Source organism: Papaver somniferum, chromosome 8 (assembly GCF_003573695.1).
Source record: "Papaver somniferum cultivar HN1 chromosome 8, ASM357369v1, whole genome shotgun sequence".
In the NCBI taxonomy this organism is placed as follows: domain Eukaryota; kingdom Viridiplantae; phylum Streptophyta; class Magnoliopsida; order Ranunculales; family Papaveraceae; genus Papaver; species Papaver somniferum.
In genome coordinates, this window is record NC_039365.1 from 146,108,828 (window position 1) to 146,180,916 (window position 72,089).

The following is a 72,089-nucleotide window of genomic DNA, read 5'->3' on the forward strand; positions in this document are numbered from 1 at the left end:
AAATCATTAAAAAATGGTTTAAATGGAAGTTAAAGTGGCATGTTCGGTTAGAAATAGTTTTAAAAAAAAACTAGTTTTGTAACCGAACATTCTGAAACCAAGAACACGAAGAACACTTCGGTTATCACGAATTTATTTTTTCGTAACCGAACTCGCAAAAAATAGTTTTAACCGAACTCCTCATTGAAAACCAATATATTGTGTTCGGTTGGTTCGCAAAAAATAGTTTTAACCGATTCCTCATTTAAAACCAATATATTGTGTTCGGTTGGCTCGCAAAAAATTCTAAAACTAGTTAGTCACCGAACTCTACCCAAAATAAATAAATAAATAAATAAATGTAACCGAACTGTGTTATTTTTTCCACTATGTTGAGTCATGATTTAACCGAACTTTACCTACTCTGTTCGGTTTGTTCGCAAAAAATGTTGACAAACCGAACTCTTCACTAATTCCATACATGTGGAGTTCGGTTAGATATGTTGTTGGGTTAAAGTTTGCGAACCAACAGAACATTACTCTGTAAATCCTATAAACAAAGTTCGGTAACATGTTTGTTTACCGAACGACTAAAACCTCCATTAAAGAGCGAGTTCGGTAACCTGCGTGTTTGGAAGAAGTAACCGAACTGCACTTTCAGATGAGTTCGGTAACCTGTTCTTCACATAAGGTAACCGAACAAGCCCAAATCTACTCTAAAAATTTACAGTTTTTTGAAAATTTGGAGCAATTCAACCAACATTATCTAAGTTTGAAGCATACCTAGGTACCCAAATACCCTTCCTCCGGTTGTGGTTGGTAAAATCCATCGTTTTTCATGTTTTCCTTCTTCATCTTCTCTGACTTTACTCTCTCAATAATTCTACTTCTTTTTAAAAAAAAACCATCTGATTTTTTTATCTTACTAATTATCTTTAACTTAATCATCTCACTAATCATTAGACTAACTATTATTAACACTAACTAATCATTACCCAAAATTAATCAGGAGGGTAATTTAGGTATTAATATAATATCTAAATAAGGGGTGACCTAGATTTACTTCTAATGTTTTTACCCAAAATAAAACCATGATCCCAAAAAATCCATGGTGCCCAAAAAATCGTTCTTCCTTTTCTTCTAGTATGATTTGAGGCCCAGAAAACTTCCTGCTCTTCCTGGTTTAGCTTGAAACTGCAATCATTAGACGGGTCAGCCAATTTTATTGTGTTCTTAGGAATCTTATTGGATTTATTTGACAGATGTTGGTTTAAAGTATGTGTTTATTTTATTTTATTTGTCTTGTTTTTTTCTTTCTGTATGAACTACTATGTCTGGATCCTTAATGTCTCAATTACAAAAAGACGCATTTTGACTTCCTAGAACACTTGAAACTTGATACCATACCACAAAACCAAAATGACGTTTTATAGATGAAGTAAATTCTGATGCCAATATTAATCAGTGACTGATACTTGCTCTAACTGGTGGAAAAGAATCACGTGTAGTTACATGCCCAACTATGTTAGTGTAACAGCAACCAAACACAAGATGACAACACTGGCTCTGATGATATAACAAAAGAACAGATTTGTTCAAAATGACCTGGTAAATGGTCAAGTAATATTAGAGATATGTAAAGGAGCAATATGGCTGCAAGTCACATCTTTACCCTTAGATGAAAAACTTTGTATACTACATGGTCAGGTGCTAAATTCAGATAACTGTCTGAATGAAGAATTATATGGATTACCAGAAACTAATGAATGATACCCTGTACAGCATGCACACGATTTACCGTTGGTCAATTATATTGGATATTTGTCGGCTTCTGAACCGTGGTGATTTTAGGCTGGAGTTCGAACTCTTGGGCAGCCTTCCCCTGTAAGCAGCATTTCAAGGGAGACTTTAACCCCTGCGTTCATATCATTCTGTTCTTAGTTTATTCTGTTTTAAATATCTGCTACAAACTGAATGACCAATGCCCCCTATAACTCCATCCAACTATAGCCTCGTTTTTTGAGAATTTCACTTTCATTCATCGCCAGTCGCACTTTTGCAGCGTCTTCCCAACTACCTTCGTCTGAATAAATCTTCGACAACAGAGTGTAAGCTGCATCATTTTCAGGAACCAGCTCAAGCAACTGCTTGGATGCCCATTCTCCCAACTCTCTTTTCCCATGAGTCCTACATCCACTTAGGAAGGATCTCCAAACTGCAGGCCAAGGCGCAAAGGGCATAGTTTCGAGCACGCATTTTGCTTTCTCAAGGTACCCATTTCGTGAAAACAAATCAACTAAGCAACCGTAAATCCCTGCAGATGGAACCATCCCATAGACTGAGCTTATCGTGTCAAAGAAGTTTTGACCTTGCTCAACAAGACCTAGATGACTGCGCATTGAAATAACTGAAACAAAAGTGGAGTGACTTGGCTGTAAATTAGACCGTTTCATTTCCTCCAAAACCGCAATAGCTTCTGTGACTAAACCATGACGTGCATAAGCCATGATCATGGTATTAAAAAGTACACAATCAGCATATCTCACTGACTGATTAAAAACTATCCTTGAACTTGCAATGTCCCCACACTTAGCATAGGCATCTATAACTGCACTGGCAACACACAGATCCACTCCAAATCCAGTTTTGATTACAATTGAATGAACAGATTTAGTTTGTGTATGTGCTGCAACATCTGCACACCCATTTAGAATACTGCCCAAAATAAACTCATCTGGTTTCTGGCCATCTTTTATCAGGCTTTTCAGAAGATCTAGGGATTGATTAATGCAACCCCCACGAACTAATGAGGAAATCATAGCCTCCCACAATGCCAAGTCTAATCTCTCGATTCCTCTGAAAATTATAAAGCAATCCTCCACCAATCCAAATCTCCCATAAGCGTTGATCAACGAAGAACAAACAAAATTCTGAGAACAAAAACCAGATTTTATTATAACTCCATGAATTTGCCTACCAACTGCTATGTGTTCAACTCCTGTACAGGTACCTAGAATACTGCGTATGGTACACTCATCCACTTTCATTCCTGACTTCCATAAATTAGCGAAAAGCTCTAAAGCTTCCATGGTACAACCATTCAAGTTAAAACCCATGATCATCTCGTTCCATGAAGTTACACTTTGACGGGGGATACCAGTAAATATTGAATTTGCAATATCAGGTTTCCCACATTTAGAGAACAAATTGAAGAGAGAATTTGCTACGATTGGTTCATCAGTGAATCCGAGGTGATAAGCAAGACAATAAAACTGAAACCCCAGAGACAGATCAACTAATGATCCACAGAACCTAAATAGAATTGAAAATGTAATACGATTTGGGTATAATCCTGCTCTTAGCATTCTAGTGAACAAGTCTACTACCATGGCATCTTCATTGTGCGCAAACTCAGAAAGCATGGTATTCCATGATGCAACATCTTTCTCATGCATCTGACTGAAAACTTTCAAAGCAGAAACCTTTTCACCAACTTTAAAATACATATCAACTAGAGAATTCATAACTGAAGAACTCAATTTTACTTCACTCTGGATGATCATGGCATGAATCTGTCTCCCAAAATTTAAATCACCCAAACTTGAGCAACCCTTTATAGCACTGATGAACGTAAGATGATCCATAACCATTCCTTTCTTATTCATTGAAGATACTAGTCGCAGAGCTTCATAGCTATAACCATTTAAAGCATACCCTTCAATCATAGTATTCCAGCAACCAACATCACAGTCTTTTATACACTCAAACACCCGCTCAGCTGTTTCGACATATCCACATTTCGCATACATATACAGAAGTGAACTAATTACAAAATGATTATCCAAACTACCATTTTTCAAAGCCAAACAATGAGCAGATGAACCAAATTTTATATCCTCTAAGCTAGTACACCCTCTCAATACACTTCCAAAAGCAAACTCATTTGGACGAAACCCATTTTCAATCATCTGAGTAAAAATCTCTAACCCCAGTGCACTTTCTCCATTTTGAATACAACCCGAGGTGATCGAAGTCCATGAAACAAGATTTCTATCAGTCATTTCATCAAACACTTGTAATCCATTATCCAAAAACCCACACTTTGTGTACATAATAATTAAATTATTTTGAGAAAATATGTTTTCTGAAAACCCCAGTTTAATAACTTGGGAATGAATTTGATTCCCAAGAATAACTGATTTTGAACTTGAAGAGATTCTGAGAGCATTTGCAATGGCAATTGGGTCTTGAAGATTGTGACTAGAGAGGGTGTGTAAATGACTCTTGATTTGAGGCCAAAGAAAAGACTCTGCAGGATAAGATGTGAAAATTTTTAGGTTTTTAAGAACAAGCTGTGATCTTTTCATGGCAATAGAAAAGTGGTTGCATACTTGCATTTGGTTTATCTTTTGAACCCTATATTTCGCGCGTAAAAAAGAAGAATCATTTTTTTCTTTTTGACGGGCCAGCAGTGTATCCAGGCCTCTTATAGCACCTGCTGCAGCTGCCCCCAGGAAAAATCAAAACCCTCGACCTCCCGTGCCAAACCATATCGCCATCTTCCAGATATAAATTGGTAAACCGGGTGTCGCATGTTTGTTAGGACAGCAAAACCCCAGAACTCCTCAATCGCTTCTCCGTTTTCTCGATAACGCGAGCTACAAAAGAGACAGTGTCGAAGGCGAAAGTTGCACCTGATTTCGAGGTACTGGATAGAGGGCGAAAGATAGCTGTATGGATTAATAGGACTAGATCACCAGGTTATGAATCAGGCGAGGAGAAGGAACAAGAGGATGCTCGTCCTCCAAGGTTATGCTTAGGGGCAAAAATTACACCCCAAGCTAGACTTGCACCTTCCACTGATCTTGCGGAGAAAAGTTTGCACGACAGGTTGGAAGCTGGTGGGAAAAAGCGAGCTGCTGCTAGGAAATTGGAAGAAGAATTCAAGGCTACAAATGGACAAGCCAGTGATGATGAAGATGGCGAAGAGACAGAGAGCAGAACCAATGCTTTTACCAAATGGAATGTGGCGCCTGTTTTTCCGGGTTCGCATGGCAAGAAGAAACCAAAGAGATGAGGTCTAAAATTTTGCAGGTGAAGATGTTTAGCATTTACATGGGTTGCCCGGAGAAGAAAACTGGTTAAGCCAGAGTTATTTAATATTTTTGATGATTTCTATATAGAACAATTTTTGAATTATGTATGAAACTGACGATCTTTCTGAAAATGTGAAAATGCGAGTAATTCTTGGAGAAAGGTAAACTATTCAATAGTTAAAAACATCACAGAGGAGTTCTCTAGTTCACTGTAAAGCTCAAAAAAACTGGTTTCAACTCCAAATTGATTGAATCTCACAAATGTGTTCCTTTTACACGACTTTAGGTATCTGATACTCCCTCCGTTCTTTTTTAATAGGCCAGTTTCTATAAATAAAAGTTTCAAAAAAATAGTTCAGTTTCCTAATTGGGAAAGTCAAATGTTATTTTAATTTTTTGGGACTACTTTTCTCTTAACTTCTTTTGATGACAAGTGTCATGTGGACCACTTCACTTTATTTATTTTTTACTAACAAGTGTCATGGGGACCATTTCATTTCACTTCTTTTATTGACAAGTGTCATGAGGACCACTTTCAATGATTAGTTCTCTTAATTTCCTTAAATTTCGCTAAAATCAAAACTGGCCTATTAAAAAAGAACTGAGGGAGTAATTTTTTTGTCCAGTTTATGCACAGGCTATAACCTATAGAAAAGATAGCCTTGCGAGCTGCCAACCGTTCTGCATCTTTCTTGTTGCTGGCAGGAGGACCAGTGTAAGTTTTACCGTGAAATACTAATGAAGATGTGAAGATGGGAAGGCGCTCGCGCTCTTGTTGGATCGTTGTATAAGAGCAAGTCTTATGGTAGAATCCAACCTATTCCAAGTGTGGAAAAAACCATGGAATGTCAAATCTAGTGGCTTCCAAGTTGGGATTTTCCACAGAAAATCCAAGCAAGGTTTCATGATTCGGTGGAAGGGTCCGTGGAATCCATCTAAACGCCAATAAGAATAGCGTTAAACGCCAATAAGATTGGCGCAGTAGAGGACAAGAAACGCCAATATGAATGGCGTTGAACGCTAATCAAAATAGCGCAAGTCAAGCACCAAAAAGAATGGCGTTTAGCGCTATTAACAACAACGTTTTCTTAGCGCCATTAACAATAGCGTTTCATGTTATTTATTTTTCTTACACTCTTCTCACGTCACTCCTGTTTCCTTACCTATAAATTGAAAATAAAAAATCTTTAAAAATACAAAACAAAATTTATAAATTTGAAATTGAAACAAGATTTAAATTAGCTAATTTTCATTTCATAGATTAAGTTACATGGATTAAAAAAACTAAAAGCGACATTACATGGATTCAAATAACTAATGTTTAGAATTTAACATGATCCGATTTTCATTGTCAAGCTTCATCATTTCCGAAAGCGGGATGGTTCTTAAGAATTTGGTACACATGATCATATGCAAAATCTTTGTTGTTTTGTTGAGAATATAGAGTTTTAGCATGTGCTTCCTACAAAATAAATAAACATAATCTCTCATTTAGAAAATTAATGACTTAAAATATGTAGATAATTGAAAATAAGAGGTTTCATTGAATAATACTCACAACTTCTTCTAACGTCCATCCTCCTCCGATATTTGCATAAATTGAATGTATGATACCCATGTAAACTTTGTTTTGCTTTTTTATCACCGACCACCTATTTTGAATACTTTGTCTTGTTCTTCCGTTTTCATTACCACCCGCTTCTTCTACAAAGGCTTGAAGCACCCTTTCCCAATAGTTGTTGACTCCTTGATTTTGTCCAACAATCGGTTGGAGACTAATTCTCATCCAAGCTTTGGTGATTGCAACATCTTCATTTGTAGTGTATGCCATACTTGCACTTGATTGAAAGAAGGTTTGGAATTAAAAATATAAAATCAGGAGAGACAGGAAGCAAAGAAAATCTTGAGATTTTGGGATGGTTTGATTTGTGTTGAAGAAGCCAATTTTTATAGATAAATTTTAATTTTGAAAATCTGATCGTTGAAACGCTATTGAGAATAGTGTTAAGCGCCATTCTTAATGGCGTTTATTTTGAGTCGTTGATTAGAAGGAGCCGTTGAGAATCCAATGGTGTAGAATAAAACGCAATTGAGAATAACGTTAAGCGCCATTCTTATTTGCGCCAAACGCCAATCTTAATTGCGCTAATCACAAAAAACATCCAGGCACCACTCGACTTCTCCAATCCTATACTTAGTTTTTGTCCTAGTCTCTCATTTTTTTTTCCTCTTGAACAAGCTAGTATTTTGGTTTCATATATTGAATCAAATCAAATCAAATCAAAAAGAAGATAAAATTGAATGAAATTGAAACTTGATTGATACTAAAAATACTACATTGATTCCACTACATCAAATTGAAAAAAAAAAGATAAAAACATAATTGAAGCTACATAGTTCCATAAGCTACATGGTTTCATATACTGAAAGGACGAACATTGCTAGTGCTAGGATAACCATAGTTTGCACCAAGTGTTCTAGGAGGATAACCATGTTTTTCCAAAATCTTATTTTGTTTATCCAACATAAATTGCTGCTTCCATTCTGGCAAGGTCTCAACCTCCACATCCAACACTTCGAGTTCATGTTTCTCCAAAGCTAAATCCAAGGATTTCTTGTTTGTATCTGCAATGGTTAATAAATATTCTTCTTGTCCATCCAATCTTGCCATCTTCTTTGCATTCTCTTCACTAAAATGTTTCAAAATACGGTCGGTTCCGTCATTGATGGCCGATAGCTCCGAAGCTTCCCTTTGTTGAGCCCTTTTTCCCGTTGGTCGACGAGGGCCATCCTCTTCAAGCCATCTTGGGTCGCTTCTTGCTGGAGCACTACTTGTTGAAGCATTAACACTAGGAGCCTCTGATTCATCTTCCTCATTTTGGGTAGGATCAAATTCTTCGGGATTGAATCTGGGAACATGGGCTTTGAAAAGTCGGTACACCTCTTCATTTCCAAAAGGTTTTCCCTTGGTAACCTTACTATATTCCAATCTAGATTTTCTCTCCTACAAAAAACAAACAAAAATCCAAGTTAGAAATTCTTCAATAAAATAAAATGATATACATTAAGAAATCTTAATAAAACTTACAAGATCATCAATTCCGCATCCGCTTGCATTGTTTCTGTGCAAATTTCTCAAGATACCAACCCACTTTTTGACATCTTTTTTCAAGGTACCAAATCTATTTTGCAACTTATGAACACTCCTATCATACTTATTCCCAAAGCTTCTTACATAGGTATCGAATACCTGCTCCCAAAACTGGTTTGATTTTTGATCAACTCCGGCAACACCATCAAGTGTAATGCTCATACAAGCTTTGGTGATTGCAACATCTTCAGGTGTAGCATATTTTTCCATGGTTAAAAAAAAGTCTGAATTGCAATGAATTTTAAGAAGATGGAGAAAAAAATCTAGAGATTGAAAGGTTTTGGTATGAGCTGAAGTGATCAATTTATAGGGAAAATTTCGAATTCAAAAAAATAGCCATTGAAACGCCATTTTTATTAGCATTTTTTTCTGAGTCGCTGATTAGAAGGAGTCGTTAAAGATCTAATGGTTAGAAATGAAGCGAAAATCTTAATATCGTTTGGCGCTATTCTTATTAGCGCCAAACGCAATTCTTGTTAGCGCTTTTATTGAAAAACATCCAGAACCTAAGCCAATTCCTCAAGTTCCATACTTAGTTTTTTTTTCATCTCTTTTGAAAATCCATACTTAGTTTTTTTTCTTCTCTTTTGAAAACAATGAAAACCATAAATGATACAATGAAAATCTTAATATTTCTTAATTTTAAAATCTAGAAATCATAGGATTGCAACCAAGTGCAGCAACTAAAGCTGTTCTGCTGGGTAAACATCGGTAGGATCGAATTCGCCATCCGAACCATCAAGATCATCTGGTGGTGGAGGGGGAGATTCTGGTGGCAGTTCACCGTCTCTGAGACCTAGTCCATGTCGTATCCAAATGTGTTGAACAAGATTATTGCGGAGTTGGAGATATGCCTCATCATTCCTTAACTCGTGGTATGACCTTGGTATTCCAGTAACCTGTCGTATTGGTTCGTTCACGACTCGGCCCCAATCTAAGTTACGTCTTTTATTCTCAATGACCATGTTATGCAAATTCAAACAAGCCTTGATAATAAAGTTTATATCCTTCTTATCCCAGTAAAATGCTGGCTTTTTAGTTATTTGGAACTTGTTTTGGAGAGTTCCAAAAGCCCTTTCAACATCCTTTCTCTTCGCTTGTTGGTATTTATTGAACAACGTATTAGCTGGCTGATTTGGAAGAAGAATTTTGAATGACTGCATAATATAAGACAATCGTGGATATATATTATCCGCCAAGTAGTAACCCTTGTCGTAGCTGTGGTCATTGATGCGGTAATTACAAGGAGTTGTTAAACCATTAACCATCTTATCAAAAAGTGAAGATTGAGCCAAGACGTTCAAGTCGTTGTTCGACCCTGGAGTTCCAAAGAAACCATGCCAAAACCACCAATCATATAATGCCACGACTTCTAAGATCATGGTAGGTTTTTTCTCATTCCCACGGAACGTACCTGCCCATGCTGTTGGAAAATTCTTCCACCGAAAATGCACACAATCAACACTTCCAAGCATTCCAGAAAACCTTCTAACCGCATTTTCTGTCAATAATCTTTCCGTGTCTTCTCTTGTAGGAAGTCGCATGTACCTTGGACCAAAGCGGCAAACAATTACCCTGGTAAACCTCTTCACATACATATAGACGGTTGGCGCTCGCATACAGACATAATCATCTGTGCTATCAGCGGCTATACCTTTACACAAACATTTCATTATGGCATACATCTTCATATGGGGAGAGTGACCAAGTTTTCCGGTGCAATCAACTTGGAAATCAAAAGCAGGATCCGCAACAACAACTCACTTAGAATACGTAAGAAAAGAGGTCGACACATACCCAAACGTTGGTGGAACTTCTTAGGGACCCAAGTACAGTTAGGTCCAAACTAGTCATGCATCATTCTTACATCTTCATTCTCTCGGTGTCTTTCCACCATTTGTCGCGTCAATACTTCTTGAGGCACCGGTTGGAAGAGCCTATGCATTCTTTGAGTCATATACTGGTGCACCACAATTGCTCTCTCCTCGCTATCATCACCAATGCTAAGATCGATACCATACGTCATTAGTACATACCTCCTTAGCGGATTTTCATCGTCCATATTGCACTTGTAAACAAAACTCAAATATTGTAAGCATTCCAAGATTTTTGAATTCATACAAAAGAAAAAACATTCATGCAAAAGAGAAGACATTCATGCACACATTCATTAAATAAAAGACATTCATACAAGTTCATTCCAAGTTCATTAAAGACAAGCTCATTAAAGAAAACACATCCAAATTTCATACAAAAGAAAAGACAAGTTCCCTCATCCTAATCCTAACATCCTTTCCATTTCATCTTCACTTAGACCAATCCCACCACTATTCATCAATTGAGTTAATTGTGACTCTGGAATTACTTCTGGAACTACTTCTCGAACTACTTCCTCTTGTGGAACATAATGACCATGTGCATCATTTGATTGACTTGTGGCTGGTCTTTTACGGCTAGACCATTGAGAGTTGTCTCCAAGATCATAACATGATTGGGTTGACGTCGATCCTTCCCCAAGAGCACGTGCCCGATCTATTTCAAACCAATACTGGTCTTTTGTTAGATTTAACATAGCCAACCTATGCGCAAAATCTTTCCATTGCTCCTGAAAAGAAACATCAAGATAGCAAATATATTAAGGAACTTCTAATGTGTAAAGAAAATCATAATAGTATGGAAAACAAAATAATTTAAGGAGTTAAAACCAAAAATTACTAAACCTTGTTCCCCAATTAACATCATACGTAAATGGAGGAGGATCGGGTGCTTGCAAAGGCATTTGAACACGGTTGCGTTCATTGTCTGAACGTACGGTACAGAAAGAAACTCTTGGAAATTCAGGTGAAGCTTGTGAGACGTTGTCATACTTATACCGTGATGGATGTATTGGGGGGACCTGATTCACCACAAATGTCGGATCTTGAGTACTTGCAGCTCCAACTTCATCTCCGTTTTCTTGACGATATATTTCTGGGAGCAAAAATCCAATAGATTGTTGCTTCCACCACCACACATAAATGCTCTCATCAACATGCTTATAGTCTCGTCCTTCAACCACATCAATAGGATCATGGGAGGTAGTAAGGTCTCCCAAACGTTCACGTGGATTTCATGGAATTGTTATAAATCCCCTTGTTTGTCTTAAAAACCGTTCACCAAGATACATGATACTAGTTTCGCTTTCAGGATTATAGAAAGCCACTCTTTGATTGGAGATTTCACGAGCATGCACTATATCAGGATGATCTCTATACATAGTAGTAGACCATGGTTGCCATTCCGTTCCAAAAATTGTCCTCAACTCAATTTGTTGGCGAGCTGTATTAAGAGAGTGTTTGGAAGTACCCCTTTGCAACTTCACTAGACTATCTTTCTTAAATATCATAACTGCAGGCCATACATCAGGCCATACATCAGTCGGTACACCTTGTTGGAGAAAAGGCGTCAAAGTACGAAAATATATGTAAAACCAATATTCTAAAACCATCGTCATTCCACACATGTTTTTCCCACCTCTAGCAACCGCACTCATGCTACTATACAAGTGACTAAAACAAGCCGAACCCCAATCATAATTACCAATCGCATTCAAATCACGCAAGGAAGCGATCCAACCTTTGCTTGCTCTTGTAGTGGTACGTGCCATTAAAACTTTTGAAATCACCCATAATAAGAAGTATCGAGTCACAATCTCCCAATTTTCATCATTAATTGGATTGTCCTAGATAGAGTTTGCGAGGCACCTAATAGGAAATTCAGGTGAGTGCTTGATGTAGTGTGCATACCCATGCATAGGTCTAAAGTAGGTATTCTCTAGTTTTTGATTTTCTATACTTTTCCATTTACTTGTAGCGGCGTGTTCCAATCTTCTACGACCATTTCCAATAGGAATTCCGGTTAAGTGAACAAAATCTAAAGGGGTGAAACCAATTTCAAAGTTTGGGAAATGAAATGAATTGGTGCTATACCACCACCTCTATATGATTGCATAAGCTAGTTGTTGATCATCTCTCTTAATTCTAATTTCAAAAAATCTAGCAAGGCCGGAATTTTGAAGAACTTGACTAGCACTTTCATGAACCACCACACGATTATATAAATCCTCAAGGTCTTCTAGATTACTTCTAAACGTGATATCATGTTGTGTATCAAGTGGGTCTATACTTGTAGAAATATGTTTCTCATCCGATTCTTTTGAACTCAAGATCATATACACATCCATATCCATAATATATACAAAATCATCAAATAAAAACAATATAGTCACACAATGCACTTAAATTGGTTAATTAATTCATTATCTTATGGCAATTTCACAATGTTCATCATCTAAAACCCTAAATTACACAATGTTCATCATCTAAAACCCTAAATTACATGTCAAATTCGTCATTGTTAGAATCAAAATTGTTATCATTCATCATACAATCGAGTATCATGCATACAATCAACAAACCAAATTATAATTCAATCGAGTATCATGCATACAATCAACAAACCAAATTATAATATCATCTAAAGCCCTAACATTTCATCAAACCATAAAATAAACTCAAATTATAATTCAACTAACCTCTCTTTGGATTCTCAATTAAATTGAGAAATTTAAGTATGCTTCGATTCCTTATGAAGCAGAGAACAAACCCTTTGAAGCAATTTTATTGATTTGAACCATCATGCCAGAAATCAACAAGGGGGTTTTTTAGATTTGGTTTTTCCTTTTTTTTTTGGATGAGTTGAAGATGAACTGAGGAAGAAGAAGAAGGGGTCGATGGTGTTACTGGATATAAGAATCAAAAAGCGCTATTAACAATAGCGTTAAGCGCTATTAACAACAACGTTTTTTTAGCGTCATTAACAATTGCGTTTGGCGCTATTAAGAATAGCGTTTTAACCGTTGACTTGAGTCCAGCGCTATTCTTAATAGCGTTTTCCTTGCGCTATTATTATTCGCGTTTTACGCTATTCTTATTAGCGTTTTCTGTGTTCCACCATTACACTTGCACTTCCTTCCACAATTTCAAGTGCTGAGGTGGCGTGGAAGATGGAAGATGGATGGATTCCACCATAAGACTTGCTCTAAATAGGTTTTGAAAGATTCATCTTGACCTCGTACTCATTGAGAATGGACTTGCAACGTACTGTGTCCTGAGAAGAAAAACAAAAGAAATCAGAGACAATTCGAGAAATGACTTGCAATATACACATCTTATGCGACACTTTTGTTGACACGCACACCATCCCCACTTGTCGTGCATCTGCAAGATTCGGCAGCTTGGCTTATATATCTCCCAATGAGGTGAGCTAAATGTAACGCACAGTGACCAACTGACCCTAAAAAATTCAGATGTCTTTTGAAGCAATTTTTTTTTGTTTTTTTTATGTTGAATCTCATCCTGGCCAATTACTGTAAGAGAAGGAAAACTTAAATAACACATGGAAAAGAAACATTTTAAAGTTGTTTACTTGGGATGAAATATGTGCAGAAAAAAAGAAGAAAATTTTAGGCATCAAGATTTTGTTGACACAAGCAATTGAATAAACGAGAACCATAAAAGATAAATGGATTTGGGACTCAGGGTTTTATAATTTTTACTCACCGAAAGTGCCGGTGGAGAAGGGTTCAGAATTTGTTTCCTTTTCCTCGTGGATCCCCCACCATTACTCCTTGGGCTTCCTACCATTGTCATGTAAGTATCTTGGACAGTCGGAGGCACCTCAACCTCATGGGATGCGTTAGACAGCCAGCTTTTGGATCTGATAATTTCTGAAAGATACCCTGGATCAGAAGTACCTGTTAAGATATTTCAAGCATTATATTAGATCTTCAAAATTATGTGTTCATGTAGACAGGCAAACCAGTCCATACTGTATGTAAGGCTGAGGCGCTGAGGTCATCACAAAGCTCATAAAGACCTAAGTTTACAAACTTGTCCAAGGAACCTTGTAAGATTATTTAAAATAAATTAGTAGTTTACGATTCTTCATCGGGAAAAATAAGGAACACTACTAAGAAAATTCCCTCAATTTGATCATAAGAATGAGGTAGTAGATTGATAAGTTCAGGGTACAGAACCACAAACTCAAGCAACAGAACCAAAGAACCACACAAGTTAATAGATTTCATATAAGACACATATATACCCAGTATAGAAATGATAACCTCGCGATCTGCCAACTTTTCAGCGTCTTTCTTGTTTCTGGCACGATGACCTATGTAAGTTTTGCCATCAAATACTAAAGAAGAGAGGAAGTCAAGAAGCTCCACTCGGGTGGTTGTATATGTAGGAAATGGCAGTTTCATCTTAGCTGCATACTCACTGAGAATGGATTTGCAACACAGCGAGTCCTGCATACTTATAAATCTTATGCAGAACACAACTCGAACGAGATCAAACACCATTTTTGACATGCATACATGCTAAACTCCACTAGAGGTGCATGTGCAAGGTAAAGCAAATAAGCAACCCCCCTCATTCCTAATGAGTTAAGCTAGACTTTATCACGAGATGTCAAACTGAGCTGCATACGTCGACTTAAGAAATCTTTATAAAACAAAATCTTCTCTAGTTGTAGACAAGAAAACTCCTCCAGTTACAAGAAATGGTAACTTATGATCCCCATAATAAACTACTTACCTGGGACGCATGTGCTGAAAAAGAAACATGTTCGGCAATTAGAGTACACAGTGGACATGCTAAAGAGTGAACTCAGTGCCATGAGAATCAGCATAAATTGGCTTTAATCTACTTAAATTGTTGGTTCCCACAACTTGGATAAGCCTTGATACTCCTAACCTTGTCAAACTTACCCTAATTAAACCCAGCTCATGCAGGCATGTGTAGCTTTTCTCCCAACTAAACCTCGTAACATACCTTATTATTTTGTATTGGACATAAACTCGATTGAGCCTAACATTTAAAACTTAAGGCATCACCTAACATTTAAAACTACGCAGCAAAAAAAAATAAAAATAAAAATAAAAATAAAAGACAACTGCTCTTCGAGTGTATAATGAGCATGAATTTAGTGCCAAAATTGCCTTTTGACTGCTCATATGTTTGCAACTGATCAACCGAACTTGTGTATGGAATAATACTAAACAAGAATGCAAAACCAATGTAACAAAAGAGAGAAATATAGCACACCTTGTTGATTATGGTGATATTTATTTTCTTCTTTTATCTTCTTTGCAGCTTCTGGATTCCCAAATGTGTTAACTGACCTATAAGCTTCTCCGTTCAAATAGACAGTACATCTAAACCCTTCGTGAATAGTCTCATAAACGGGTAGCCCTACAGATGATTGCTGTGCATATGTAAATCAAACAATTCTTATAATCTGGATGCCCTGAACCAGCATATATAATTTTAAGAAATGAAAAATATCAAAATGAACCAATATCTATAAAAAAAAATTCTACATATCTGTAATCTTGGCAGAATCAGTGCAAAATAACTTCTCTCGTGATTCACAATTTCAGATGCAAACAAAGATTTTAACACCTAAAAATTCATTGAAACCTTGTAAAGTTTACATGAAATTCTTACCGCTAGAGCTGGACTGATTTTGTTCCATTGCATAAGATCTGGCTTGCATGCACAGCTTTACTTCACTTGACTGATCACTAACAAATGAAAAGCAAGAAACTTAAGTCATGGTAAAAAAAAAAAGAAAAAAAGGAATATACATCTCTCTCTCTCTCTGCTTCCACATTTATTTACTTTACCGGGAAATGGATTTATTTTTGGAGCATTTATTTAAAGGCTGAAATGAAGAGTCAAAGAATGAACCGTCAATTCTGAGATGGCACTTGGCAGCTATTCGTTACATTGAGCATGCGACATCAGCTGTTGCTAATTTTAACAAGCAACCGTCCATTCTGGTGTTGGTGGTTTTTCCTTGGCTACATTGACCGTCGTTCGTCCGTAGTTAATTATATGGTCCATTTAATGTTTCATCTCCGTTTTACCTTTGTCTGTCTCGCGCATGTAACCTATCATGTCTTCTAGTCTATCGTCGTAGGTTTAGTTGAACGACAGTGATCTTCAGAGCATTGTCGGGAAGATATAAAAGTTTGTTGCCAGGGCACAAGTTCATCAGAGTTTGATCGAGGATTAGAAAATTTGTTATTCGGTGTCTGTCAGTTTAGTGCACCAAACTGACAAACAATTGGTGTTGGTGTGTTTGAATCGTTTCATGTAAGATAATAAGGCATCTTGCTGGCAAAATCTTGGAAATAAATGGACCACCAAGCTTAGAAGATCTAAAGTTTAACTAAGCTGTAATCATCACTGAAGAAAATACTCAGGCATTAACTCTGAATTATTAAAAATAAAACCACATCCAGCCTTTACAAGGCAAGCTAAACTGTCCAGCCCAGAAAAATTGCTTTCTTAGCAACTCTAGACTAATACATTTGTCCTTGATTATAAGTTTAGAAAGGAAACTTCCAGGCGATTGCACAACAGAACGGACCAAGGGGTAAATGTAATAATTTACAAGAGAAAAATCATTTTGAAGCCACTCAGGTTTGAGTCATTTGACAAAGCCTGCATAGGCTGACATATGACATTACTCAATAATAGTACATCTCAGAATACCAGAACTTTGTCACTACATTAGGAAGGATATATTCGAAGGTGAAGGATGATTTAACAAAAAAACCTAAATTTCAAAAGACTACCAAAAGATTTTGAAATCCAATTGACGTACATTTATGGTGGTGTTGGCCCTTGAATTGTTCAAAAAGGGACAAGCACTTCTGTCTAGTCCTCCTAAGATACAGAACTACCTGTAATCTGCACCAATAGCTTCTGCGATTGACTTGAATCCATCCCTTTCTAAGCACTCTGCCAATTCAACCTGGATATAAAAAAAACAACAGTTTACATACCAAAAAGCTAATTAATCACAAAAATACAACAGTTTTACAAACAAAAATGTTAACTAATCAAAGGAATGGGGGATGGGGTAATGCGAATCTTGTTTGGGTGGTGACTCAGTGCCATGCCGATGCAAGCAATGTGGATATCATTACTACAAACAACAGCTTTTAACGACCACTAATATAAATATACAAAAAGATGCAAGAGAAATCTTATGGATCTCGTCAAAACTCTATGGGCCATATCCAAATCATCCTAGAGAATTTTACACAATGACTGATCATCCTCGCAGGTCATAAAGATCAGCCCTTTTGATCATCATGTTCGAACCTACAATGCGGAGCAGTTCCAGAAAAGGTGGTGCGTAGTATATTCATATATAGCAAATTCTGAGAAGGAAATTACTAGTTTTTTTATTTAAAGAAGCACCTTCATTTGGGGAATGAGAGCAGGTCCCTCATAGGCAAAAGCTGTGTAAAGCTGAACTAGAGATGCTCCAGCACGTATCTTCTTATATGCGTCCTCGCCACTGGATTAAGATAATATTTACAACATGTTCAGCTACTTACTAACGAATTGAAGGCATAAGAATAAAATTACCAGACACGTGATGCGGTAAATTTTATACACTTACTTGCTAATCCCCCCACAACCAATAAGAGGAATCTTTCCCTGGAATAGGAAAATAACAGACCATAAGTTCCAAGAGAAAAGGAAGTAAAAACGTGGTCAGATGATAAATAGGTGACAAGATTAACATCGCGATTTAAAATCTGTGACTAACTTTTACAACCAACTGCATGATTTTGGTTTGTCTTAGTTTCACAATTGAAATTACAATTCGACATCAGCATTCTATAGTTTTCAGAGACACTGCACCAAACTGATCAAATTATCTTTTGTATATATCACCACCAATAATATCAGCATGCCCATGAGGTATCATAATCGTGAATATCAGAAAAGTGCTGACTGTAGATATAGTTCATAAACTTACCCTTGTCAAAAGATACATGTCCTTGAGCACGTTGGTTGACAGGTTAAATAGAGGTTTCCCGCTTAAACCACCAGTTTCTTCAGAAACTGGGTTCTTACTAGCCGGATCTGGTCTTGCAATGGTTGTATTAGTTATGATCTGAGAGGGGAAAATGAAGAATTGACCATTAAATTCTACTGATATGATAAGCCCCATATTTCTCCACATTGAAGCATCGAGAGGAGAACGCCAAGTGAAGCTTTGGAAGGATAAACATGGTCAAAAGTAACTTACCAATCCATCCAAGCGGAGTGTCAAAGCAACCTGAAATAAAATGATTAAATCATAAAAGAGATATTATTGGTGATATATACAAAAAAAATAAAATAAAAATACATGTGATCTGAGGTCATAGTAGGCTGCACACCGCTGCAATATCTTCGAGATCTAGCTTGGACAAGTCCGGAGCAATTTTCACAAGCAGTGGAGGAGGGCCTTCCTCTCCCCATTGCATTTCGTCCCGAGCAGCTTGTACCTAGGAAAATAATTCAGTTATGACTAATTAGGAGCAGCAATTGCAGGATAGATACTATAACCAATGCTAAATCGGAGAGAATAAACGGTAAATTCGTAGTTGGAGAACCAACCTTCTTAACAAGATCTTTGAGTTGTTTTCGTCCTTGAAGCTTACGCAATCCTGGAGTATTTGGTGATGAAATGTTGATAACCTGTATATAAATTTAATATCAAACAAGCAATCTAATGTTTTCTGTATGCTCACAATCGAAAATCCATGCAGACCGGTGACTAATTGCTGATCAAGTCAGCAAATATCCATGTTGTCATGGAGACCTCAGAACGTACTTAAAAAATGAAACAACATCGAAGGTAGGAGTGACCCTCAGACACATGTCAACAGTTCACCCCAAGCGTGGTAGATGCAAGTTTAGCATCTTATTTTAGAGTAGAACGGAGAGTACTTCCCAGCTAAACCGCCTCGTCCTCACTCTTTAAGCAAATAGTGTATATTATATATTACGTCTCTCTTTAAGGAGTTCAACTTGGTTAACTAGTGCTTATAAAAAAAATAATAAAAAAAAATTTAACTAGGTATTAGCTAATAAAGAATAAAATGCAAAAATCTTATATGATGCATATGTCTGTGGCAGTGGGTGATGGAGATGATGTAGTAACAACGCTCTCCTCACCATGAAGATGATCACCACTGTAATTCATGTTTATCAATTTATAACCTATGTATTTCTGATGAAAAGTAACTGTGAAATGCTGCAATCTCCTTTCAATTTCAACCAAAACTTGAAATGCCTGGAGTAAACTGAGTCACTAATACTGGGGTTCAAATCCCAGAATATTCAGTGTACATTATATTTGTATTTATGAGATCTCGAGGAAGAAACCCCAGCAAGCTAAAGGATAATGTGAGTTCAGAATAGAGGAGTTAATAGTTACCAAGTAATCTGCATACTGAGACAAAGTGTGAACTCCTTGAACATAGTCAGCTGCAGCATCTTCACTAGTCTTATTCTTGCCAAGATTGACACCCAGAATGCCAGGACCTGCTTTTCCTCCATGCGGGACTTCGTCACTGGACACAGGTGCAGTGCTTGAAGTTTCAGCCAGCTTCCTTTTACCATGCTGAGCACCCAATCTCTTTGCAACAGCAACAATGCCTTCACTATTAAACCCGCACCTATTTATAATAGCTCTGCCAACACCAATCATTTTGACATATCAAGGAATAGAACAAGAAGAAACCAGCAGGACTCTCAATGAGCATAAACAATATTGGAAACAAACTATTTTGCAGACAAAGAGTTCGGCAAGTCTTTTTGACGAATTCCTAGTAGTAAATTATACTAAATCTGTTCTTATATCAGCTTTTTCTATAGTAACCGTCGAGCTTATTAACAATAGAAAATACAATTACCATTTATGCTTACCCTTCCTCTCGCAGTCTGAAAATTCGAGGCTTTGGATTACCATCCTGTGGAGCAGGGGTTACAGAGCCAATCTCTACGAATCCAAAACCCATGCCTAATAAACCTTCAACTGCCTCCGCATTTTTATCAAAACCAGCAGAAAGACCTATAGGGTTTGAAAACCTCCGACCCCACACATCCATACCTAATATGGGTGGGTCCGGCCTTTTCTCTCTTGGGACCCAACCACGAGCTGCTGCTGCAACAGCTAAACGATGAGCAGTCTCAGCATCAAGGTAGGCAAAGAATGGATTCACAAGCTTTGTTGCTGAAAATAGCCACCCACTGCACCAAATATAAAACACTTCTATAAATACTTTAACAGAACAGTCAAAAGAAACCATTAAGACATGCATTAAGATGTCTGTTTACGATATAAGTTATCAGCAAAAGCTGATTACAATGCGTGGAACTGAAGGAAAAGCAGCGGCCCTCTTTGAGTAAAACAGTTTATGTTCAAGCACATCCATAGAAGGTATAGTGACACAGAACCAAAAATACACAAATCACTGAATCAGACAGTGGAATTGCCTAGCAACGGAAACACTGTTCGGTAAACTTATAAAAGTCCTACAATATATATCACAACGTTTAATTGAGGAATAAGTGTTTGGATTAAGCGAGGAAACAAAAAAAATACCAGAAAGTAGCCTCATCCACAGTACTCGCATAAGCTCCTCCAGAAATAACTATGCCTAAAAAGGCTGCTGTAAAGATTCTTCCCTATGGTACAAACACATATGGAAAAATTAGAAGTAAAACAAGCATGTCTTTCAGGAAAAACAAGTACCTGACATCTACAGAATGATATGAAGTCAATGATAGCTACAGTGAAGTAACTTGATAAACCCCCACAAACAAAGACGAAAATCATCGTGTGAGAAAGAATCGAACTATACACAAGATAAGACGGGTATGTACTTCATCAAACATAATTGATTGTTTCAATATATGCCAACAACAATAAAACCTTAACATTGAGATCCCACATAAATGAATGTAAGGAAACCATAAGCTCTTGCAAGAACAAAGTTTTAAGGTGTCTCAACAGTCATAATAAACATTCAAAATATCAACATCCTACTATTTCTTAGTAGACTGATTGTTTCATCCACTTACAACCTCAAACAACTAAATATGGATATCTTGGACATGTTTCCTATAACGACTCGACTATAAATGCCTTAAACAGAAGCCTTGGAACATAAAAAACAAGAAACCTACTTTTTAGTTGGACAATATTTAGTAAACAGTACAAAGAACCTGTCTAGTAATAACCCCTATGTTGGATTTCAGAGCATAAGGAAGTGATCTTGCATTCTTGTGACTCAGATGTAACTACAACTTAAGGATATTCCTTTACCCAGTCATGTTATTTAGTGATGACAAGTGCAGGACTACAGGGCGTGGTTGATGCAGTGGTGAGCCTGAGCCAGGTTCATCAAACTGTAAATGAAATAACTCCCAATCTGCTATTGAACAAAGAGGAAATGAATGTGCACAAACGGAACCTTCTATGGCCCCAAAAGTGTCTTCCAAGCGAGAGAGAGCACCTAATAGAGCTTAGAGAAGCTAATTCAGTAAAATGCCGACACACATAGACTTTAACAACTCCATATTAAGACCAGAACTGTTCAAAATTAAACATCAGACTGCCACATGAGTATCAAATAGCATAGGTGTAAATGCCACATACTATTTCTCAACCTAAATACTACACTGCGAAATCAAATAAAACCCTTGAACCAAAAATTGAAGTTACTAATAGTACCAAAACGCAAACCCACAATTCAAAATTAAGCACAAGTTTCCAAAACCCAACGTATTGCACTAAAAATAAAGGATTGACCTTTTTGCAACAAATAAATTTAATCCACTAAAAAGTAATACAGAATCATCAAACCCCATGACCTCAAAACAATAAGAAAACAAAACCCAGAATCGAATAAATCAAAAGAAGCTCATACTTTTTTTGATAACTGAGGAATTTTGGGACGAATTTTAGGAACAGAACTTGAATGTCTAACAGCTCCTAATCCTCCTCCTCCACCACCACCAAAAGCTCCAATCTTTGCATTTTGATATAATAAATCTTTAATAAAATTCCTAGAAGCCCTTGCCGCCATGAAAGCTAACAGTTTTCTGTCTCCAACTCAAAACCCTAATAAATAAAAATTCAATCTTTTCACACAAATAAAAGAAACTTTTTTTTTAATTTTTTTCTTTTTGCCCAAGCAAATGTGAATCGTATATATAAAAGAGAGGCAATAATGGAGAAAATTTAGTTTTTTTTCTTTTTGTTTTCTGAATATATTGGAAGTTTAGATGAATCTATTAACCGAAAATGGGATTTGGGAGTAATGTTTGGAGAATATGTGTGGGTAGAAAAATAGATGAATCCATCAAACGAAAAGGATTCAAATGAGTATTGAGAAATTAGCCAAAAGAGGGTAGGAAACAAAACAATCAGATTCAACTTCTACTTCTGTCGCATATGTTTTCTCCTCTGGAGAGATTTCGAAAGATAGGAAGACTACTCAACAAGAACTATGAAGGAAAAAAAACCGGTAATGAAACCCTAGAAATCAAAATTAAACGGTTAAATTAACAAATATGAAAATCAAACAAAACACATTCATAATACCACTTCCATTATCCCAATTTAACTGAATTTATCGGGAATCCCAAATTAACTTTAAGTTCCTATAGAAATTAAATACTTAAACTGTAGGTGTAGGAAAAATAGAATACAACACAAAGCCGCTGCTCAGTACAATAATAAGATGAAGATACGGATGTTGGTGGTGGTGTGCGACCAAAATATGAAGAAGAAAGGAGGAATGGTGTTGCTCGGGAAAAGAAGATGGAGAAGAAAAGAGGAATGATGTTGCTCGGGTGAAGTGAAGGGAAGAAAAAGAAAATTGGGCCAGAATTCACAAGTAAAAGGGAAGAGAATCATGACCAAAGATCAACAGTTAGTATCAACCCTAGGACACAAATCAACGGTAAGCATTAATATTAACATATGTTCGGGTTAGAGACCTTGTCGGTCGGTAAGATGTTGAAACCGAATATACAAGAAGTTAGATCGGGTTTGTGATAATCGTACCGTTCAGAACTGCTGGGTGTGTCGGGTTTGTAACGGTTCGGGTTTTTCTATGTCGGTTCGGGCGGGTTGGTCGGCCGGATCGGATTGATGTGCAGCCCTAGTTTTGTTGGATTTGGGAAGAAAGAGGTAATGAGAGATTTTAGGTTCTGTGCCTCAATGTAATGGTGAGCGCCAAAAGAAAAAGAGAGATGCTAATAGTATTCTATCGCGTGCTTCTCGGCCGTAAATATTCATTATTGATGCTGTCATGATGGTGATGCCTAAAGTGGCTAAAGTCCACTGGGTGTTCACCTTTTTCCCTTTTTACTGTAAGTTTTGGGATACTACGGGGGTTAGTCCACGAGTGAGTTGGATGGAGTTTAATGTATTTTGAGTCTTGGGGATTTTGAAGGAGTGTAAGAGAGTATAGGGAGTTTGAGAGAGTTTGGTGTGTTGAGTGTAGGGAGTTTGAGAGACTCTCCTAAAATCTCTACTTTTTTGAGAGATTTGGAGTGAGGCAAAAATACACTATAAACTCCCTAGAACTCCCCCAAAAAAACAAACTCTCTATCATTCTAATTTTTACCACTAACAGGGAGTTTAAGAGTTTCTTTCAAACTCCCCCACGACTAACGGGGTTTTTTTAGGGAGTTTGGGAGACTCTTCTAAACTCTCCCACGACTAACGGAGATTTTGAGAGACTCCCTCGAACTCCCTCACGACTAACGGGAAAAAACACAACTACACCCAACTCCCCCAACTTCCTTGAGGACTAACACCCTTGTACATTAAAACTTCGTGAAATTAATCCGTAATAAATAAATAATTTCATTAAAATAATATTTTTTATCAATCCCGATTTGAGTCAGTGTACTAAATTAATAACCTCGCTAAATTTATAAGATAATAAAAAATTTAAGCTTCCAATAGGGCCCAACTAATATATAAATTAATAATCAGTATAGTATCACTACATATAGTGCTTTATTAAAACATGAATCCAAAATTATTTGTTTCTTGTTCACATTTGTATAATATTGGACTTCATTTCTAATTTTTGTAATATGTTGAGAAGTTCCGCAATGATATTCTTAATTCTTGTGTTGTTTTTCTTATTGTTTTAGTTTTAACATCAAAGTTTTTATATTTACACACATAATATGCAATATATGATCTAATATTATGTCATAAAATAATTAGTAAATAATTTGATTTGGAAATAAAATCTTTAAATACTTGCTATTATATGAAAATTGTTCTAACACTTATTTTCGAAATCTTATTATGGAAATTTTTTTAAAAACTTATTTTTGAAATTTAAATTTGGTATGCTTCGATATATTAATAACTTATTAATTTATCGATATATTAATACTTCGCTAAATTTTTTATATAAAAACAGAGTTTTTTCGAGCGACGTGGTTAATCGGAGCTTCTGGTTGATTCTGGCCCCACCGAATTTTTAAAAAGGAAGTTTATTTGACGTGTACCATAAGGAAATGTGCAAAAAGATTCCACGTATTTTTTTTGGAAACAAATATTTTGTTGCCAATAAAAATTTATCTCAAATAATAAAATATTAACAAAAATAATTAAGTCATGCATTCACGGTTTCACCCAAAAACTAAATTAATCATGCATCAATCACGAAAATAATCACGCAATCAATCGCATCATCGATTATAACATTAATAAATTTCTAAAAAAAATTATGAAAAATATATCCAATGTCCAATATCCTGTTATAATTCTTCGAATTTCTCTTTTCCTAATTACAATTTCGTTCTATCAATTAAAATCAATTATTCCCGATGACACTTGCGATAATGAGAAACTTAAAAAAAATGATTAAATTGATTGTGGATACTAACCTTTCGATCAGAGAATGTGTCTCTCTTGCAAATAACTTTATTGTTAATCTTGTTTGACAACAAAAAAATTGCGCAATCATTAGAATTTGAAACAAAATAATAGGAACAAATATTGATTAGCATATAAATAATCGAGCAAACAAACAAAAAAAATAACGGGCTAAGCTCATACAAAAAATTCATAAAAAAACGAGCAATATTGTTGAATTAGTTAACGTCATTTACACGTTACTTTTTTTTAATTTTGTTTATACCATAATTAAAACAAAATAGATGTAAATTAAATTAAAAAAAGAAAGATTAAATAAGGTGAATTGTTAATTTTGTTATGTCTTGATATGCCCCGGATTTTGTATACTAATATGTTTCCAACCACTGATTATGATGATATGGATATAATATATATGTCCAAAATTTAAAGAGATTTTTATACCTATCACGATTTTATTCCTTAAATTAAATATTGTTTTACCTATTTTGAGGTTTTGTTTTCCTGAAAATTTCATGCTCATGTTATCTATATAAAGTGCTCTGCAAGGTTGGGATCACGTGGTGAGTTTTTTTCCGCTAAGGTTTTTTGTTCTTGCTTTTTTATTATTCGTTTTTTTTATTATTGTTAATAATGAATATCAGATCTTTTGATGATGTTTGGTTTTTGATTTGCAGATGTTGGTTGTGAGTCTCTTTGCTTTAGTGGCGATAAATCAGCGTTCAATGATGTCTTGTAAAGATGAGGTGATGAGTTTGATATTTTGTTTCTTAGAATCTGTGTTTTGAGCATTTTTAGTTTTCCATGGGAAAAAAGAATTTGGGGCGAATAATATGTGTACCTGAAACCAGATCAACTTTCTGTTTATTCTTACACTGTCAATCAAAATTCTTGTTTTTTCTAATTCTTGGGTTCATCATTTACTGCCTTCAGCAGTAGCATGACTTACTTTATTTTTCTTTTCCCAATTCTTAATTTTTTTTGTTTGTTTCCTGCATTTGCTGCCTCCAACAGTAGCATGACTTATTCTATTTTTCTTTTCCCAATTCATAAAAAAATTTGTTTCCTCATTAATGCATGATGCAGTTTCTTTTCAACCAGATTATGGTAAGAAATTTACGAATATCAATCGATATTATTTCCAAGATTTAGTTTTTGCCTTCTTCAGAAGATAATATATGGCTACCATAAATTGATATTATTTCCCATAAATCGTCTTCTATTTATGGAATTTTTGGGCTTGGTCGAATTCTATATAAAGCACTCGCACAAAGGTAAACTCTTATCATTTATCCTATTGTTTTTTTATTCTCCTATGATTTTATTGTTTTTTGGTTTTTTGGTTTGGAAATTGATTTTTTTTTGCAGATGATGGTGATATATCCTCGCAGCGAAGGATGAAGCGATGAACTTTTATCTTTCATAGTTCACAGTTTTTCCTTAAACATCTTCTATTACGCAACCGTAGTTTTTTTTATTCCTTTATTCCTTTTATTGTTTAGTATTTTTGTTCCTTTTAATTTATATTTGGTTTTGTTTTGCAGTTGATCGTAATCGTTTCTCATAGTCAATATTGAAACAATAAAATTAAATCTGGACGTTTACTTTCGTACGAGTGTATAGGTGAGGTAATGAGCATCTTTTTCTATGGTTATTTTTGTTTCATATCTTTATTACTACCGTTCCTATGATTTTTTTCCCTTTTATGATTTTGCGCCTATGATTTTGTCCCTGCTGCTTCACTTTTGTGATATGTGATCGAAGCAATTCAAGGATGAATGAGATACAAAATGATGAATGAGTTTTAATATTATTTTTCATTCCATAAAAAAAAGATCCTCATTCTTAAATGTGTAGAAAATGCTCAATATATCTCAATTGTGTACAAAAGCAAACACAAAAAATAAAATAAAAAATATTAATTATATTCCTGGACGTGAAAATAGATATTTAACATTTTTTGTACAAAATATATTTTTTGGATCGTTAAATAAGGGATTAATTAGACAAAATATTGCAACAAATAACATAGTTATTGGAAAATATTTTGCTATCCAAAAATATACTAAAAACTATAAGAAATTTATTATATTATTTCCAAAACTAAGTTAATGAATTTTGCAGGCTTTGCTCTATATAAAGCACTCAAGAATAGGACAAGACATTATTTGCACGTCGCTTTTTCTTCTACGGTATTGTTCGAGTTTTTTTTATTATTATTTGTTGATCTTTTCCAGGTACGTTCGAAAGTGTTTCATGGGAAACTCGAAAGTGTTTATGGGAATCCTGATCAATTTCCGCAAGAGGTAAAGGATTTGGTATATCTCTTTGGAATTTTTGAATCTTCTTATATGCAAGTTGATTAAATATTGTGACATCCAATATAAGTTGATTCTGAAATTTGGCATCGTGGGTGATAACGCGAGATATTTTCTGTTTGCAAGTTTGACGTTGCACCTTAAAATTGTACAAAATATTGCACATTGCTTTTTTGTTCTTCGGTATTGATCGTAGTTTTTGTTTTTGTTTTGCAAGTACGCTCAAAAGCTTTTCATCTACAGTATTGGTCGTGTTTTTTATTTTTCTTATTGTTGGTTGATTACTAATATGCATTTGTTTTGCAGGTATGCTCAAGCTTTTCATGGGAAGCTCGAAAGTACTTATGGGAATCCTGATAAATTTCCGCAAGGATTTGGTATATCTCTTTTGAATCTTTGAATCTACTTAATTATATGCAATCGATGTTGCACCTTAAAATCGCAAATACATTCTTGCAATAAATGCTAACTGTACTTCATAAACGGAATAATCGCTTAGGCTAGCTTAGATTAAGCTGTCACATATACTATCACACTATTTTTTTTAGGTTTTATGATCATATGAGAAACGTAATAAATTTGAATATTTTTAAATCAACAATATATGTCAAGAAGATTTTAATATATGAGACCATTGCAGATTTGCGGTAACTTGAATGAATGTTGTTAACTAAAAATTTCTTTGTTATTTGTAGGAATATCTGTGATTTCTTGGTTTAGGAGCAGGAGATTGTCAAGAAGGTTTTTAAGATCAAGAAACAGAAGGAGAATGTTGGAAATAGATAGATTTGTGAAAAAAAATTGGGTTATCTTAGATGAAGGAAATTTTGACTTTCGAGTAGATAACAAATGCGTGGATAATGTTGTGTTTCTATGGTGTATATAACTTGGGTGACTAAGATACTCGGATAATGTTGTTTTTAAAAGAAATGTGAGCACCCAACTTTATGATGGAACCTGAACCAAAATTCCAAACTAAAAATTGAAAAAGATTAGATATTGTTTTATAAATTGCATGTATAAGTTTCAACCTATGAGACCGTTGTACGGAAGACATGAACTAGATACAGTCATAAAACAAGCTTATCAAAACACTGGCCTTGGTTTGGTTAATCAACTCCCTCTCTCCCACTAAGGAACAATAATTCCTCTCTCCACTATTGCTTGGCGTATACTATATGCCTGAGATTTGTGTACGCAGATACATTTTTATTCGAAAAGACGGTGATAATTTGGAGAGACTCTGTAATCCGTTTCAGTGGAAATCGCCAGGGCATGGATGTCTTAGGGGCAAGGCGGTCACATATGGCCTCAAATTTCAAGGGGTCAAAATAAAAAAAGATTCTTCTAATAGTAGTTAATGTGTAACATATAATGAGTAAAGTGTTCTGTCTCACTTATTTGCATTACAGATAATTTGTAACACTTATAATTGTTAGCAAATGGTTTGTAACATCTATAAAAGTTATTTAAAATCTTAGCAACCAGTTTGGGCGGTAGTTTATGCCAAAATTTCGGCTTAGAACCCAAAATCTAACCAAAAGAGCTGAAATATTTGTTACGGTCATAGCCTAATTCAAGTTATCGCGTTAAACATACAAAATCTATTTTCCTATAATCTAAAATTTTAAATCTTATACAATGATTTGGTAACCCATAAAAAACCCCAAATTTCAAGTTCGCATAGGACACCCTAGACGAGTAAGACGACCTTGCGCCAGGGAAGTAATTATAGTTTCTACATAAGTCAAAGTACATGAACAAATGAAAGTGTTTCCGGTTCAACATGATTTGCTCCATCAAAAATACAAGTGGGTTACAACATTGTGTAAGTATGTTTTCTGTATTAATTAATAACTTATGTGGATCCTTGAATGTTTGTAATTTCTATTTTGTATTTCTTATGTATTTTATTAACTGGCTTATTTGACTAAGTCAAGTTATTAAAGAGACCGGTGAGAATCTCGTGACCAACCATATTAAATTTTATATTATTACTGATAAAAAGAAATGTATCAGGTAATTTTATTATTCTGAGGAATGTTTAAAAGAGTCTTATAGCCATAAATATTTTTATTTAGAAAATATAGCCGCAAATGTTTTTATCTAGAAAGGGAATGGAGATAGATAAAAAGCTTTATAAAGAATTTGATAGTTAATATTTTTATTTATTTAAAAAGGAATGAAAGTTGATAAGAAACATCTTAAATAGATTTGTTTATTTATATATTGAGATACAATTTAAAATTTAGGATTAAGTTTATATTAAAAATGATTAGTTTAATGAGAAAATATGTCTATAAAAAGAGCGGATAGATAAAAAGGACAGACCAAAACAAAATAGAAGACAGATAAATTAAAAAAGACACAGAGAGTATTTGATTATGATTTTTCTATGTTATTTTAGTTGTAATTATTCTTTATTTAGTGATTAATTTTCATTTAAAGTATTTTTAGTTTTATGCAAAGAAAGAAAACCAGAAAAAGTTATTAAGTTATCAAAAAAATTACCACATCTATTTAACCTCAATGATATACCAAAAATATCGAAGGACATCATCGAAACTGGGGAGCTTATAAAAAATCAAATGGCCAAACGAGAATCTTTTGAGCAGATTATCATGTACCGCGATCTCTATGACGCTTTTGCTGATGAAGTACATGCACATAATAATTGAATGGACCAGAAAATGCAAAAATAAAATCCAAATAAAAAGCCAAAAAAGGAAAGCATAAACTCCATAAATTTTAAAAATATCAAAACTAGAAAAAGTCTGAAAGGCATAACTTTTTAATTTGTTTTATTTTATTACATTGCGTTTTTATTAGTTTATTGGATGTTTTATTAATTTTCAGGTCATAAGCTTATTGAATTTAAAAACATCATAAGTCAGATACTGCCCGTGCATAGCACAGGTGACCAACTAGTTGATAGAATTTGGCAGTCCCAAGTATATTAATTTATCGAAGTTTTACTGTATAAGCACCCCTTCTCTGAAAGTAGAAACCGGAAGTAGAACTATTAAAAAATTAACTTTTCAATTTTTAGAGGTCGTTTTGAATTTCGATATCTGAATTGATTTCTGATTTTTCGACTTCTAAGAGTCAAAAAATAAGTTTTCATGTATTATGCAAACAGGCTATTAATTTTCCTTTGCATAATATAGGGATCAGTGACTATAGTTTACCATATTGGTCAGTAAGACACAATTTGAGAATAAGCACCGTGGTGCTCTATTTCTTTCTTGGCTTCATATATGCTAATAATGTGGCTTGTGGGTTATAGAGATGTGTAGCTTCAGTAAGTGATCGTTGGTTTCCTTTATTTTACTTTTATATGAAAATAAATTTAGGGTTCTAGTTAGTCAGGAGTTGAATTTCGACTCCTGCACTCATCATAGCAACAAAAAAAAAGTCTTACGATGATGTAATTTTGGTTTCTCTCGTCACTGATTTAGTGTTTTTACAGTACTCCTCTCATTCATGAGAAGGAGCAACCTGAGCCAGTTGGGCTACAGATCCCCGTTACATAGGACATACTCATCCCTACTTGCGACGAGTTGATTACAAAATCCCTCACCTCTACAATCGCAACGCCTTCTATCCTGGGGACATCACTTCTCTTCAACTTTCCCTCCGCCACCATCCTCCTATCTTCCAATCCTTTGACAAACACAACAAAAGGCACAATCTTTACTTCGCTCAAAGATATCATAAATTGAGTTTGCTAGGTCTTTTCCTACCCCACAAAGGAAGGGTCAGCTAAAGAGTATTATGATACGATAACCTCGAATGATATTCCTAGTTCAACTAATGAAGCTTTTGTAAGTCTCTAATACTCATTAACTCACTTATTATGCTTAACATAAACAAATCGAAAATGATTTGTGGCTCCCAATTTCTTTACTCCCAATGCTCCCAACATTAGGTGGCATCAACGTGGGATTGCTTTTTACTTTGAATAAAAACTCTAGAGCCACGTCGTCTCACAAAACTTAAAATAAATTGTTTGATTTTTGTCTAACCCTTTGTTTTTAATATTTCCGATCTCATTCAGGACATATGAAGTCCTTCAAATAATCAAATTACCCAATTACTTCGTACTACCAACTTCACACCGCTATTCACAGCAACGGAATGAAAATGTCAAAACAATAAGAAATCGTTTAACTAAAGAAGCGTTGTTCCAGTGTTTGTTGCTTATAGTGAAAACTTGACAAAAGCTTTGATATAAAGAAGATGATTAAATTTTGGCTCTTGTTGGGCTGGGTCTTTTCCACTGTTTTTTAGGATTTTTAAGGGTTTTCTTTGTATGCGGGCTCTCACAAATATTCGTGAGTTGCATTCTCAGGGGTTTGTACTTTGTACTTACTATCCATTAATACAATGTATTTACCGAGCAAAAAAAAAAGAAAAAAAGATGATTAATATTTAGGATACAAAATTTGATCAAATTGGGATGTTAAAATAGAAGGTAGGCAAGTAGTGAAACAAAGATGATTGAGATAAACATCTCATCACTAAGTGTTTAGAAAACTGATTAAAAAGATCAATGTAGAGTATAACAAGCTATGATTGATTTTCTTCTTCTCCTTCATTTTTTTTCTTCTTATACTTAAATCAAAACCTAAATTTTATTTTGGTCGCATGATTTTTGTAGTTTTTCTAATATATACCTAGATTTTGAAAGATATACTGAATTAGATTCAAAGGACGAACAAGAGTTGAACAATTTTTAGGTTTTGGTATTAGACAGAGGTGAGATAAATATAAAAAGTAAACCATTTTTTTTTGTCAGGTAATCTGGAGTTAGGTTTTTAAATGATTTTTATGTAAGGAGAATCCCACATGGACGCCACCTAGTGTTGGGAGCAGCGGGAGTAGGAAATGTGGGAATCACAAATCATTTTCGTAAATAATATCATATAATATAACAAGCAGTAAAACACCAAAGTAAACAAAGCTCCAGTCATATTATTTTCTATGAATAAAAAACATTTATATTAAATAGTTTGACTAGAAGAAAAAGTAAAGATTTCAGGAATGTTCATCAAATTATGATAATTAATAGTTTGACCATAAGAAAAAGTAAAGATATCACGAATGTTAATTTATTTGGAATACATTCTCAAACCTATGAACTTTAGCAGGTGGACCGGCCTTATAAACTCTTCGACTTGATGCATATTGGGAAAAATAAAAAAAAATAATTAATATTTGATCTTGTAATTGTAATTGTAATTATAAAAGATAGAAATATGATAATCTAGCTAGTGTTTTCCAAAACCATTTACATTATCTTCATCGTTGTATCCTCTCACACCATTTCTTAAATAAGAAGCTACACATAAAGCATAAGATTAACCTTTTTTTTAGGGTGGTGACTATGTGCTGGAGAGAATTGATGTTTCTTTTGTAGTATTTGGAAGTTGTTTGTTGTATTCATCTAAGACCCGATGCTAAAATCTCTTACCCAAATGTGCAGTTCCAAGAACCCCATATAATCTTGTGATAACAACTACAACTCTTGCTACGACAATGTTTTTTCTATTTGAAAAATTAACAATTTTTTGGTGAAAAACACAGTTAAATTATTAACAGTGGAAGATAGATGATTTGGTGTGAGTTCTCTGATAAACAACTAGGGATACCCGTGATGAGAGGGTCTTTCGTGAGTGAGGTGAAGAACCATATGATATTTATATCTGTTCCAACGACCGTAAAAAAATAACGGGGATCAGAGTTTCTCCTAAGCGAGGATAAAAAACTCGCTGAAGTTCTACCATTATGTTGGGGTTCTGTTCCGTATACAAAACTATATGGCTGAAATTGGACTTTATGTGACAGTTTTTGAAGTAGAAACAGTGATCTAATAATGTCAAAACCGTGGCTAAAGGGAAATTTCGGGTTTGGAATGTCTACAAGATTTACTTGGATTAGAAAAATTGTATGACGGTTTGGAGGAGTGTTTTCCAAGTTTGGGGTTTCCTGATTAAGATGTACGACTATTCTTAGAAGTTCTCTAAGACTTGGGAAGTAAGGATGTAACCACTATATAAGAGGGATTATACGGTGCGGAGAAATCATTCTCTTGGTTAATTATCTTGTAGAATCCTCTTGATAAGAGTGATTGAGGGTCACAACCGTTGTGTCCTATGATGGTTTGTGATGGAGCAAAATCAATGTGAGAAGAGAGACTTGTATTGAGAATGGGTATGGGAGAAATCTAGGGTTTATAGGGTTCATATGGGGGAAGCTAGAATTCATGATGTTCTTTATGTTCTTGTCTAAAGTCGAAGCAACCATGGCGATGGAGGTTTATGGAGGAAGAAGAACAAAGGAAAAGGTAAATTCTTCGTAATATGTCTTGTTCTTTCGAACGTTTAGCGCTAGTGGGTTACATAACTAGTTGATTATATGATGTGTGTCGATATAATAACTTGTTATGATAATGAAAATTCTCGGGGTGGTTTTGGGCGTGGATGTAGCCTACAAACGGTAGGTGAACCACATAATCTTTGTGTCGTGTGTGATTGTCTATTATCGTATTGACTATATATTCGTGCTAGTTTTATACGATCATGTTAATCTAAAGATATAAGTGGAGGATTCGAGCTAGTTATCTAAAGTAGGATATTTCATGAAATTGACTTCTATGGAAATACGCCGGTTCGAGATGAATGTAACCTTGGTTTTCCGACAAGTGGTGCGGTGAGCGTGGATAAAGATGGCAGTGATTTGGTAATTTAAACAAGAGGTTTCCAAGAAGAGAAAATCTTGGTTCGTAGCAGAGTGATATAGATCATGAAGATGATGAGGAAATCAAGACCGAAAAAAGAATAGGACGACATCAAAAAACATTCGAGAATTTTGCTTGATGTGACTATCATTCATGTTGAAGTTATTTTCTTTATAAGAGAATATCGTTCGTGGGTTCGATTGGCGTCTGCAAAAATTGTCAGGAGAATGTTTTGAATCATGGTGGTGCTACGTGACAGTCGTTCATACACAACATATGTAGTTTGTAGCATGTTTTGTATACATGGAGGATGACTCAAGATTGTTGGTTCTTGGAGTTGGTGAAGTCCGTCTGAAATTGTTTGAATAGATCTGTTTAAATAATGTCAAGTGTTAGATATGTGTCGAAGAAGAAGTATTCTATAAAGGTGGGATAATGAGTGGTCATGGCGACGAAATAGTTTGACACAAGTCATGCAAGAACTTGTATAAATTATATGAATAAATTGTTTGTAGTGATGCTAGAAGATCGACAAATGGAGATTCCGATGGTGCAAGTGTAAAGAAGGAATTTGGCATAGGTGGTGGTTCAAGCTCAAAGTACAATACAATTTTAATTTGTGCTAATGATGATTTCCACGAGGATGGCCTTGTATAAGGTGGTAAACATTCATGCTTTTTAAAGTGAAGACGAAGGTTTTGTTCGTGTCACAAAAGGTGGTGCTTGTTAGGGTTTTGTTCCGTATACAAAACTATACGGCTGAAATTGGACTTTAGGTGACAGTTTTTGAAGCAGAAACAAGGATCTAATGATGTCAAAGCCGTGGCTAAAGGGAAACTTCGGGTTTGGAATGTCTAGAAGGTTTACGTGGATTAGGAAACTTGTATGACGGTTTGGAGGAGTGTCTTCCAAGTTTTGGGTTTCCCAATTAAGGTGTAAGGCTATTCTTAGAAGTTATCTAAGAATTGGGGAGCAAGGTTGTAACCACTAGGGCTTATATAGTGAGGAAAAATCATTCTCTTGTAGAATCCTCTTGACAAGAGTGATCGAGGGTCACAACCGTTGTGTCCTACAATGGTTTGTGATGGGGCAAAATCAATGTGTGAAGAGAAACTTGTAGTGAGAAAGGGTATGAGAGAAATCTAGGGTTTTTAGGTGTTGATGGTAGATTTTGGTTCGGGGTTAAAATTGTAAGCCAAATTTAATACACTGACATCCTGCAAAGGATACAGCCGTTTGATAAGTGATGAGTACCTCTTCGCTTTATTTATTCACCTAGAATGGAGCATGTAGCAACAATCCCAAATATTCTGTGAATTAAATACAGAAAATTCGCCTAGAATGGAGCATGTAGCAACAATCCCAAATATTCTGTGAATTTTAGCATTATTAATTAATGCATGATTTGCCTAGTATTTCCTGTGTTGTTCCCAGCAGAACTCTCATTATTGGTGCGGCATGATGACTGAGTGTTACTCTTAGCAGAGTAACACGAATCTCCAGTTGACAATAGTGAGGTATGCACGAAATACCCGTACATGCTACATCTCTCGGTGTGCTTATATTAGCCCGATTGAGCATATTTAATTTCCTAAGGAAATCTGGATTGTCCGTATAAGTCTCAGAAACGATCACGGCCACGCAGGTTGACCGCATGATTTAACCATCCTAGAAGAACCCTAGCAGGAGCAGGCAATCACTGTGATGAGCACCAACGGGCCTATTTATGACCCAACTAGTCGAGCATCACACCTTGCTTCCTAGCGTGCCAAAACGCCAGCCTTAAATAAGGTGGTCGCGCTGCTTTGGAAGAAGCTCGAACGAACAAGACTGTCTAAGACAGTCTTAAAACGATCGCGACCGTCCAACTTCGCCAGCCTGGTTGGACGGCTTAGATCATCCCGCGAATGATCAGGGAAGCGCCAACACGCACATTGCGGGCCCATTTTATCCCTACCTGATCGGTTTGCTCACGGCGTGGTCATGGAGCCACGATCGTTTGCCTGAAACATGATAGGTGTGATGCTTTCCAAGGGTCACGAAAATTCCACTAATGTCTTAAATTGATCACAACCATCCAACTTAACCAGCATATTTGGATGGCTTAGATCGTACATAGGACCGTTAGGGAGGTGCATAGATGTTCACCGTCAGCCCAACGTGGGCCCCACACGATCGGTCTCTCCAAAGGAGAAGCATAACTTTCCAAACCGTTTGGCCAAAGTCATGTATACGTGACTGTTTCAAACCCTAATTAGGGTTTGCAGCATTGCATATATGTCGTAGTTCGATCACGACCATCCATCTTCGCAAGCCTAGATGGAGGGTGTATATATAGACTTAAGAGGTCCCAAGAGTGTCAATGTGATCACTGTGGGCCCACCTTTGTATGTAACCGGTCGGCCTAGGAAGACTAGGATTCGGCACCTCGAAACGCGTCCCCCAAAGTGGCATCCACGTAGCCTTTAAATCCTTTGTAGCAATGGATTTCTGTCGCAAATTGATCATGACCACTCATCTTTGCCAGTCAAATTGAGTGGCCTAGATCAAGCCTTCATAGGACGGAGAGGTATAGGCGTGTACAACAACGAGTCGTCTCCAAGCATGAGCAGTTGCTCCCACCAAAATCGACGCCCATGCGTGGATTCACTCAAGCCAAAGAGGGATACTTGCGCACCTCCGAAAAACCCTAAAATTCCATCAACGGTGGCAAGTAAGTGCCGTAAACCATCTCGTCCGTCCAACTTTGCTAGCTTGGTCGGACAGCATAGGTTAAAATCTAGGCGACCAATGAAGTGCCTCGATGATCACCGTCTACCACTCTTCCACAGGGAGTGATCGACCAGGGGATGGATCGCCCATGCGGCCTCCAAACGATCACTTGAAGATGGTTGGACGTGATGCTATTTTAAGACGCTTAATCCGCGACTTATTCGGTTAAGCTTTAAAACAGTGATGCTTCACACATATTGATTGTTTGCAATGCATTACATACATCGAGCATACACGATATGTCAAGAATATTAATTTCTTAGTTATTTAACTTAGCACCGTATGCTATTTCCTGCAGTGGGTCCCACGATCCACTCATTCGAAACATCAATCAAGCATGTCACAAACTGGGGGATACTTATTGGGGTATTGGTATAGAGGTTTATAGCGTGCAGCGAGCAACGTGCCATTACAAGAACATGTCAGGAAAAGGTGGACGGTTAACAGTGACGAGGGAAGTGGGAAGTGGGCAAACGTGTGATCGTGTAACAATCACCACTCCTACACGACCCCACTACTCCATCACTTCACATTCTCCACTTCCTACGAGATGAGGGTTGCGCTCAATGACTTGTATAAATAGGTTCTGCAACCTATTTCCAACACACGGAGAAACCAAGTGTTGACACAGTATCCAGAAAATACCCAGAACTGATAGCTTTCATTGTGCAAGCCAGTTCGTCATTCTGATACAAGTCATAAAACAACCAATACCTTCAAAATCTCAACACCTTCTTCGCTTCCCTCCCTAAGATCAACCCCATCTCCTTCACTTTGTGACCGAAGCAAGTCTGGAACGGCCATTTCTTGGTATAGGACATAATTTTATAGATTGATCTCTCGAATCAAAAGCACTCCCGTGCAGTGCATTTGTTTAGGGTTTAGATTCATTTCTCATCCACACACATCCAAAATTACCAAAACTGATAGAAGTAGTTTTCACCCATAAACAACTGGCGACCACAGTGGGAGATTAATCTCTCGGTTGCAAAATTGGATTCTCAATTTTAATTCCAACCTTCTCAATTTTAAAGGGATAAATCTTAGGTCCAATTCAATCATTAACCTATTCATTTTTCAACAGCTTTCATCTCATGATGTATCCTCCGCTAGATTCTTCGGAAGCCATAGATAATTCAGATATCATGGAAAATGTGGATAGGATGTGGAGGATGTCCTTGCAAATCAAGCCGGTATTGCTAGAAGGCAGAGCGAGACATTTTCATATCTTAAACAATATAGCAGTTCAATTACAAGAAGGATCGGCGAGCGTCTACCCAGGAAGTATCGCAAATGCCGATGTAAAAAATGTTGGATCCTTATCGGAAAGCCATGGCTTTACCAGCAGAGATGTGGAAAGAACGCATAGCCGCAGGGGACTAAGGAGAGACGAACAGCATGATCCAGCTGGCAACGGAGACTCAAGACAATTCCATAGAGGAATAGACTTAATCAGAGATGCCACAACATTTACCGGATAAAGAAAAAGAGCCCTCGGCTTATGAAGCTTTGCTGGAAGATTTATATCTCAAAACCCTTGCTGAAGTTAAGAAGGCTGCCCAATCTGCAGCGACTTTTCAGCCAGTGAAGAACTGCTTGAGGAAGGATAAATCAGTCAAGAGACACTAGAATACAAAGGGTGGGAGTGTTCAACTCATTCGCCCAGAAGTGATACTATCATCAATACGATGCCTTCGATGATGACTTCATTTCGGCAAAGCTGACCAACTAAGCGGACCGCGGGTATGCTGGTCTTCCAACTCCGTCTCCGAAACGTGCTTCATACAAAAGTCTACAGGAGATATCACGATGCCGGACAACGCAAGAAGGGCCAGATACCCGCATTTACCATTCTCGATGAAAAAGGTCTTGGAGTTGTTGGAGACATGGGTATGAGACGGAGAAGTACAACTGCCTTATGTGTGGCGTCAACCGACTGATCAAGAAATGACAGATCTGAGATACCGGTTCCTTCATCACCCTACCAGTGAATGCAACGCATTGAAGCGTCTTGTTCAGGAGAAACTTAATTCAGAAGAGTTGATTTCTCTCTCCGAAGATTAGTGCATACGGTTTCCTTGAAGAGGGTACTCGGGAAGATCCAGTTTCATGCAAACGAAGTTTCGAATAGCAAGTAAGTTCTATCAAACAATTTTTACGAGAAAGATAGTTTTGGAATCTACTGGGGACTTGGCATCCCACACTGAGAAAGAGATTCAGTGATGCAAATCAAACGCCATGTTTGTTTCCCTTTCATGTTTTCCTTTTCACACGATATTTGCAACATGTACAATATCGATATAATAGCCACATTATTCATAACCAAAATGCAAGTTCCATTTAGAGTAATCTCTTTCAGAAAACTATTCGCAAAACTATCACAAAATAAACCAATTTAAAACCCAACCACCTATTAGTTCAAAACATAAAATCAAACTGTGAAAAGAAATCCTCACATCACTCAACAACACCTAAAAGAAGAAAAGCATAAGTAGGTGGCGTAAATCATTCAAGGAAAGTCTTTCAGCAGCAACTCGTCCTTCTGCGAGAGAGAAGCTTTCATTTTCTGGAGAGCGGCCTGCTTCACTTTCAACTCTTTAGAAAACTTTTCAATCTCTTCTTCCTGGCGAGCAATGCAGCCTACGGAGGGAACTTCACCTTGCAGCTTCTGAAGCTCCTGGATTTCAGAGAACCCTTTGAAGAACCAAGAAACATTGAACCCATATTGCATGAACACGTCTCGATGGAAACCCCAGTTTGAAATCATCTCTTCAGAAGTCATGCCGCCAGTTGCGACACTCATAGCATGGATAGTGGATAAAGATTCCTCAACACGTTTGGCCAATGGGAAGCGATATTTAAGTTTCATGGTAGTAGGAATATGACCGTGCTTCTTCCATATTTTGGTGTATAACTTCTCATACTTAGCCGGCACGCAGAATCCTCCAACCAGCACATGATCTGTATGAGGAGTATCGAAAGGAAGATCGAAGACATCTCCAGGAACAATGGGTTGCATCACCAACACTTCGTCAGTCACAGAAGCCTTGTCAGCTGCAGGAGATTCTTTAGAGGGAGTCATCGTGATTTTTTATCATTTGCAGGAGCTTGTTCAATTGTAGAAGGTTCTTTAGAGGGAGCCATCTCAATAATCGCGGGTGTTGTCTCTCCTGCGTTCCTCATGATGTTCGTTTCACCCTGAAGGTTGATTTCTGCCACGACCTCATCTACAAGCTCACTGAAGTTACCTCTCTGGGAGACACTTCCTTAAGCCGAGATTGCATAATCTTTGTCATTGTCTTGAAGAGGATCAGTATCGCCAAACTTCTTGTTATGACTACGTGCGAATCTTGTGAAAACGTTTTCTTTCGGGATTCTCTGATCTCGAACAAGAATTATCTTTAGTAAAGATTACTCAAGAGTAATGAAATTAAAGGATCAACATAAAGGGATTTAAAATACCTTCATATTAGAGTAATTGAAAGCCACGGGACCGCATGCTTGCTTCTTGGCCTGGGGACTGCAGTCAGTAGTATCAGCCCTGGTTCGTTTACCTGGAAGTGGCTTCAATCATTTGAATTGCCTCAAAGTATCAAGAGACGGTTCACCGCGGGAAACTATCGCAACTTCTCCAGAAAACGTTTGAAAAACTAACAGCTGCTCCCTCCAAAATTCCTTGTACTTGGGAGTTACTGCTGGCCTTCTTTCGATAGATAAGAAGGGAAGACTTTGCTCTAGTGTAAAAATGTCAGCATTGAGAATAGACGGGACGAGATTCTTTGGAGGCGCTGGTGGACGACAGAATGGAACACCCTGGTCAAATCCCATTTGGCGTGCAACCCTGTCGATATTATAGGGAACGACAGTAAAAACTCCATCAAAGAGAGAGGGGATGTATCCTGATGTACAACTTCGCAGGAAGATGACTTCTCCATGACTCATAGCTTTCCCCTCAAGCGGTAACACAACGCCAGAGACGGTAATAGAAGTTTCCGCTTGAACCACGAAAGGATGGACCGGTCTCCATGGGCGGAAATTTATGGCGTACACATTATCAAGAAAATCAACAAGCCTCGACCCGAGTTTTGGACGTCTATTCTGCCAACGGAGTATTCTCGAACCACCATACAAACTAGGAAGCGAAGTTGCAGGGACATGGGAATAACCCTTGAAATGTTCCCATAAGCACGCCTGAAGAAAAAATACATGGATATGCGATTCCACTTTCCTATATCCGTTGGAAGCATACATTTCTACCGCCAAAGCATCCATATGGCAATACAACGATCTGTGGAATAAGGATCCCAAAGGGAGAACCACACCTTTCGCCAACTTTATAGCAAATATGATGAGATCGCTTCTTATGGTCTTCTTTCCAGATTCGTCACCGAAGATGTCCCTGGACAACCATAAAGACAGGAATGCAACTACACTGAGTTCGTCATCCAATACTTGGCCCGTCCTTGGTTTTGCGGGGGACCACTCTGATACCCACCAAGTGTAAAAGCATTTCGCGTTCTTTTTATGTTGCTCGTATTCACTCACCTTCTGAAGTATGGCATTGTAGAGGGCGTCTTCTTTGACAGATAACTCGTAGTGAAGACTTCCAGCAATGGGGAGATTCATCAACACGGCCACGCTCTCCAGGGTGATAGTCATTTCTCCCCGCCTACATATAATTGTGTGCGTAGAGGGACGCCATCGAGAAATGAAAGTGATTAATCCTGGGGCGTCTTTCTTAATGTGAAGAGTTGCAGATGCCATAACGGCATCAATGATCTACGCTCTGGTCAAGTTATATTTAATATGCTCGTTGCGCAACATGCGCCTCATCCATCCTTCATAAGAGCTCAGTGGAGTTTGACAAACCTTAAAGTCAATAGGAGAAGGCGGATACTCTTTCCTATGAAGATAGAATCTCATTACATACGCTAGAGAAGATGATGGAGCAGCCTCTTCATTTTCCGAGCCTGTAAGCAGGATTATTTTATGGCCAGGATGTTTTCTAATATTTGGAAAAGACACGGTTAACAACTCATCATCTATATTTTTCATGTCTTTGGAGTTGTCAACACCTCCCGATTTGGCAATAACATTATATTCAGGTGACATCTTAGCAAGATCCTCTTTGTTCATTTTTAAACAACTACAATGGAGTGAAATGGAAAAAGAGTCACTACTTTGTAGGGAGAAATCACGTAATATGGGTTTTAATGGTTAGAGCCGATACAAAAAAAAAATCTCTTTTCGTAGAGTATGTTCCCACGGCCAGTGAAGCATACCCTCTTGGTCGGAAGAGCATGAGCACTACGGGGACCACATTGGCGTTCGAATGAGGCAGGCACACGGCGGGCCCACATTCGAGCGAAGCAGGCATAACAAGGTCTACATTTGATCGAAGCAGACACAACAGGGCCGACGTCGAAGCATATTCAGTGGGGACCACTTTCATTCAGGTTTGCACGCGTTGTGGCACGGTTTTCTATGGGCAAAGGAGCAGACGAGTTTTATCCATGGGATCATGTATACGAAGTCTAAGCCAGGGTTTCATGAGATTCCAACCTAAGGTTAAGTTTTTGCATGCGACAATGAAAAATGAGCAAAAGAGCAGTATATTCATGTAGGATTCATGGCTTTTTACTAAGCAATCCTAGCAATATTCACGGCTTTGTTATTAATTTCGTTAGTGGAATTAATCATGATGTGTCTCGCAAAGAAGTTTCATCTACAACGGGATGATTTTCTCAAGAGCGAAAGAGGTTTACCTAAGAATTAGGGTTTGTACCGGAAAAAAACAAAAAAAAACGACGAAACAATGAGAAAACGATGAAGCGCTAACCTTGTTGGCATATGAACGACGGCAACGGCAGCAAGTTCCGGCGGCGTAAGCAATGATCGGCAACGGCGGAAAAAGCTGCGGACAGGAGAAGCTGGTCGAACAAAAAAAATAAGAAGGGGTCGGTCCCTTTTTATACACGAATAATTGAAGAATCCTGGTAGAAGAAGGATTCCTTTCTTAGTTCGAATGCCCAAGGGAGGAAATCGGTCCCAACAAAGTTCCATGCTCACGCCGGCACGTCCATATGGACAATTATTAGCGGTCGGTCAAAGATCTTCCGGGTAAGCTTCCTTTATCTTGTCTTCTTACGTGTGTACGTCACCATCTAATGCCTACCCCACAATAGTGCAACCATTATGTGCTAGGCATGGGACTTAATGTTGATGGTGTATTTTAGTTCGGGGCTAAAATTGTAAAGTAAAATTTAATATGCTGACATCCTGCAAAGGATAAAGCCGTTTGATAAGTGATGAGTACCTCTTCGCTTTATTTATTCACCTAGAATGGAGCATGTAGCAACAATCCCAAATATTCCGTAAATTAAATACACAAAATTCGCCTAGAATGGAGCATGTAGCAACAATCCCAAATATTCTGTGAATTTTAGATTTATTAATTAATGCATGATTTGCCTAGTATTTCATGTCTTGTTCCCAGCAGCACTCTCATTATCTGTGCGACATGATGACTGAGTGTTACTCTTAGCAAAGCAACACGAATCTCCACGTGTCAATAGTGAGGTATGCACGAAATAACCGTATATGCTACATCTCTCGGTGTGCTTATATTAGCCTGATTGAGCATATTTAATTTCCTAAGAGCAATCTGGATTGTCCGTATAAGTCTCAAAAACGATCACGGCCACGCAGGTTGACCGCATGATTTAACCAGCCTAGACGAACCCTAGCAGGAGCAGGCAATCACTATGATGACCACCGGAGGGCCCACTTATGACCCAAACAGTCGAGCATCACACCTTGCTTCCCAGCGTGCCAAAACGCCAGCCTTAAATAAGGTGGTCGCGCTGCTTTGGAAGAAGCTCGAACGAGCAAGACTGTTTAAGACAGTCTTAAAACGATCGTGACCGTCCAACTTCGCCAACCTGGTTGGACGGCTTAGATCATCCCGCGAATGATCATGGAAACGCCAACACGCACATTACGGGCCCATTCTATCCCTACCTGGTCGGTTTGCTCACGGCGTGGTCATGGATCCACGATTGTTTGCCTGAAACATGATAGGCGTGATGCTTTCCAAGGGTCACGAAAATTCCACTAATGTCTTAAATTGATCACAACCATCCAACTTAACCAGCATATTTGGACGGCTTAGATCGTACCTAGGACCATTAGGGAGGTGCACACATGTTCACCGTCAGCCCAACATGGGCCCCACACGATCGGTCTCTCCAAAGGAGAAGCATAACTTGCAAAACCGTTTGGCCAAAGTCATGTATACGTGACTGTTTCAAAACCCTAATTAGGGTTTGCAGCGTTGTATATCTGTCGTAGTTCGATCACGACCATCCATCTTCGCAAGCCTATATGGAGGGTGTAGATATAGACTTAAGAGGTCCCAAGATTGTCAACGTGATCACTGTGGGCCCACCTTTTCATGTAGCCGGGCGTCCTAAGCAGACTAGGATTCGACACCTCGAAACGCGTGCCCTAAAGTGGCATGTCACGCAGCCTTTAAATCCTTTGTAGCAATGAATTTCTGTCGCAAATTGATCATGACCACTCATCTTTTCCAGTCAAATTGAGTGGCCTAGATCAAGCCTTCATATGACGGACAGGTATAGGCGTGTACAACAACGAGCCGCCTCCATGCATGACCAGTCGGTCCCACCAAAATCGAGCCCATGCGTGGATTCGGTCAATCCAAAGAGGGATGCTTGCACACCTCCTAAAAAACGTAGAATTCCATCACCGGTCACAAGTAAGTGTCGTAAACCATCTCTTCCGTCCAACTTTTCTAGCTTGGTCGAACAACATAGGTTAAAAGCTAGGCGGCCAATGAAGCGCCTCGATGATCACCGTCCGCCACTCTTCCACAGGGAGTGATCGAACAGGGGATGGCTCGCCCATGCGGCCTCCAAACGATCACTCTAAGATGGTTGGACGTGATGCTATTTTAAGACGCTTAATCCGCGACTTATTCGGTTAAGCTTTAAAACAACGATGCTTCATACATGTTGATTGTTTGCAATGCATTACATGCATCGAGCATACACGATATGTAATGAATATTAATTTCTTAGTTATTTAACTTAGAACCGTATGCTATTTCCTGCAGTGGGTCCCACGATCCACTCATTCGAGACATCAAGCAAGCATGTCACAAACTGGGGGATACTTACTGGGGTATTGGTATAGAGTTTTATAGCGTGCAGCGTGCAACGCGCCATTACAAGAACGTGTCAGGAAAAGGTGGACGGTTAACAGTGATGAGGGAAGGGGGCAAAGGTGTGATCGTGTAACAATCACCACTCCTACACGACCCCACTACTCCATCACTTCACCTCCTCCACTTCCTACGAGATGAGGGTTGCTCTCAATGACTTGTATAAATATGTTCTCCAATCTATTTCCAACAGACGGAGAAACCAAGTGTTGACAAAGTATCCAAAAAATACCCAGAACTGATAGCTTTCATTGTGCAAGCCAGTTCGTCATTCTGATACAAGTCATAAAACAGCCAATACCTTCACAATCTCAACACCTTCTTCGCTTCCCTCCCTTAGATCAACCCCATATCCTTCACTTTGTGACCGAAACAAGTTTGGAACGACCATTTCTTGGTTCAGAACAGAATTGTATAGATTTATCTCTCGAACCAAAAGCACTCCCGTGAAGTGCATTTGTTTAGGGTTTAGATTCATTTCCCATCCACACACATCCAAATTACCAAAACTATTAGAAGTAGTTTTCACCTATAAACACTAGGGTTCATATGGGGGAAGCTACAATTCATGATATTCTTTGTTAGAGCACTGCTCGGTCGAACTCGTAAGCGTTGCTACATCAAGCTTCTTTGTCAAGTTTAGTTGTCAAAACTACAAGTCTTTATTTCTAGTCTACTTATAGCTAAGTCTCAGATTAGGATAGAAAATGTAGTTGAGCTTTAGATTTCACGACGTTCATCGATTGAAGACGAAGAACTACTAAGGGGAGCTTGTGGAACTTCATCAACAAAAGGTATATGAAGACTTGAACTAATCTATCACTCAAAAGTTTATTTCTATTGTATCTCCTATTTGAGACAAAAGTCGCATAACTATATAGACTTCGATTATACACATTTGATATTTCGAGCTGAGTTTAACTCGCTTACATATTTTTCGAAATATGTGTTGGTAAGCTTTCTTTTTGACCAAGTTCATCTTATATTCTTGACGAAAGTCAAAAGATGATCATGTGAAAATTGTCTGGTAACATCTTACATGATTTATGTAAGACAGTCATTTGATGTAGACTCGGAATGTTAGTATTAATCACTTGAAAATTGCTTTGAAGCTAATAGTTTGTGTGAGACAGCTATTGCCGTCTTTGAAGAATGTTTTAATGATTGAAATGAGATTTTAGAACAATTAACCATGATTGGATATAACACAATAGGCGTACTTGTATGGAAACTGTTGCAAGTTATTCCAAGTCCGGGAACCATAGTATGCATTCCCGTACGCGTACTGGTTAGTTAGTTGAAAGTCCGAGAACTTAGTATGCATATCCGTATGCGTACCGACGTAATTTCAAGTCCGGGAATTCAACTGAGTTTGATGGTGTACATCAGTATGCATGCCCGTTCGCATACTGGCGAACCCATACCAAGTCCGGCTACTTGTACCCGTTTGCATACTTGAGCAGGTTATGTTCTAAAATCAATTTGTCCATAAACTAATACATTTATAAATTAAAGAATGCAATCTTTTGAAAACCGGGGCTATAATGTTCATGAATTGATTTAAGCGAATCAAAATTGATTTTTCTTCAATTATGCCTTGTATACTTCTATGAGAAAATAAACATTGAACAACTCTATAACTAGTTTCATTTGAGTCATTTGAACTAGTTGTGGTTAACATAAACAAGGTTGATACGAAAGTGTTCATATGGCTAACTTCGGCTAACTATTGTTGAGCCAACATGGTGTACACGTTTAGGTACGGTTATCCATATCTAAATGAAATCACTTTTCAGTTGTGTGTAACAAGCTAAGTTCGATCTAACGGTTGAAAGATATTAGCTTGAGTCTAATCAGAGTTTCATCTAACGGTGAATATTGAGTGCTTTGTTACCAAGGTAACATTGATTGCAAACCCTGATTTGAATACTATATAAGGGAGAACTCTAACAACTGGGAAACCTAATCCCCACACCTCTTATGTGATACTAGTTGCGTCTAGAGTCGATTCTCCTTTAACTTAGGTTTTTCCTAAAACTATTATAGGTTAACGACTTAAAGACTTCATTTGGATTGTGAAGCCAGACCCAACTATTTTCTCTGTAGTTGCGTGTTCTGATCTTGCTTTATTCTGTCGTATTGAGTACAATCTTCTCTGAGATTTGCTTGAGATTTAATCTCCGAATAGGAAAGATAAGAAGTAGTCACAAACATCTTCGTCTCATCATTTGTGATTTCACAATGTCTTGTTTCGTTACCATACCGTTAAGATTATTGTGAGGTGATTGATATTACTAGACTGTTCTTTAGGAATATAAGTCCGGTGTATCAATTGGTTCTTGTTCACCTTGATTTATTAAATGACGGAACAAAACTCATAGGTACTTCTGTGAGAGACATATTTATCTATGAAATAGACTTTTCGTGTGAGACGGATTGGTTTATCAAGTCTTCGACTTTGGGTCGTATCAACTCTTAGTTGTGGGTGAGATCAGCGAACGGAAACAAGTGCGTAGAGTCATGATGGGATTCAAAGGCGTAAATAACGCGATTGTACCTTAATCAGTGTGAGATTGGTTAGGGCTCATCTACATTCCAGTCTGAAGTTAACTTGTAGTAGGCTAGAGTCTGTAGCGGCTTAATACAGTATGGTGTTCAAATCTGGACTAGGTCCTGGAGTTTTTTTGTATTTGCGGTTTTCTCGTTAAAAAAATTTATGGTGTCTGTGTTATTTATTTTCCGCATTATATTTGTTTATATAATTAAAATATCACAGGTTGTGCGTAGTTCAATCAATTAGATAATCCAACCTTTGATTGTTGATATAAATTGATCGACACTTGAACATTGGTTTTTGGTACCGTTCAAGTTGTTTTATATAATAATCAGCCTTGCGTATTTCTATCTGTATGATTTGCTGATTACATTGTGAAACAAAGATACAACTCTTGGATATATTTTTATAGATTGAGTCTGACTGTCTAGTTGATTCTCTTGGAATTGTATTGGAGTTTGTCCATACAGATTGTCTAAACGAAATATTGGGTGTGGTTATTGTACCCCCGCTTTTTCAATTAGTATCAGAGCCGGAAAACACGTTTAAGACCTCATAAATTTGTGTTTGTAGAAATTCAACTCTATGGACATAAGTTTTATCTCAGTAAATGTACCACCAGTCTTCGATGACTCAAATTACTTATGGTGGAAAATTGATATGCATGCATTTCTTCATGCGTGTGATTTCCAGTCATGGGTTTATGTTGTTAATGACTACAATCCTCCAATACTTAGATATGAACAAAACGAGATTCTCGCTGCAAAGCAAAATTTTGACGGTTTAAATGCTATAATTCGTGCCATTACCCCAGATCTTCAGCACCACGTGACTACGTGCACTCGGTCTAAAGATGCTTGGGATATCTTAGAAAATGTATTTGAATGGAATACCTATGAAAAGGAAGTTGTGCTTCAAATCCTAAATTCTGATTGGGAAAACCTTCGTATGACTGATGAGGATTCATTTGATGAGTTTAATCACAAAGTGTCTGAAATTGTTAATGCATATTTTGCATTGGGTAAGACTATTCCTGAAAAGGACATTGTGATGAAAATTCTTAGATCGTTGCCTGATAAGCACAAAAATGTGATGCATTTTCACCCACAAATACATTAACTGGGACTCATTTTATCACTAATAAACTTGTGTGTAGGTATTTTTGGCAATAAAACATTTTTTGGAAAATTCGGCTCAAAAATAACTAAAGGCACCTGGAGGACACGTGTTATTCGGACTCTCAGTGTTGGTTAAGAGGCACCTCAATTACTAAGGCACACCTCATTGCTAAGGGGCACTCCAGCTTCTATTTGCACCCCAAGACACCCCACTGTTATAGGCAACCCTACTATGGATAGGGGACACCTTTTTCTTCACGGTTTAAGAAATTATTTTTGGCGGGAAAGTGGTGTTACATCTGCGTAAATTTCTGGAATTGATTTCCACGAGTTTTGGTCAGAGATTCTCTAGATTTTGGATTCTTATCTCCCTGTTAGGTCAAAACAGGGTTGGTAGTTGATTGTTTCACGTAAAAAGGGAGGAAATCGGTTGATTATCGTTAGACGGGGAAGAGAGAATAACTCAGGCGTTCTGTTATATTTGGGAGTTATGTGGAAGGAAATGAAAAGAAGATATTCTGTTTTGATTTGTTATTATCCTGAATATAGTTCGACATCTCATATACATGTAACAAAGAAGGGAAGGAGAAAAAATAATCTCTGTGATTTGGCAGAGAAGTCAAGAGAAGATATTCTCGGTATTAGAAGATGTGTGTGGATTAAATGAGCTTGACTCAATATTCTACGTACAATCAACATTCTAAAGTGTTTTGCTTGTGAGAATAACGCGTGAAGAAGATTGGAAAGTATATAAAGGATTCTGGAGGTGATATACGGAGGGTTATGTAGAGTGAGGGGAACAAACAGAGTGAGAAAATTAGAGTTGCACAACAATTCTTCTGCTGCCGCAACAAGATGAACATGAAGAACATAATGCTGTGAAGAACAGTCGTTTGTAGCGTATTATATTCCAAGTTGTGTAACAGTCTATTAGCAACTTTTATCTTCAGTTCACAACACTTGTTCAGTACAGCGAGTCTGTAACGTCCATAAACCGTTGCAAACTCGCTGCTTTGATTATTTTCTCCAATTTCACCATTGTAAACACCTTTTGAGCTATGCATCCATATTTTGAGTGTGTTTCCAACCTAATGAGCTAAACCCCTACACTGGGACGATGGAGGAATCCGAATTTCATACATGGGTAAATTTATTTTATTTTCTATTTGACTTTTGCACTAATTAAAATAGAATTATGATTTGAATTAATTAGTTATTATTTTATTTGATGGGTCATGCTTGCTTAAATGTTTGATGTCTCATGCTTACGATTTATAACTAATATTTTGAGAATCTACTTTGGCAAAATAAGAGTCCACATATTTTATTTATTGAGCGATAATTGTTGAGAAGAATAATTGAGCCTTATGATATGAATTCGGTGGAATCCTAGTCCAAGTAACTCTCGATGTTGTTTATATTATTTTTATTATTTTAGTATACTTTATATTTAGTCCTAGAATCAATCTCAACAAAGTCCGAGTGAACGACAACCTTTCTTACTACTATCTAAAATCCCATCATTGCCAGCCAAATACAACTCTAAGAAACATGCCATCGTTGAAGGAAATAACCTTAACACTCTTTCCAGAAATTCACTTGTTGGAAAGATAATTTTTTTTTATGTTGAACTGAGTTGAAGAGAAAAACTTCACATGTCAGGTAACCCTGTTACTACATCTGAAGTAAAGTCTCATTGTCCTGAATTGATTGATACAAAGGCTGAGAATTGCTTTAATTCAACCCTTTCACTGTTTGTACAACAATTAAAGAAAACTCTAAGACAGATAAAAACAAAGTCTCAATAGAATTTGTCTCCAATCAATAAAAAGGATAGAAAATTTCACAAAAACTATGATAATGGAACTTTCTCCATGTGCTCTGCTTATTTTAATAAGGAGGTTAGTGAGTTAACCAAAACATGAATGGCAACTCTTGACTACTGTCCTGAGGAAGAATCTTGTGAATGTTCTCTCACTTACTTTGTTGATTGTCACACTTGTCCCTCGAACAACTCTGATTGGTCCATGATAAACAATCTACCTTCTTCAGAAAACAAAATTGATCTTCTAACCAAAGATTTGTACTCAATGAAGAGTATGTTTCAACTGGAGAAGGAAGCATGGATTAAAATGATTGAAAATCTGGAAAATCAATTGAAAAAATTAAGACAGGAGAAAGCGACATCTCCCAATCGTGATTTCAAGAAGAAAAATTGATCAACTTCGATAAACTCTCTTAAACTAAATCAACATATTACTCCTGAAATCATGTCTGACTCAAAACTCTCTTGTAATGAGAAAGACATTAAATACAATGGCACAACAAATCAAGTGTGTCTCTTTCATAAAAACCAGGATCACCAAGAGTTGGTGTGCATAAAGGTTCTTAAATCTTCTTCCAATAATTCATGTTATCAGAAGGAGAAAAGAAAATCTCATAAGAAATCTACATCACTTTCGAAAGAAATTGTCAGAACCATTCATAGTTTACAAAAATCGGTAAACAGGGCTTTCAGTACACTGCAATAAGGGAAGACGCCTAATCATGATCGTCGTCTCCCTATAAAAAGATATCAGGAACAAGGAATAACAAAATCGTCCTCTTCTCGTAAGAATCCACCCGATCCGTTATTGGATGGGAGAAATTACAACTTGTAATAGGTTCTGAGATTGTTCTTGTTTTCCCTTGGACAAGGACTATAATCTTCAAGAAGGGTGTGAATAGATTTCTGTTATTTTCTGTCTTGTTTTTATTCTTTTCTTCCTTCTCCGTAACTGTAGTGTATGAAGTCAAGAATCGTTTCTGTGCTTAAACGGTTTTCCTAATAAAGCTCATTTTTGATTATCCTAAATTCTATTAGGGTTTTTGTCAAAGGACTTTTTAGGAATTTGCTATGTATCTTTTTCTTTATAAGAGTGGCAGATTTCTTCTTCTAAGCAATCATTTCACTTTCTCCATCATGTCATCATCAAGTCTTTCCAGTAAAGAAGATGATGTCGGGACTGTTATATTTCCCTATAAGAAAGTTGGTTTTGGTTCCTCCGATAATGAGACGTGTCGAGACAAACGTGATTCCTCTTCTGCTGAGAATCTTACTGTCTCTCATTTTGAAAAACTCTCTTCAAGTATGAATCTTGTCTTAGAACAAGTACGTTATTTGAAGAGTGAACTCGAATCTCCAACCAAAAGACTTGAGGACAAGATGAATAATCTCGAATCGATGATTGATCTAATCGAAGACGAGTCTGATGATTATAGGAGGACAAGATGAATAATCTCGAATCCATGATTGATCTAATCGAAGACGAGCCTGATGATTATAGGGAATATGAGAAGAGTCTTCAAAGTAAGTGAAATGATCTTGTTGTTACTTGCTTAGATTTTGTCTAGGAAACTTCTTATTAGAATTTATTCTTGTGTTTTAAGAAGGATAACTAGGGTTTAGAATAAAAATTATTGTGAGTACACATAGTTATTTCCAACAATTTTCATCTTCCAATGTTTTGAGATTTATTTATTTAAATTCCAAAGTTTATTTAGAAAATGATTTTGCTATATTAATCTTTATTTATTTTATATATTGCAAAAATAATGGTATGGGATATGTGCGTTTACGTCCGTGCACTATGATTGTCTCATCTATGTCAAAAGTTAAGTCTACTATATGTCATTATGCAAATATTGATGGAAAATAGAATGAATTCTATGGTATCATTATGCAAATATTGATGAAAATAGAATGAATCTTTGAATATTCCGCAGTATTGATCTTTCCCTGATCCACTTATATGTGAAAGTATTATGCGGCTCCGTAAATTCTCTTATGTTGAGCGTTTTCGATTAAATTAATCATGGGTTCTCTTGTGGTTAATTTAATTGAGTTTTCTGGATACAAATTCATGTTTCATGTGATTTGTTAATGTCCAAAGAAATCCTTCTTTTCTTGCAAAAGTAAGATCGCTCTTGTTGTTCTCTCGGGAATGACATTTTATGGGGGAAAGTTCTTAATTGAACTTGTGCTTAATTGCCAAATACTTGTGGGGAGTGCGACTGTGGAATATTGTAGGAGTTTTCTTGTATCTTTATAAACTCCTTGATGAATACACTAAGTTTTGACTATGTGAAATATTGAAATAAAGTTGATATGTTCTCTTTTAGTCATGAAGTATCTCTATGAGAATTTCATTATGATCCCGCTAGTTTTCGTACCTTTGCCAATTTACATTAACAAAAAGGAGGAGAATTATTTTGTACTTCACACTACATATACATATGGTTTATGGATTATTATGTAAGGGGGAGTGGTTTTCATTGTGAGATGAACTATTGACTAAGGGAAAGTGATACATATCACCATAGTATTGTTGTCAAAGTTGTGATACAGTTGGACTTTGTTGTTGTGTAATAATACTATGACGTTGTATAACAATGATTGAGAGCTACTGTTTTCTCATAGTTATAGCCAAGGATCTTCAACAACTATGATGCTGAGTTGAACACATTCAGAATCACTGGAGTACTTGGAAGTGACGAAGATTTCGAGTAATGTTGAAGAACCAAGGAAATCAAGCATTTGGATAAGAAGCTACAAAGTTTATTTATTTTGTAATCCATATATATTGATAGTTTTGTCACTAAAATTGACAAAGGGGGAGATTGTTAGAGCACTGCTCGGTCGAACTCGCAAGCGTTGCTATCTCAAGCTTGTTTGTCAAGTTTAGTTGTCAAAACTATAAGTCTTGATTTCTAGTCTACTTATATCTAAGTCTCGGATTAGGATAGTAAGTGTAGTTGAGCTTTAGACTTCACGACGTTCATCGATTGAAGAAGAAAAACTACTAAGGGGAGCTTGTGGAACTTCGTCAACAAAAGGTATGTGGAGACTTGAACTCATCTATCACTCAAAAGTATATTTCCACTGTATCTCCTATTTGAGACAAAAGTCGTATATCTATATAGACTTCGATTATACACATTTGATATTTCGAGTTGAGTTTAACTCGCTTACATATTTCTCGAAATATGTGCTGGTTAGCTTTCGCTTTAACCAAGATCATATTATATTCTTGATGAAAGTCAAAATATGGTCATGTGAAAATCGCCTGGTAACATCTTACATGATTTGTGCGAGATAGTCATTTTCTATAGACTCAGAATGTTTCGTATTGATCTATTGATCACTTGAAAATTGCTTTGAAGCTAATAGTTTGTGTGAGACAGCTATTGTCGTCTTCTAATAATATTTCAATGAATGAAATGAGAGTTTAAAACAATTAAACATTGAAAAGGCGAGGGTACTCAAATATACCTCAAGCTAAAACTTTTCCTACCTATAAGTCCTTTCTCCCAAAGTGATTTTCTATGGACTGAGTCGAGACAATACAACTAATCGGTTCACATTTCATGTGATCGTCTATGGATACGAGATCGAGACAATACAACATCGAAGTATGTTACTTGATAAAAAAGGTTCGGACTTAAACAAACACAATAAGATTCACTTATCAAGTAAATAGGAATTAATATTTGTGTGGTATACTTTAATTATAATAAAACAATTATAATGCGGAAATATAAAGTAAATGACACAACAAGATTTTGTTAAGGAGGAAACCGCAAATGCAGAAAAACCCCGGGACCTTGTCCAGAATTGAATACTCTCAGGATTAAGCCGTTACACAAAATTACACCTAACTTCGTATAGTTGGGACCAAGCAACTAAACCTATAATTCACCTAGTTACGTCTGTATTCCCACGCCTCCGACCTTAGTCACGTACTTGGAACAATTCCTTTGGTTCGTATTCCAAACAGTAAAGGAACAACAAATCTGTTTGGTATCAACTATATTCTACCAAGTGATATGAGTCGGACAAAGGCTCTTCTGTTTATCTTAACATAAACTCCTTCGTCAAGTTCTTAAATCTATCTTATATTCAATTACCGAAGTAATCGTTTAAGATTAAGCCAACAACACTATTAATCCAAAGAATTGTGTTGATGTCGGTCTACTCAATTAATCAATCAAATCTATCACAAGGATAAACCAATTATTAATTGGATCCTCTTTTACCGAAACAAGTGTTGTGCACACCAAAGATTATGAACCCACAATTCAGAAATCTTTAATATCTTCTTCGTCTTCAAATCTTCTTAGATCTTCAATAAACACCTGCACTTGAATCTCTTGTGATCAATCACGCACAGAACACAGTCTGTTAATAATGGATTATCACAAGATCGTATTTAGAAATAACAATAGTCTAAAGATCCCTGTTGAAACTCTAAACTAGTTTGAGTGAATCTTATATCAGAAGAGAAGATTCTCAATCATAAACAAACTAGGTGCAATCAAAGTTCAACCACCGTTAGTCAATCAAATCAAAGAAAACAAAAGATAAACCGCAATTATCTAGTTTCCCACCAATGGTACACGCTAGAGCTTCTCAATCCCAAAAAAGACTTTAAATTGAGCGACCGTAAGAGATTTCACCTAATTAGGTTACTCTCCTCTCCGAATAGGCTGCTACACCAGTAAGAACAACAAAGAGGAAGTCTATTGTTACGAAGGATTAGTTTGCTAGAAAGGAAAACTTCAAGTATTTATAGACAAGGAAGTTTGGGCACCAAGAAATTTCCAAAACCGAAAATATTCTCATGATATTCATTATAGTACAAATTCGGTTTTCAGGAAATGCTCTGTCCAAAAATAATGATCGAAGTCTCTTGGAAAATCTCTAATTAGGAAATGCACATTACTAATTCTTATTTCCCTACCAAATGAAGTTAAATACCTTAACTAAAAGATTCTTAACTTATTTATGTTTCGATCCTGGGATTCTCTTCCATTAGCTATCAAGGAATAACTTTGAACAATTAAAGAAATTAACATTCATAGCACGTGTTCAAAGTATGTCGACATCTTAACTTTGTAAATTCTCTTTCACACTTACAACCTTGAAACCGATTTGCCACACTTTCAAACAAGTTTAGAATTGGTTCATATGACTTTCAAGAAATATGCGATTGATCAAATAACATTCAATCACAATCATGGGTTTAACGGTTCTACCAAAACATGTTTCAGTTCTACCTTCCATGTGAGTATTGTGCATAATCACACTAGCTTCCCAAAATCCGGTTGACTAGGTACTAGGATCGGTTCCCCACATATATATGATATCTAACTTATATGTGTTGCACATGTCCATAGGATCGGTTCCCCTTTGCCTAAAATTGTGTTGCACATATGTTAGAGCATTGCTCGGTTGAACCCACCAAGCGTTGGTATGTCAAGTTTGGTTGTCATATTTTAGTGAATCAAAACTCATGTTAAGAGTCGCTTGGTTATGTAACTAGAGTCAACTTCGTATAGGTGAGCTTGAAAGCATTAGGATATGAGACATTACAAGTATTGCGAAGACTTGAAGATGTGAAGAAGTAAGGAGCTACAACAACAACAATCATCCTTCCACTCGAGGTTAGTGATATTTGACTTGAACTGTTTCATTCCCTAACGTATCTTTCAAGTCGTGCATATTGAAAACATAACTGCGAAGCATATTTGAACTCTAGATAGACATGGTATTAAGGAATACAATACGAGGTTTATTGCTTAACCATTAAACTTTGTAGATAAGACATCGCCATAATCATTTTGAATGCTATTGTGATTATATATGGGTATTGAGGTGAGTATTTCATCCTAGGGAACAATGTTTTACATGTGTTCTAAGGAAGTAAATTCATAAACTTGTTTGTGGAGCGAAAAGGAAATTGCCATGCGTTATTAGTTTTGTTATTCATTGCATATCTTATGAACAACCAATATGTGTGATTGAGTATAACCGCTCACAACTTGTTGTGTTCTTGGCAGAACGACTCACAAAGGCATGACTTATGTATTGGTATAAATTTTATTAGTAAAACCGATCTTAAGGAATCACCTGTGGTATGATCGGGTTTGTATGTCTGACAACTTTTGGGAAAGGGGAACCGATCCTAGTAAGGGGTGCAGTACATCAAAGGGGAACCGATCCTTGTATGGGGTGCAGCAAGGTTTATAGCAGAAAGAAGAACCAATCCTATGGACATGTGCAACATGTTTTTAGGAAAAGGGGAACCGATCCTATGGACATGTGCAACACATATAAGTTAGATACCATGTATATGTGGGGAACCGATCCTAGTACCTAGTCAGCCAATTTTTGGAAAGCTAGTATGACTATGCACAGTACTCAGATGGAAGGTAGAACCGAAACTTGTTTTGGTAGAACCTGTTAAACCCATGATTGTGATTGAATGTTGGTTTGATCAATCACATAGTTCTTTAAAGTCAGATGAACCAATTCTAAACTTGTTTGGAAATGTGGCAAATCGGTTTCAAGATTGTAAGCGTGAAAGAAAACTTACAAAGTAAAGATGTCGACAAACTTTGAACACGTGTTGTGGATGTTTATTTCTTTAATTGTTCAAAGATATTCCTTAAAGGCTAAGGGAAGAGAATCCCAGGATCGAAACATAATAAGTTAATAATCTTTTAATTAGAGTTATTAATTTCATTTTGTAGGAAATTCTAGAATTAGTAATGTGCATTTACTAATTAGATTTTTCGAGAGATTTCGATCATTACTTTTGGACAGAGCATTTCCAGTAATTATGGAAACCGAATTTGTGCTTTAAAGAATATCTTGAGAATATTTTCGGTTTTGGAAATTCCTTGGTGTCCAAAATTTTTTGTCTATAAATACTTGAAGTTTGCCTTTCTAGCAAACTAATCCTTCGTAACAACAAATTTACTCTTTTGTTGTTGTTACTGGTGTAGCCGCCTATTCGGAGAGGAGAGTAACCTAATTAGGCGAAATCTATTACGACCGCTCAATTTAAATTCTTCTTTGGGATTGAGAAGCTCTAGCGCGACCCGTTGATGGGAAACTAGATAATTGCGGTTTATCTTTGTTTTCGGTTGATTTGATTGACTAACCGTGGTTGAAATCTGATTGCACCTAGTTTGTTTATTCTTGAGAATCTTATCTTCTGATATAAGATTCACTCAAACTAGTTCATAGTTTCGACAGGGATCTTTAGACTGTTGTTAGATCTAAAGACGATCTTGTGATAATATATTGTTAACAAACTCCGTTCTGTGTGTGATTGATCACAAGAGATTCAAGTGATTGTGTGCAGGTTTTTATGGAAGATTTAAGAAGATTTGAAGACAAAGAAGATATTGAAGATCTAACTTGGGTTTTACAATCTTTGGTGTGCACAATACTTGTTTGGGAAAAAGAGGATCCAATTAATGATCGGTTTATCCTTGTGGTAGATTGGATTGATTAATTGAGTAGATCGGCATCAACACGATTCTTCGGATTCAAGGTGTTGTTGGCTTAATCTTAACGATTACTTCGGTAATTGAACATAAGATAGATCTAAGGACCTGACGAAGGATTTTATGTTGAGATAAATGGAAGAGCCTTTGTCCGACTCATATCACTTGATTGAATAGAGTTGTTACCAAACAGATTTCTTGTTCCTTTACTGTTTGGAATACGAACCAAAGGGATTGTTCCAAGTACTTGACTTATTCATAAGTCGGAGGCGCGGGAATATAGACGGAACTAGGTGAACTATAGGGTTAGTTACTTGGTCTCAACTATACGAAATTTTGTGTAATTTTATGTAGAGGCTTAATCTTGAGTTTTCAATTTTGGACTAGGTCCCGGGGTTTTTCTGCATTTGCGGTTTCCTCGTTAACAAAATCTTGTTGTGTCATTTACTTTATATTTCCGCATTATAATTGTTTTTATTATAATTAAAGTAAATCGCACAAACGTTAATTCCTATTTACTTGATAAGCAATCCTATAGTGTTTGGTTAAGTCCGAACCTTTGTATCAAGTAAACATACTTCGTTGTAGTATTGCCTCGATCTCGTATCCATACACGGTCACACGAAGTGTGAACCGATTAGTTATATTGTCTCGACTCAGTCCATAGATAATCACTTTCGGAGAAAGGACTTATAGGTAGGAAAAGTTTTAGCTTGAGGGTACCCTCGCCTTTTCAACATGTCCATAGGATCGGTTCCCCTTTCTGCTATAAACCTTGTTGCACCTTATACAAGGATCGGTTCCCCTTTGTGATGTACTACACCTCTTATTAGGATCGGTTCCCCTTTCCCATATTTGGTCAGACACAAATCACAAACCCGATCATACCATCTCAGGTGATTACTTAAGATCGGTTTTACTAATAAAAGTTATACCAATACATAAGTCAGGCCTTTGTAAATAGTTCTACCAAGAACACAACAGGTTGTGAACGTTTGTGCTCAATCACACATATTGGATGTTCATAAGATATGCAATGAATAACAATCCCAATAACTCCTGGCGATTTCCTTTTCGATTCACAATCAAGTTTATGAACTTACTTCCTTAGAACACATGTAAAACATTGTTCCCTAGGATGAAATCCTAAACTCATACCCATACATAATCACAATAGAATTCAAATGATTATGGAGATGTCTTATCTACAAAGTTTAATGGTTAAGCAATAAACCACGTATTGTATTCCTTAATACTATGTCCATCTAGAGTTCAAATATGCTTCGCAGTTTTGTTTTCAATATGCAAGAATTGAAAGATACGTTAGGGAATGAAACAGTTCAAGTCAAACACCACAAACCTAAAGTGGAAGGATGATTGTTGTCGTTGTATCTCCTTGCTTCTTCACATCTTCAATACTTCGCAATACTTGTAATGTATCATAACCTAATACTTTCAAGCTAACTTATACGAAGTTGACTTTAGTACATAATCAAGCGACTCTTAACATGAGTTTTGATTCACTAAAATATGACAACCAAACTTGACATACTAACGCTTGGTGGGTCCAACCGAGTTATGCTCTAACAAACATGATTGGATACATCACAGTATGCGTACTTGTATGCTAATTTTTGCAAGTTATTCCAAGTCGGGGACCATAGTATGCATACCCGTAAGCGTACTGGTTGGTTATTTGAAAGTTCGGGAACTTAGTGTGCATACCTGTATGCGTACCGGCGTAAGTTCAAGTCCAGGAATTCAACTGGGTTTGATGGTGTATGACAGTATGCGTACCGTTTAGCATACTGGCAAACCCAGACCAAGTTCGGCTACTTAGGTTTGCGTACCCGTTTGCATACTTGAGCAGGTTATCTTCTAAAATCGGTTTGTTCATGAACTAATACATTTATAAATTAAGGAATGCAATCTTCTGCAAACCGTGGGTATAATGTTTATGAATTAATTCCAGTGAATCAAAATCAATTTTTCTTCAATTGCGTCTTGTACACTTCTATGAGAATATAAACAATTGAACAACTCTATAACTAGTTTCATTTAAGTCATTTGATTAGTTTTGGTTAAGATGAACAAGGTTGATATGAAAGTGTTCATATGGCTAACTTCGTTTAACTAATGTTGAGCCAACAAGGTGTACACGTTTAAGTACGGTTACCCAATCTAAATGAAGTAATTTTTCATTTGTGTGTAACTAGCTAAGTTTGATATAACGGTTGAAAGATATTATATTGAGTCTAATAAGGTTTTCATCTAACGGTGAATATTGAATGCTTTGTTACCAAGGTAACATTGATTGCAAACCCTGATTTGAATACTATATAAGGGAGAACTCTAACAACTGGGAAACCTAATCCCCACACCTCTTGTGTGATACTAGTTGCGACTAGAGTCGATTCTCCTTTAACCTAGATTTTTCCTAAAACCATTATAGGATAACGACTTAAATACTTCATTGGGATTGTGAAGCCAGACCCAACTATTTTCTCTGTAGTTGTGTGTTCTGATCTTGCTTTATTCTATCGTATTGAGTATTATCTTCTCTAAGATTTTATCGAGATTTAATCTTCGATAAGAAAGATAAAAAGTAGTTCAAAAACATCTCCGTCTCATCGTTTGTGATTCCACAATATCTTATTTCGCTACCATACGATTAAGATTATTGTGAGGTGATTGATATTACAAGGCTGTTCTTCGGGAATGTAAGTCTGGTGTATCAATTGGTTCCTGTTCACCTTGATTTATCAAAAGATGGAACAAAACTCATAGGTATTTCTTTGGGAGACAGATTTATCTATTCAATAGACTTTTATGTGTGAGACATATTGGTTTATCAAGTCTTCGACTTTGGGTCGTAGGAACTCTTAGTTGTGGGTGAGATCAGCTAAGGGAATCAAGTGTGTAGAGTCCTGCATGGATTCAGAGGCGTAAGGAACGCGACTGTACCTTATCAGTGTGAGATTGGTTAACGCTTAACTACATTCCAGTCCGAAGTTAACTTGTAGTAGGATAGATTCTGTAGCGGCTTAATACAGTGTGGTGTTCAAATCTGGACTAGGTCTCGGTGTTTTTATGCATTTGCGGTTTCCTCATTAACAAAATTTCTGGTGTCTCTGTTATTTATTTTCCGCATTATATTTGTTTATATAATTGAAATATCACAGGTTGTGCGTAGTTCAATCAATTAGATAATCCAACCTTTGGTTGTTGATATAAATTGATTAACACTTGAACATTGGTCTGTGGTACCTTTCAAGTTGTTTCACATAATAATCAGGCTCTCGGATTTCTATCTGTTTGATTTGCTGATTACATTGTGAAACAAAGATACAACTCTTGGATATATTTCCATCGATTGAGTCTGACTGTCTAGTTGATTCTCTAGGAATTATATTTGAGTTTTTCCATAAATATTTCCTAAACAAAATATTGGATGTGATTGTTGTACCCCGCTTTTTCATTATTCATGTTCTTGTCCAAAGTCGAAGCAACCATGGCGGTGGAGGTTTACGGAAGAAAAACAAAGGAAGAGGTAAACTCTTGGTAATATTTTATGTTATTTCTAACGTTTAGCGCTAGTAGGTTACCTAACTAGTTGATTATACAATGTGTGTCGATATAATAACTTGTTATGATAATGAATATTCTCGGGATGGTTTTGGCCGTGGATGTAGCCCACAAAGTGTAGGTGAGCCACGTAATCTTTCTGTCGTGTGTGATTGTCTATTATCATATTTACTATATATTCGTGCTAGTATTATCCGATCATGTTAATCTAAAGATATAAGTGGAGGATTCAAGCTAGTTATCTAAAGTAGGATGTTTCATGGAATTGACTTCTTCGGAAACATGCCGGTTCAAGATGAATGTAACCTCGGTTTCCCGACACGTTGGTGGATACAATTGTTGTCCGTTGGATATCTCTCACCGTCGGAGATCCAACGGCTCCTAAATATAACACGGATATCATCCTCACAGCGGCGAGGCTTAGATCCTCGTCCATTTCTAAGACATTTGGTCTCCAATGTCCCTCACCATCCTACAGTTCCCGGTTGTTTCGAAAATATTATTCAACGAGAACAATAAAACCTCCTCATTTCACTCGAAACGCATATAAACACTGGACACATAACACTTCATTAATCACACTTTTCTTCAAAAAAATAATTAGTCACACCCAGTTTCAATTATATTCAATTTTATGATTATCATTACTCCCTCTATCATATATTTTGGTTATTTTTTTGTTACTGCTCTATGGATTTTTCAGAACACTTATGAGAATGAAGAAAGGGGATAAACTAAGAAATTGATGAAGATAAGACGCGAAATAAAGTGTTATAGTTTCAACAGATTGTACACAATGCCCATGATTTACATTAACATGTGTCCGTCCAAGTTACGTCGAGGGAAATTGTGTAGAGAGATTGTGTCGCAGCTGATGCTAGAATGATGCAAGACAACTTCAACTGCACTTATGAGTATATAACTCGAAATGGTCTACCCACCAAAAAACAAGTGAGTGTTCAAATACAAAAACATCTTAAACGTATATGTGTCTACAATTATCTTATTTTGGCAACGTGATAAAATCTTAGATCTTGCAGTCACATTATACAAAGGTATGTTGACTATTTTAGTTCCCCAAGTTATAAGCAATTCGAATGTTACCCCTAGTCCAAGGAAATCCGCCAAAAATTCAAATAAAATGAATGAGTTCTTACAGAAGTACCGCCTTAAACATATCACGTGTCCAAGGTAGGAATAAATTCACTTCATCTCGATCCTTTTTCTTCTTGTTTTTGGGTAGGTATGAGGTTCCACAATCAACAACTTAGAAGGTTTTTGATTATGTCTCATCAGTTAACTATGATCCCCACAATACAGATTTAATTGGTACACGTTGCATGAAAGTTAAAGTTAAAAACTGTATCTTAATACAATTTGGTCAAAGGATCCAGATTTTTTGAGCCACATTTATAAAATTAAGGAAAGCTAATCTAACACAATGACAAACAACTGATTTTTTAAAGCTTCTCGACAACTAATCAGAATGCGATTACAAAATTGTATTTAAGATTGTTTTAACAAGGTAAACCTAGTATATAACAGAACTGTTCACAAACCGAATTCCAACAAGAACAAGTCTTGTAATCTATATTTATAAATACGAATTTAACAAGAACGAGTCTTGTAGGTTCTTCACAGTTGAGTTAATACCATTTACGTTTAAATGTATATAACCTGTGATATTTCAATTATAAGTATTAAAAAATATAATGCGGAAAAGAAATAACACAGACACCTAATATTTTTATTAACGAGGAAAACTACAATCTTGTATAAAAAATCTGATGGTTAGTCCAGATTGAACACACACTTATGTAAGTTGTTACACCAATTACTTATTGTTAGAGCAATGCTCGCTTGAACCCATAATTTTTTCTATCTCAGGCTTGTTTTCAATGTTAGATGATCAAAATTATATTTTGATTTCTAGTATACTAAGTCAAGTAGCGGACTAGGTTAAAATTCGGTAGTTGAGTATCATACATCACCCTCGAAGACCGACGAAAACATTTGAATAACTTCATTAATCAGGTATGTGAATACCGAACCATTCTCTTTTACTCACTATCTTTTGATTCTATTTCATGAGACTATGTCATACCTGCTTCAGTTGTATTCGTGCACCTGTAGAACTCTTAATAGAACATCGATTCTATTTAGGAATTGCTCTTATAAATATTCTAGCAGAATACCAATTCTCTTTAGAAGATACTATTGAAAATCTAATAGCATAACGTTAATTCTCTTTAGAAGATACTCCTTAACAATTATGGTTTACCGTTCCGCAACCTAATTGTTTCTTCCGCACAAGATCATCTAGAAAAATCTAGAGATATCTTGATCTATCGAATCTAGGATTTACGAAAAACACCTAAAAACAGGTTATGTAACTATTAAAGAAGATAGATTGCACGTGCTTTACAATCCCCAAGTAAAGTCTTTTGAAATCTCACTCTTGTTCGTGAAGAACAAAGATATGAAAAACAACCTCATGCAACACATACACAATTTTTTAAAGGATGATTTGTGAGGTTACATGAAACACCTTATTTATTTTCTATGAAAGGAAACACCGAGTATTTGACACAAAAAAACACAGTCACAGATTTTGCATTTCAGTTCACGAACTGTTACAAAAATTTTGTGTACAATTTTCTATTCACGAACTTCCATAGCAACACATAATAAGTGTTACTTTAATAAATCACTCATAACTTCTTCGTTATAACTCGGAATTGAGTGATTCTTAGCTCATTGAATTCGTGTTTTCATTTTCATCAAAAAAAGAAAAAAAATCGTGTTTTCATTACCTATAATATGAGGACCTTTCTAAGGACAGAAGTCATTCTTATAAAAGTATTAGATTCAAATATCCTCGATTGTATATATAAATATTTTTTACCGTCGTACAAATTCTTTCGTAAAGTGAGCACTTGTTTCGATAGAGTTTGCGGGGAAAAAATGACTCGTTGGTTTTTTGGTAAAAAGTGGTGGAGGAGGCAAGTGCTCGATGAAGCAAATCGTCTGAACCTATATACAAATATATTGCACGGGAGTACTTTGAGCTCGAGAGACTAATCTGTAGGACTCTGGCATAAACCAAGACAATGGTCGTTCCAGGTTCAATTCGGTCACAAAGATGGAGAAGGGTCGGTCTGTATGGAGGAAAGCTGAGAATGTGTGGAGATCAATAGAGATTAATCAATTGATGATGTGATGAACTTCTTTGAGGATGAATTCTCTGTTTTAACGAGGGAAATTATCTGTAAGTTCTTGATAATTGACAATGATGAGTCTTACTCGATTTAGTTGTCTATGTTGTTATGTTATCAAACCATAGGTTGAGAAACCTATTTATTATAGCACATCGATCTCCCGTAAGTGGTGACAGTTGAAGGAAGTTGAATAATAGGGAAGTGGGAGAACGTGCAAAAGCCACTTCCACTTTGCGTGGAAGACTTGGTTAATTGACCATCCACTATTCTATTTACTCCTTAACTGTTAGCACGACTTACTCATATTTTTCATCGTGGATGTATTGCACGTAACACGTGCTATAGGCTGCCAGACCAAAACCCTAATGAAGATTCCCCCATGTGACATGAGTTGATGTCTCATATGAAAGCCTGTTTAGCATATGCATTTTTATGTATGGTCAATATTTGACCTAGTTAGACTATGAGTCTTTACTGATGAACTGAATAATCGAAGTTCTGATGGATGAAGCATGGAGTGCTTGCTGGAACAACAACACGCTTTGTGAACCATGGACGTTGAATTAAGTCACTAATAGTTTCCAAATATCATTATGCTAGTTGAAGCATCAATGATAGTTGAACGACTTGGATTAATTAGCATAGGTTTGAAGAGATTACTGGATCGATCATAAACCATTATACTGGTGCATTGAGCACTTTACAGAAAGTCGTATGAAATAATCATTGATGAATGATTATAAAAGGTTCATCTCGATCCATGTGTCACGAGTCAGTCGAATTACAAACCGAATGTTGGTTGATGAACCAATAAAATATAGATATCAAATATTGATAATTAAATCAATATGACAGGAGTGGCAGGGACGGTTCTGAACCTTGTTGGTCGAGCCAACACATTATTAGTTGAAGTAATTAGGGTATTAATAGATGAAGCAATTTATAGTCAAAGCAAATACTGCTAGTCGGAGCAAATACTGCTTGATTAATGAATAATTGGCAGTAAGACCAAATAAAATATTAATTAAAAAATACTGGTAATTGGACCGAATATTATGTAATTAATTAAAATATTGATTGCTAGCTAGATGAATATAAAAATATTGGTGTTTGAACCTGTTCAGAATTATGCTTAACGGAGCATTAGGTTCAAAACCCTAATTTTGATCAATGGATGATTAACTGAGAATCAACCCATAGATGGGAGAGGGACCGACTACATGAGGTGATGGACCGACCATGCAGTTTCTAGGTGCTCGACTGAGGATTCACCAAAGTCCTTTGCAGAGCAGTTGGTGTGTGGATGATTAATTACTGTTTAATCATTATTAAAATAGTGCTTGACTGAGCATTAGGTAGTAAAACCTAATTATGGAAAGAGGAGGATTGGACAAGAGATGTGGAACCGGATCTTGGTGGTTTCGGGACCATCTGATGGTGAAAGGATCATATTCCAAGTTGCTGGAGAGAGTTTGAACCAAATATGCATTATAGATGATGAATTAGGTCATTAATCACTTTAGGAGGTGTGACCGGCTTCTTCAAGCCAAGGGAACGACCATGACCGACCATGGTGGCATGCCCATGTCACCATGTTGTTCGCAGACCAATCCTATAATATTATTTTAATGTTTTTTATGGTAGAAAGACATAATGGTTGCAACACCACTTGCTTTGCTAACCATATGATCCATGGAGCAATATTTAAAAAGATATGAAAATAAGGAGTTTTGATAGAAAAAGGAAGTCCTTGAAGAGGGAACCCTAGTAATCATAAAGTAATAATAAAATAATAAGGAAAGGGGAGTGGGGACCTGGCCAAAACCGGTCCTTGGCTAGCCAGCAAGCCGTGTGGGCCCCACCCCATGGTTTCCTATTTTTATTATTTATTTAATATTTTTATTTTATTTCATTTTGATAGTAAAGAGTATTATTACAAGAAACTAGTTGGAAGCCTAACAAGATAAGCTCCAACAGCGTACTACTACATTAGTTGAACAGGTTGTCGTGCTAGCCTACCAGCGAGCCTCATGTGTGCTAATATTTTCTCTCTCTTCCTTTTGATTATTTGATCAACCTTCCATATCCTTATTCTTCCATGTTTTTGGATGCTCCTTTGAGCGTTATCATTAAATACACATGTGCATTTTAGGGTCCCCTTTATGCCCGTGCTTTTAGTCGAGGGTTCCCCTTATGCCCGAAAGGTGAATATCCATTACTATTCCATGGAATTCAGCTGACAAAAGCCATGAATCTGAGTAAGTGAATATTAGGGTTTTAATTAGTGTATTTTTATATGAATTCAACCGATGAATACTGCACTAGGTTTAATTAATTAGTCGCTCTATACTAGCAGGTACTCCGTCTAGGAGCATTAAAATATCCAGACAAGTCAACAATCATCATATTAATTATGAATATTATTTTCGGGAAGTTCAGACACCAGAGATGAATTCTGAATTCAAATAAAAAATGTTGAGTTTTTCAGCTTAATTGTAAAATACATGGAATACTGAAGGTTCTACTTCAGAAGATTTAATATTTCCGTCATAATTTATTACATTTGATGAGGTTACAAAACTGCAATTCACTTCTCTTGCGGAAGGTGAAGACATGCATTTCTCATGATTCTCATGTGATTTTACGAATATAATCTTCATCAAAAATCCACCATCAACAAATAGACATAGAGGTAGAGTAAAAAAGAGAATCAAGTTTTTGTTACTAACCTTTAATGAAGTCCTTCAATATGTTTTCGTGTAGTCTTCATTCTCCATTCTTCAAGGGTAGCTTTGATGTTGTACGTTACTACTTAAACCTAATCTAGTCTGAAACTGACTTTAGTGACTAAACCGAGAATGCGTTTTGTCATCTAAATTTGACAACTAACTTGACATACCAACCTTAGCGGGTTTAACCGAGTGATGCTCTAACAGTAATGTGGTTCCCTAAAGTTAATGATGTAATTGTAATTTACTATGGTCTCCATTAATGGGGGTTTCTTATATGGTTTTTTCGCATACCAAATTCTGCATGGGAAGCCAAATACAACCACAGTAGCGCGCATATCCATCCTTAATTGAGCCGACCGAGGGCCGGAAGGGCCCGAAGGGAGGGAGTCCCTTTTATGGCCACTTTTTTATAAATTTTGTTTTAGATAACTAGTGAATTTTATTAATAAAAACTAACCAAAATCAACAAAGTAATTAAGCAAAGTTTCAATATGCCTGGTGTCATTACTGAATCCTTCAATCGACAACCTATTTCCTAATCTTCTTAGATACAGAATCAACTAACTGATTAAAGTCTCTGCTAACATAACTGACTTTAACAAAAGTAAAAGACTCCAAAAGAACTTTAATGTCTCTTAAAAATTTTCTATTCTCCCACTTTTTTGTAAATTGAAACCTAACAAAAATGTTCAATTTGATAAAAAGATTGAATTTGGTGAGGCTTTTTTTTGTGAAGCCTTTTCACATAATTCCTTATATATCATAGTTTTCCTTATGTATCATATTCTTTCAAGGGTATAATTGGAAATAAAACTTTAATATAACATATCTAAAAATCCGTGCCTTGGAATTTACAAATTTTATCTTGGAGAGCTTATAAAAAATATCTACGCAATGAGCACAAACAACAATATCAAATTTAGAGTTTTTACGAAAAGTTCGGAAGTGTTTATCATCTTAGGCACAATTTTATAAAATTAAATGTATATCCATTATGCAAACCACCACAAAGGATATATAATACTTTATCAATCATGTTATAGGGGCGACAGATTTTATTAGAGGGGCGGCAGCTAATAGGACAAAAAGGGTCATTATATGTAATTCGAAGTGCCCCTTATCCAAAAATTGAAAATGACTAATTAACCCTTGTATAGTTTAGTGTTGATAATCTAGTTTAGCGTTGATGATTAATTTTCACTTATATTAACTCTCAATCAAAACAAATTCAGATTTTTAGAGTTTAAAAAAAAATCCATTTTTTTTTACATTTCAGAGCTAATTACGGTTGGAATTTTGCTCGTAACCAACCGTAAATCTTAGGTACGGTTCGTAAAAGATTAATTACCAACCGTAACTGGTAAAATTTGGGGAAAAAACCCAATCGTAAAACCAGTTACGATTGGTAACCAAATGCTCGAGACGAACAGTAACTTAGTTACGGTTCGTAAACTAAAATGGTTACCTATCGTAACGGTGTTTACGGTTCATCTTGAATTTCAATTATGAGCCGTAACTGGTGACCTTTTTGAGTCTGGGTTCTAGGGTTATTTACGATTCGTAATTCTGGTATTGACATCAACCGTAAGTTCACTTACGATTCGTAATAGTTCAATTACTAACCGTAACAACATCAAAATCTCCAGTTACGGTTCGTAATTGAGTTAAATTCAACAGTAACTCACATAAATCCAGAAATTTGAATTTCAATTTTCATCTAAAACCCTAATTTTTGATATAAATTAAACTTAAATCGAAGAAAATAAACCAAATCGTAACTGGGTTTTTCAAAACATACCTCATATAAGTCATTACATTACACTTGATTAATTTTCGAATCATCGATTAATCGAAGACGATGAAATTTTGAGTTTTAATGGAGGAGGAGGAGAAAAGAAGAACAAAGAAAACAAAATTTTAATTTAGCTTTGATTTAGGTTAAAAAATGGGGAGGGAAATATAGTCAATTTACACCCTCTATAGGACATCCCCTAACCAAATAGAAGGACATTATTATCACACTGCCGCCCCTATAACATGATTGTACTTTATGTAGCCATATTTTGGTTTATACTCAACTAATTTTCCGTTGCGACTAATAAAATGTATGTACATACTTCAAAAAAAAAAATTTATGTATGTACTCCCCCCGTTTCAAGAAAAGTGATTCTTTCACTTTAGACACAATTTTCGAAAATTGAATACATAGTCATTATGCACACCACCACAAAAGATGCATAATACATCATGCAACCATATTTTTGTTTATGGATCGACTGATTTTCCGTTTCTGAAAAAGTGATATTTTCACATTCTGTTTCAGGAAAAGTGATATTTTTGTCTTGTTTCAGAAAAAGTTATCCTTTAGCTTAGTTTCTCATCATAGTATACGGAACCATAAAAGAAAGTTTCCATGAATTCAGGCTTGTTGGGGTCATCTGAAATCAAGGCATTGATCATTTTGTCCATATTCTGAACAATCTCGGAGTTAAGTCATGATTTCCACAAAAGAGCAATGCTCCCGGCCAGACCAATAAAAGGGTACAATTAGGATAGTTAAACCTTCTAAGATACTAATTCATTTTGGGGAAATCGATTTTAGTTTCGAAAAGGAAAATCATGTCATGGTTTTGAGCCCTAATCAAATTCCATAACGAATTCCTAATAGTAGGGTTGACGAAACCCTGACAATTCCACGATAATATTTTCATAACGATATGATTTAAAAAGCGACTCCGACTAAGAAATAAGAAGACAGACAAAGATACTCTAAGACTACAAAACCTACAATACAGAATAAATTGATGCAGTTCAAAGGAATTCAAGGTGCAGACAAAGCAACCAGAGCAAGATAACTTCAGATTATGATGATTTAAACCACAGACAATCAAGATAATATCTATAAACACCACACAGACCATATATAAACTAATCTAAAAGAAGAAAAAGCTCATGATGCCGCGTCGTTCCTAAGAAGCTAACCTCTATGAAATAACAACATGAAAGGGCGCCGGAATCATCAAAACTGTGCAAAAAGTTGTACGTAAATGAGGTATGATAGGTTAATCCGGGGTCACCTAACAAAAAAAGTTGAATACGTACTTACACGACCCGTCTCTCTTTTTCTCACAATAAAACCCATCTGGCCATCTTCCTCTCACCACCCTCTCTAAGCAGCCTAGTTGTGTGTCAAGGATTGCTTGTATACATAGTAGCTCCATTATATATATACAAAACCTCTATCTATCAGAAGTTTAAATAAATCCCATGCCGCCATTGATCCATCTTCAAAGTTCCCCATTATTTTGATTTTGTTTACCGTTTTCACGGAAGACCAGATCTATTGCCTTCCTCCGCCTCTTCAGTATCCATCCGACCAATCTCGACTTCGACTCTAATGATCATCTAGGCAACTCGCCTAATGATCTCACCAGCGGACATGATTAATGCTATCCATGGGCTATGGAACGACGAGGTGGACAAACGGAGACACCATGTGGCACGAAGGCCAAAATCAACCAAAATGATGATATAATAAGCCTGCAAAACAACATTGGAAGCCTATTTTTTATTTCTATATATATTCCTAAACTTTTTCCCAAACCATAAATATTGGCCAAATCCTGCTAATGTTATTGTATTGTAAGAGAGGAGGTAGAATAGTTACCCAACGCCGCTGGCCGGTCATGTATTTGGAAGTGACCTGTGGAATTCCTCCTGGTATCCAAGTGCGGAGAAGGTGAAAGTATCAATTTTTCTTAAACGGGAAGAAAGTATCATTTTTTTTGAAACGGAGTGAAAGTATCACTTTTTTTGAAACAAGACGAAAATATCATTTTTTTTCTGAAACAGGGCGAAAATAGTCGCAAACATACCCATCTTCAAATTCTTCTTCAGTCGGCCTTCCCACCGTGGCAGCAGTTGTACTAGTATATACGAAACCTAGTGCGAACATGTTAGTTTTTTTTTTGTTTTCTTTTATCTTTACAATCAGATAAGGATTGAAAATTCTCCATTTATAACAAATCTCCAAAACTTCTAATATCAATAAAGATATCAAAAAATGCTTATTTAGAAAAACAAAGAATTATTCAAGTACAAATAGTTGATATATGATTAATTTTGAAATGGAAAAACTATTACATATGTTCTATATTTTTAAACGTAAAAAAGTATGACATGAATCACACATGAGAAACATGAAATTTTAGGAGACTTATATTGTATAAAGATGTTTCTTATGTTAGCCATATAAGAAGTTTTTTGTTAGTAATACGAAAAACCTAAGACCAATACTGGTTGTAGTACCCAAAACTTCTAATATCAATAAAGATATCAAAAAATGCTTACTTAGAAAGACAAAGAATTATTCAAATACAAATAGTTGATATATGATTAATTTTGAAATGGAAAAACTATTACACAAAATTGGTTAAAAAG

At 36.3% G+C, this 72,089-nt stretch overlaps 4 protein-coding genes and 1 long non-coding RNA gene across 7 annotated transcripts; 1 reads left to right on the forward strand and 4 right to left on the reverse strand.

The window, feature by feature from the left end:
* Window positions 1-1,459: 1,459 nt before the first annotated feature.
* On the reverse strand, window positions 1,460-4,438 carry LOC113306519 (pentatricopeptide repeat-containing protein At1g50270-like). The gene has a single exon (XM_026555450.1). It carries the CDS (start codon window positions 4,374-4,376, stop codon window positions 1,968-1,970), a length of 2,409 nt encoding a protein of 802 aa, XP_026411235.1. The 5' UTR covers window positions 4,377-4,438; the 3' UTR covers window positions 1,460-1,967.
* Window positions 4,439-8,909: 4,471 nt separating this feature from the next.
* On the reverse strand, window positions 8,910-9,911 carry LOC113306152. Its single transcript, XM_026555124.1, has one exon. The coding sequence runs from the start codon at window positions 9,909-9,911 to the stop codon at window positions 8,910-8,912; it is 1,002 nt and encodes a 333-aa protein (XP_026410909.1).
* Window positions 9,912-13,239: 3,328 nt separating this feature from the next.
* Window positions 13,240-15,942, reverse strand: LOC113306153. Its single transcript, XM_026555125.1, has 5 exons — window positions 15,917-15,942; window positions 15,777-15,853; window positions 15,375-15,521; window positions 13,827-14,020; window positions 13,240-13,374 (listed from the first exon to the last, which is right to left on the reverse strand). The coding sequence occupies exons 1-5, from the start codon at window positions 15,940-15,942 to the stop codon at window positions 13,306-13,308; spliced, it is 513 nt and encodes a 170-aa protein (XP_026410910.1). The 3' UTR covers window positions 13,240-13,305.
* A 744-nt stretch (window positions 15,943-16,686) lies between these two features.
* Window positions 16,687-23,007, reverse strand: LOC113303368 (dihydroorotate dehydrogenase (quinone), mitochondrial-like). Its single transcript, XM_026552396.1, has 11 exons — window positions 22,058-23,007; window positions 20,731-20,813; window positions 20,052-20,375; window positions 19,561-19,816; window positions 18,738-18,818; window positions 18,518-18,625; window positions 18,385-18,414; window positions 18,112-18,249; window positions 17,749-17,786; window positions 17,544-17,643; window positions 16,687-17,091 (listed from the first exon to the last, which is right to left on the reverse strand). Exons 1-11 carry the CDS (start codon window positions 22,214-22,216, stop codon window positions 17,017-17,019), a joined length of 1,392 nt encoding a protein of 463 aa, XP_026408181.1. The 5' UTR covers window positions 22,217-23,007; the 3' UTR covers window positions 16,687-17,016.
* A 2,609-nt stretch (window positions 23,008-25,616) lies between these two features.
* LOC113306994 lies at window positions 25,617-28,836 on the forward strand. Of its 3 annotated transcripts, XR_003338970.1 has the most exons (5): window positions 25,617-26,312; window positions 26,407-26,666; window positions 27,276-27,344; window positions 27,663-27,733; window positions 28,052-28,836. It is a non-coding gene; the product is annotated as an uncharacterized LOC113306994 (long non-coding RNA). The 3 variants fall into 3 exon arrangements; XR_003338969.1 differs by having other exon boundaries at window positions 25,617-26,666; XR_003338971.1 differs by having other exon boundaries at window positions 25,617-26,661.
* The last annotated feature ends 43,253 nt before the right edge of the window (window positions 28,837-72,089 follow it).

Bases quoted from the DNA above. Each gene is read 5' to 3' on its own strand.
- LOC113306519 (XM_026555450.1), bottom strand. From the start codon at position 4,376: ATGCAAGTATGCAACCACTTTTCTATTGCCATGAAAAGATCACAGCTT.
- LOC113306152 (XM_026555124.1), bottom strand. From the start codon at position 9,911: ATGTATGCCATAATGAAATGTTTGTGTAAAGGTATAGCCGCTGATAGC.
- LOC113306153 (XM_026555125.1), bottom strand. From the start codon at position 15,942: ATGTGGAAGCAGAGAGAGAGAGAGAT. The intron at 15,854-15,916 runs GTATATTCCTTT...TTCATTTGTTAG, and splicing joins AAGCAGAGAGAGAGAGAGAT to TGATCAGTCAAGTGAAGTAA. The intron at 15,522-15,776 runs GTAAGAATTTCA...AATCATCTGTAG, and splicing joins AAATCAGTCCAGCTCTAGCG to GGCTACCCGTTTATGAGACT.
- LOC113303368 (XM_026552396.1), bottom strand. From the start codon at position 22,216: ATGGCGGCAAGGGCTTCTAGGAATTTTATTAAAGATTTATTATATCAA. The intron at 19,817-20,051 runs GTAAGCATAAAT...TGGTGTTGGCAG, and splicing joins TTCAGACTGCGAGAGGAAGG to AGCTATTATAAATAGGTGCG. The intron at 18,626-18,737 runs GTTGGTTCTCCA...TTATTTTCCTAG, and splicing joins TCAAAGATCTTGTTAAGAAG to GTACAAGCTGCTCGGGACGA.